This window comes from Coptis chinensis, chromosome 6, assembly GCF_015680905.1.
Source record: "Coptis chinensis isolate HL-2020 chromosome 6, ASM1568090v1, whole genome shotgun sequence".
In the NCBI taxonomy this organism is placed as follows: domain Eukaryota; kingdom Viridiplantae; phylum Streptophyta; class Magnoliopsida; order Ranunculales; family Ranunculaceae; genus Coptis; species Coptis chinensis.
This window is the reverse complement of record NC_141461.1, coordinates 83,689,317-83,761,405: the sequence shown is the minus strand read 5'-3', so window position 1 is coordinate 83,761,405 and position 72,089 is coordinate 83,689,317. Positions and strand designations below refer to the sequence as shown.

Sequence of the window (72,089 nt, the reverse complement as noted above, 5' to 3'; positions counted from 1 at the left end):
ATTGTAGACATCCATTATATGCTGACTTAACAAAAAAACACTCCAAATTGGTCCACTTCCATTCCAGTTTATCACTATCAGTTGTGTGAAACAACAGAATGGAAGCAATTTTATTAACAAAATCAGCCGGCCAAAATTGACAAAGCAACTCCAGATTCCATGTGTTGTTAGATTGGTTTATAAAATCAACAACTAACTCCAAATCACATGTCTGTGGTTTTAAAGGCATCGACATACATTCATTGTCATTTGAGATCCAAGCATCCTCCCATGCATTAATAGATGAACCAATTGCAATGTTCCAAATACCACTAGCTCTAATAACCTTTCGCATCGCACAAAGTTGCTTCCACATGATGGAATCATTACTTCGAATTTTTGCATTTAGAAAGCTTGTTGAATGGAAGTACTTGCCCTTCATCTGTATCGCCCACATGGAAATTTGTTGCAACAAATCCCAACCTCTTTTTGCAAACAGAGCATAATTTTGAAGCTGTAGGTCTTTGATACCAAGTCCTCCATTACCCTTGGTAGTACATGCTAGCCTCCAAGAAAAATAATGCATCTTGCGTTCAGATGGAGAGTGCCCCCAGAGAAAAGATCTTCTTATCACATCCATAGTATCAATTATCTTTGCTAGTATCAATGTGCAAGACATAGTGTGAGTCGGTATTGAAGATAAAACTGAATTGACCAAGGTCAGACGACCCGCTTTTGAAAGAATCTTCAACTTCTAACCAGCAAGTTTATTATGGAATCGCTGAAGTAATGGAGAAAATTTATGGATGCGGCCTCTGCCAGTAAGATTTGGTATTCCCAAATAGGTCGGAATACAGCTGGTGGATGGCATTCTGAAGGATTTGCGGAGAAAATAAACAAGTCTCCTATGGAGTTTTGGATGATGAAGAATCTGAGACTTGTCTTTGTTAATTGTTTGGCCAGATACTCTGCAAGATTCTGTCAACAAGTTGTTCAAGTGATATTGCTCCGGCAGACCACATTTCCCGAACACAAAGAGATCATCGGCATACATAAGGTGGGAAACAGCAGCACAACGTCTTGCAAGCCAGCAACCATGAATTAAACCTTGCCTTTGCAACTTCAGAAAATTTAATGACAAAATCTCCATGCATAGAATGAAGAGATATGGAGATAAGGGGTCTCCTTGTCTAAGACCTCTTGTTGGTTTGAAGAAACCATGAGCAGCTCCATTTAAAAGAATAGAGTACGAGACTTTCTCCACACAAAACATAATGCGGTTAATCCAGTCAATAGGAAATCCAAATTTGGTAAGTACAACTTTAAGAAAGGACCATTCAAGTTTATCAAAAACTTTTTACATGTCAATCTTTAAGGCAAAGAACTTGGATTTCCTATTTCCATGACCCCTAATTTTATGATAAAACTCATTTGCTAGAAGAGCATTGTCATGGATACTTCTCTGTGGAAGAAAAGCGGTTTGGAAAGGGCTGATTATTTTCCTCAGAATAGGTCATAACCTATTTACAATAATTTTTTAGATTAATTTGTACACAACATTAGTTAAGCTGATGGGGCGATAATGTTCAGGGGATGTGGGATGTGAAATTTTTTGGATTAATGCAATGAAAGAATGGTTTAGCTTGAGTGAAAAGGATCCTTAGGTAAAAAAATTTGTTTACCGCAGCACAAACCTGTTGTCCAACAAGGTGCCAAAAGTGATGAAAAAAAATTGCTTGGAAACTATCAGGCCCTGGAGCTTTGAAAGGGTGCATTTGTTTTAAAGTGAACAAGATCTCCTTATTATCAATCGGCTTTGCGAGACAATGAAGATCATCAGTGGACAAAGCTGGTGTCTTGACATTTAGAATCTCATAATTAAAAGAAGGTGCAAAAGTAGTCATTAAATCTGCAAAGAATTCCGTCAATCTATCTCCAATCTACTACCCTTCTGTGGTATAGCACCTATAGGGTCGCTAATCCGGTGAATGAAAGATTTTTGTCGTCGACATTTCAGCAAAGCATGAAAATACTTGGTGTTCAGGTCACCGAACTTATACCAATCTGAGCAAGAGGTCTTGTACCTATGCAACATTACTGGCCTATAAAGGACTATGACAAATACAGATCTATCAAGTTTGTTGTGGAGTAGGGTAATTCGCACACAAAAGATGTATCATTTCTCTCACACACAAATGTGCACTCATTTAGTCATTTTTCTCCAATTTAATATTAACAACATCAATCCTAATTTTTATGCATGTATTCTATCAGGCGAAAGAAATAGGAAAAGCAGCAACAAACTTCATGTACGAAGATTTGGCCATGGATTATGTGTATGACTATGTTGTACCTCACTTACTTCCCCACTCTTTTCTCTCTATTTTCTCTAGGTATAGCCCTATCATGATTATGAAACCCCCCCCCCCTATTGGGGAATAACGATTCCAATCGATCCCCACTATACAGATAACTTGTAATATGAACACACTACTACTTCAGACAAATTCTAAATTTCCACTACAACCAACCTAGCATGCTCAACTCTCTAAACAACTATCACAAACTAATAATAATGCAAAGAAAATATAAAGCATACCACAACACAAAAGATATAACGTGGTTCGGCCAATGATGCCTACTTCCACAAGAGCTAATCATTTTTATAAGTGTGGAAAGGAAGATTACAATCACTCCTCTCAAGTCTTTCCACCATACTAGATCACTTCTCTCTCCTTACAAGCTCTCAAAATTGGGTTTCTATTTAAGACTTAGGTTTTCCAAAAACCTTGTTTTGTTTTATAGTAAAAACAAATTTCGCGATTACTATAGCAAAATAGAAACTGACCAGTTTAGACATGAGCGCGGGCGAGCTCTCGACAATGCCAATTCGAGCGCGTGTGCGCACCCTTTTATTTCCACAGCTTCAAAAGTCCAATAACATTGTTTCGCTAGAGGCTAAAAAAAAACTATCTTCTTTTTCACGGCAAGGGCGCTGGCGCGCCTTGTTCACAACCAATCTGAGTGCGCGTGCTCAGACCTCTTCACATAAATAGTACTACTTTCTCTCCTCTTCCTCATTCTCATGTAAGGGATAACTCTAACAATCGACCCCTCCTGAACAGTGAGGAGGGCTACCTCCATGCAATTTCCAAATCAATAGGAGGAGTGTGCTACCATTCTGGCGGTAGCACAATAAACATCAAATTTACCTTTCGGTAAGACTTTGGTCATCATATCCGACCCGTTCTTGTCATAATGGATCTTCTCAATGCACAAATGCTTGTCTTCGAGAACTTCTCTAATCCAATGATAACGCACATGTATGTGCTTGTATCTAGAATGAAAACTCGGGTTCTTGCTCAAATGGATGGCGCTCTGACTGTCACATTGAATTACAAAATGTTTCTGCTTTAGCCCTAGTTCATCGAAGAACCTCTTCATTCATAGCATCTCTTTGCAACACTCAGTGGATGCAATATACTCGGCTTCTATAGTAGATAGGGCAACACATTTTGCAATTTAGATTGCCAAGAAACTGCTCCCCTGCAAAAGTAAACAGATAACTGGAGGTAGACTTCATCGAGTCAACATCACCTGCTATGTCTACATCAGTGTAGCCTTCAAGTAAGGGCTTACTTCCACCAAAACATAAACACACTTTGGAAGTGCCCTTGAGATATCTCAATATCCACTTAACACCTTCCCAATGCTCTTTACCCAGATTTGACAGAAATCGGTTTACAACACCAACGAAAAAAGCAATATCCGGTCTTGTACATACCATTACATACATCAAGCTGCCCACTACAGATGCATAAGGAATCTTTTCCATCTGACTCTGCTCATGCTCACCCTTAGGGCACATCTCTTTGGTCATGCAAAACTCGCCACCATGTGGATAACTGACTGGCTTCGCTTGATCCATGTTGAATCTCTTCAACACCTTCTCAATGTAGCTTTCTTGAGAAAGCCACAACTTCCCACTCTTTCTGTCATAAGTGATCCGTATCCCAGGTATATGATTTGCTTGACCCAAATCCTTCATCACAAAGGACTTACTCAAGTCTTTCTTAAGCTTGGATATCTTGTTGATGTTAGGGCCAACTATCAACATATTATCTACATACAACAAGAGCACTATGAAATCCCCATCTGGAAATTTCTGACCAAACACACAATGATCGGAAGCAGACTTCTTGTATCTTTGCTTCACCATAAAGGAATCAAACTTTATGTATCACTATCTCGGTGCCTGCTTTAACCCATACAAACTCTTTATCAGCTTGCATACTAGGTGCTCCTTGCCTTTGACCTCAAACCCCTCTGGCTAGTCCATGTAGACATCTTCTTTAAGGTATCTATGAAGAAAAGTTGTCTTGACATCTAGCTGCTCAACCTCTAGGTTCATACTTATGGTCAGACCTAATACCACCCTGATAGAAGTCATCTTAAATATAGGAGAGAAAATTTCATCAAAGTCAATACCTTTCCTTTGACCAAATCCCTTTACAACAAGGCGAGCTTTGTACCTTGGGTGTGGATTATTTTTCTCATGATTGACTTTGTAGATCCACTTATTATGGAGAACTTTTCTTCCTTTCAGTTTCTCAACTAACTCATAAGTGTGATTCTTATGCAAAGAATCTATCTCATCATACATGGCTTTTAACCACTGCTCTTTGTCTGTACCTTCAAGAGCCTCTTGATAGTACATAGGTTCTCCACCATCAGATAGTAAAACATACTTATGTGGTGGATACCTGGTTAAAGCTTGTCTCTCTCTGTCGGACCTCCTTGCCCCATTTTCTTGTGCCTCAAGAGGATGTACTTCTGCTTGCTCAGGTGGTGGTTCATGCACTTCATCTGTATCTTTTATATCAATAGGTTCTATCCCATCATGAGCAATATGATCATCATCATGAGTTTCAAACCCATGGTTCTCTGCATTCTTAATGCCTTCTACATGTTCCACAGTAGGAACTTCTGGTTCTGAATGCACAAGATCATTAGTGAAAGCTTCTAGCTTCTCACCATCATCAAAGTCTGTTATGGTTTGGTCTTCCAAGAACACAATATCTCGACTTTGGATTACCTTCTTGTTAATTTGATCATAAAGTTTGTAGCCAAACTTCTCATCCCCATAACCCAAAAAAATACACTACTTGGTTTTGTCATCAAGCTTGGATCTCTCATCCTTGGGAACATAAATAAATGACATGCACCCAAATACCCATAAGTATCCATAATCAATATCTCTGCCTGGTCATACTCTCTCTGGATAATCACTATTCAGAGGCTTCGAAGGAGATAGGATGATCACATGTATGGATGTGCGCATTGCTTCTACCCAGTAACTTCTTGGTAACTTAGAGTGAGACAGCATGCATCTCATCCTCTCTACAATGGTATGATTCATCCTTTAGGCTATACCATTGTGTTGCAGAGTCTTGGGAACGGTCTGCTCATGACGAATCCCATGACTCTTGCAATACTCTTCAAATGGCCCAATGTACTCACCCCATTATCTGAGTGAATACACTTCAAAGGCTTCCCTGTCTCTCTTTCCACCATATTATGAAAAATCTTAAACATGCCAAGTACTTCATCCTTGGTCTTCAAATTATATGCCCATATCTTTCTTAACGCATCATCAATGAAAGTCAAGAAGTACAAAGCTCCCCTATAAGACTTTACTTTCATAGGACCACATAAATGTGTGTGCACTAGCTCAAAGACATTGTCCTTTCTATGAGATGGGAATCTTTAGAAAGACACCCTATGTTACTTTCCTACCAAACAGTGAGTACATCTATTTAAATGCGTACCTTTTATGTTTGGCAAGGTCTTTTGCGTGGCAAGAACTTCCACGCCTTTTTCTTCTATATGGCATAGTCTTTTATGCCATAACTCAAAGAAAACTTCTTCTTTTGCCGCATTTACTTCTGTTTTACACAAACTAACCTGTATCTTGTAAAAAGAGCAAGTTTTCTTCCCTTTGGCTGCTACCATAGAACCTCTGCTCAGTTTCCATATCCCGTTACCAAACGAGTTTAGAAAGCCATCATCATCTAACTTTCTAACGAAAATTAGGCTTAGCCGAATGTCAAGGACATGTCTTACATCCTTGAGTGTTAATGTGTAGCCTACATTGTATTCTACATGAACATCCCTAATGCCTACAATCTTCGAGACTTCATTGTTGCCTGACCATCTTGACCTCACTAAAATCACCTGATTTGTAGGTAGTGAAGAAACAATTCTGGGGTGTGACGTGGTAGGAAGCACCTGTATCTACCACCCACTCTGTACCCTGGCATGAAGTGCTCAAGCATAATTCGTCACCATCTAACACAATTCCTACTTCACCATGTGGAGTGATATTTGTGGTGTCTCTAATGGTAGTGCTTTCTTTTAACTCTAACATGTCTTCATGTACGGCACTAGTCTTCTCATCCTTCGTCAATTCTATGCATTCATACTTGAAGTGGCCATGGATACCGCAATGATAGAATGACAAGTCTTTCTTAGGAGGTATGCTCGCGCTCCTAGATTTTCTTTTGTCTTTACCTCTAGAATGAGATGGTTTTCTGCTTTTGCCTCTCCCTTGCTTTTCTGTAACAAAGATCCCTAAGTGACAAGAGCTATTCTGTGCGTTCTTTCTTGTCTTCTAGTAGAGGTTTTCTAAAGTCTTCCACAGGCTGAAAGCTATGGCCTTTTGGGATACAATGCGGATTACATTGTTGTCAATCCATTGTCTAATGCACCCAATCGCTTTTTCATCAAGCATCTTCTACTTAGTCGCGGCAATTGTGTCTGGTTTTACTCCTCCATTTTCAATGGGTTATGCCAGGTCCTTGCAATAGAGCAAGTCTTCTATCCTGGCTTTCCACAAGTTGTAGTTACCTCTATTCAGACTAGTCATTCGAGTGTTCATAGAATGGTCCATCTCTACAAGCTATTTTAACTCAAACCGTCTCTCAGGAATTTTGTCAAACACCTTTCGGGTAAGGTTTGGATAACAACCTAGGTTAATCTAATCTGGCTTCGATACCACTTGTTGGGGAATAACAATTCCAATCGATCCCCACTACACAGATAACTTGTAATATGAACACACTACTACTCCAAACAAATTCTAAATTTCCACTACAACCAACCTAGAATGCCCAACTCTATAAACAACTATCACAAACAAATAATAATGCAAAGAAAATATAAATCATACCACAACACAAAAGATGTAACGTGATTTGGCTAATGATGCCTACTTCCACAAGAGCTAATCCTTTTTATAAGTGTGAGAAGAAAAATTACAATCACTTATCTCAACTCTCTCCACCTTACTAGATCACTCCTCTCTGCTTACAAGCTTTTCTCTTTGCAAGGGTTCTCTCTTAATTTTGATAGCTCTCAAAATTGGGTTTCTATTCAAGACTTAGGTTTTCCAAAAACCTTGTTTTGTTTTTATAGTAAAAACAAATTTCGCGGTTACTGTAGCAAAATAGAAACTGACCAGTTTAGGCATGAGCACGGGCGTGCTCTCGACAAGGCCAATTCGAGCTCGCATGCGCCCTCTTATTTCCACAGCTTCAAAAGCCCAGTAACATTGTTTCATGAGAGGCTGAAAAAAAATTATCTTCTTTTTCACGGCAAGGGCGTGGGCGCGCCTTGGTCACGACCAATCTGAGCGCGTGTGCTCAGACCTCTTCACATAAACAATACTATTTTCTCTCCTCTTCCTCATTCTCATGTGAAGGATAACTCTAACACCCCCCCCCCCCTTCTCTCTCCTTCTCTTTCCTCTTTATACCACATTCACCTTCCATCCCAATCATACACCTATCCTTCCATCTCTCGATCTTCTTTCCCCCACGTGTAGGGTTTTTGTGCCGTACCTATGAGTCCGCAGTCCGATCCTGTACAACGCACCTCTGCAGCGTACGTTACTTTGGGTTCATCCAACCCCTGATCTCCCATACTCTGGATCCTACCACAACAGATGCCCCCTCTCGATTCCACGATCATGGTTACGATCGGGTGGTCGAGAGTCCCGACTTTGACTCTTTCTTTAGGCCGTGGCATATCCCTTCGCCTGTACTACTTGCCTCACATATTCGACACGTGCATGAGGTCAACGTCTTTTCTTTTTTTGTGCATCCATGTGTCGCCTTTTTGTAGGTTCCATTTAGTGCCCCCTTGATTTCAGCACCTATTAATTACTATTTTACCCACCCCCCCCCCCTTATAAAATCTCGCTCATTCTTCCTCCCCTTTCATTTAGTCCCTCGCTCTTCCTCTCACATTTCTTCTTCCTCTTCCCTCACACTCTTGCCTTCCTCACTCTAATTGGTGATGTTGTTGCTCCTTGTTGCTCTTCCCACCACAAGCGTTCCTATAACGCCCGTATTTAAAATACGTATTTATTTATTTATTTATTAATTTATTTATTTATTTATTTAATATCGGCTGGATTGGATTTGGGATATGTGGGCCTGGTTTCTGGGGCCGAGTCTGTGTTGGGCTTAGGTTTCAAACCCAAGTATATAATCAAATTGTTCTAGAGAATAGGGTTTTTTAGAGAATAAAAAAATAATAAAAATGGAGGCAGAGCTAGAAACTCGGTTACTAGAGAGTTGGAGCGCAACGATTCGGACTATGATGCGAGCTAGCTTGGTATTGGTTCTCGCGTAGTTTTCTTTTATATTTCTTTTTCGCGATCCAGGTGAGTAGTTATATTTTTACTCTATTTCACAAAAAGCTTTCTTGACAGTTCTCATTTCGGTTTCGTATTTCGTTATTTTTTTCGCGATCCGGTGGAATTATTGAATTTGGTTAGATGTTAGTATAGTTACATTTACGTAATTAATTGAAACGTTGGTTTTGAATATCTTTGGGCTTTCGGAACAGTCGTTAATGGCGTATGAGCTCGAAATCGTTTTTATTTTTGTTGATTGTTTTGATGTTGGTTGTTGAGGTTTGGGTGGGGTGGGGTGTTGTTGGGAGTTGTTGAAGGGGTTAATGGGTCTTGGTGGAGGATTGGAACAGGCGTTCTTGGAGGGCGAGGTATCGATCGGTTTGATGAAGGAGTGTTAGAGTTATGAATCGAGTTTTTGGTGTTAACCTAAAATTTGTGTAGGGGTTTTGTTTTGGGGTATTTTTCGGTTGGGTTTGGAGTGGTGGCTGCAGAGGAGGCGGTGGTGGCGAAATTGGAGCTCTTTGGCTGAGTGGTGAGAGGGGAAATCGGGTGTTGTTGGTATTGGAAGGTTGGGTTTGTCTTGGGGTTCAAAACCAAACTATTTTCCATTAGTTTTGGTGGTGGTGTGGCTTGGCGAGAGGCTGGTGGTGGTGGAGGGGTCTTTGTGAGGAAAAAGGATGAGGAAGACAACCTGTTCCTCATAATTGGGCTTGGGCCGTAACTTAGGTTGTTTCTTTGGGCTGGCTATTTTGGTTTTGTTTTGGGCCGGTTTAAATTAAGTTGGTTGGGCCAAAAACTAACTAGATTTCTTGGGCCAGTTTCATTAATGTGTTGGGCCAGTTTTGATTAAGTGTTGGGCCATTTTCAGTTTAGTCTTTGGGCCCAAGATTAGTTTAGTTTGTTATGGGCCAGTTTCATTTTAGTGGTTTGTGGGCCGAACCAATTAAGGTTTTGGGCCAGTTTAAGTTTCATTTTCTGTTAGCTTGGATCGAACCCAATTAGCTTTCTTTGGACCGGTTTTTCTGTTTTTGTTTTGGGCTTGGTCCAAATGTTTTAAAGTGGGTCAGGTTAATTCACTAGGCCAGTGTAGACTTTTGGGGCCGGGTTCTAAGGTTTGGGTTTGGCCAGTTGGGTCCGAACCATTACCTTAGTCATGAGCCCATTAGCCATGTACATTGACCTTAGCCATGAACCATGGCTATGACCTTTGACCATTGACTGTGGAATGTTGACTTTTTCCAGTTTTTCACATATTTAAGAATATGGACAAATGTTGTAATAAAATATTATCGGAAATGGTATAATTTTGTTTGTCTTTATCTAATTAAGATTTGACGTGCGTAGTGTGCAAAACCTATAATATATTGGCACGTAACAAGCGGGGAATTTTTATATGACTTAGATTTATATGTTTTTATGAGTATTAAATTATATATGGACTTAGATTCATGGACTTTGACTGTGGACTGTTGACTGTTTAATTGTGTTATGTTTTTATATATTAAATTGTATGGACAAATCAAATGCTAAAATGCTGTGGAAGCTTGTATAAATTTGGTTGTCATTATCTAATTAAGATTTGACGTTGATATTGTGACATTATATAATATTTTGGGATATATATATATTAAAGGCAATAGTTTTGGATAAATAAATGTATAGACACTCCATTATTTTATCTGTGAGATGCTAGTAGAGTATTTGTGGATATTTCCCACGGGATTGTGGCGTAGTGCAATAATATATTGGCATGTGAAAGAATGAAAATGGTTATGAGATATATTGAGATATTTCTAAATATTGTGGTTTAGTGCAATAAGGTATTTGACCTGCACGTGATATAGTGGAATTATTATGAGTCATAAATATTTGACATTTGAATAAATTACGTAACGAAAATCCTAGAACCTAGCTACCACAACTCATGTGATTTGCTATGTGTGGGCGTGTGCAATTTGATTGGCCCTTCTGGCGTTTCAGTGACTCTGAATGGCCTTCGGGCGTAAGTAATGTGATTGGCCCTTCTGGCATTTCAATAAACCTGAATGGCCCTTCTGGCATAGCTGAATAGTGGCTTGATTATTCCGTCCGCAAAATAGAACGAGACGCGCGATATTTTATGCCGAATAGTGGCAGTACTTACATAATGGCTTTCGTGTGAGGGTTACCTGGTGTGCGGCATCCCGCTCAGGGTAGTTACGCACGGAGTGGTTCATTATATAAGGGGAGGCATGTGGATGTACATGTTCGGCGTTGGGAAGCGATTGTGGTAGCCAAAGAAATTAGGTAAGACATAGATATGACGTGATTTTAGGGACACGCAAAGAAAGCCTGAAATAATCTAATTATGGTATTATGTTGGTTAATGAGGTATCTTTAGATAGATGTTTGTATATGGTTTTGCAGAAGGGTGGGTTAAACTATTACTTGGGCAGAGACGACCCACTCTGTTATTGAGCATGAAATGCGGTACGGATATAATATGCTTGGTTGGTTATTTGTTTAGTTAGAACCTAAGGCGCCTAGTGGAGGAACTACATGCCTTATTTATTATGCGTATAGTTTGTTGTGGGGTTAGTGGGAAGTTAAGGCGCCTCAGTCGAGGAACTACCTGCCTAGATTATTGTACTTAAGGATGTGGTATTAGTCGTTGAAAGTTAAGGCGCCTCGGTGGAGGAACTAACTGCCTTATGGATTGTGTATATATTTGTATAAGAATATATTGTATTTTAGAGCTACTCACACCAGCATTTTTATAATACTGACCCGATTTGCATGTTTGCTTATCGGGTGTGTTCATTAAATGAACATAGTTGATAAATATTGACAGGTTTAGTGTTGAAGAAGGTTGGTTGCTGCTTGTGGTTGCGTTAGCATCGCATTTCAAGATAGGCTTTGTTTTCCTTTGAGGTGATATAGATTTTCAGTTGAGGCAAGGTTTTTTCCATTTTCATTTGTAAATTTTTGTAATAAAGAGGACTTTTGTTTAAGTTAAAAATTTTATTAGTTTTTAATTATCCGCATATTTAAACTGTTTATGGATTTTTGGAAGTGGAGAGTGCGTCACACCTCGAAGATCGAAGAGTCGGGAACAAATATTGTTTTTCCGAATTCTATCGAAATTTGGGGTGTGACAGTTTGGTATCAGAGCATTTGGTTAGCTTAGACTTAGGTGAGTCTATGTAATTCTCGGATCGTGGTTTATGGGTAGTGTTTAAGAAGTTTTATTTTCAAAACTATTTCCGCTAGTTGTTTTCTTTTTACAAAGAAAATAAAAGAGATATAGTAATAAAGAGAGTCAATATTTTTCTTGATTTGGTTGTACGTGTAATGTGTATATTTATATTAGTTAGTCTGGTGGAGTGCATATGAAATGCTTTTATTTTTTTCTTATCATATGAGGAGTTGCTATATGTGTAATATGTTAATTAGTAACGGATTTGATCAAAATGATGTGTACTGTTATAATGTTGTTTTATTATTGGTGTTCATTTTCACATGGAGTATGGATTAAGTACGACCACATGTCTGTGAACTTTGTATTTGAGTGTTATGTTATTATTTAAGAAACAATGAGATATTTTGATCTATATTGAATGAGTTGTATTATCTGATGACTTTATGACGTACTAAGTAAGGAACTAATTGCCTCTATGTTGGAGGAACTATCTCGCCTTACTCGTACACTTTAATGGATGAATATTATTTTGAAGTATAAGAGATTAATTTGTTAGATGTGATTAATTATAAATAGAAAAAATAATAATAATAATAAAATATACGTGTATTTCTTTTTGAGATGTGTATACTTGCGTATACACGGGTATTCTTTTTGAGATGTGTATACTTGCGTATATACGTTTTTATATTATTGTATATAGAGGAACTATTACCGTGCGTATGTGATGGTTAATATTGTTTTACCAAGAAAACATGCATGTGTAGGTTGTTTTCTTAAGGTCACGTTATTAATGATTAATTAAAATAATGGTGATAATTGTTATTTTTTTTAAAAACTATATGAGAATTTATGTAGAGGATGTTTTAATATAATGTGGATCTTATTTCAACAACAAATGGATTTTTTTATTTTGTCTTATAAGTGTGCTTCGTGCCGATAAATTATGATAGGATTGATTAATATTGTTAAATTAGTTTCACATTGATTTTTGCATATTCGAGTATTCTTAAATATATACCTTAATTTATGGTTCATGAATATTCCCGTGAGAATATAACTTGTTATGGGTGATATATTAGAAGTGAGTTTGTATTATCTTAAAAAATTTTAAAATTTATATGATACCGTAGCAAGTCTTATGTTAATTGTCATTGTATATGGAGATTAATTTTTGAATCTTTTCACCGTTTAAAATAATTAGTAATACTAATAATAGCAATGAGCGTCGAGTATTTATTCTTAATTGTTTTGTTTCAGTCTATATGATTTTGATAGATGAATATGAAAAATTATTTTTGGATCGTGTTATATTTGATCCAGTTGCAAGCATGAATTAGGATTCAAGGGTTGTTTTAAATTTTAATTTTTCTGATAGCATTACTAAAGTAAATATAAAGTTTTATTGTAGTATCAATGACATGAGTGATTTTTATTTTAAGTGTATCAGGACACTAATTTTCTTTTATGCATGATAATGAAAGACTCCATAATGTTTTATGCAGGGATGAACTTACCCTATATTATTGATTAGTTACGTAGAATATTATTTTTCGTAGAAACTGCTACGTGTCAAGAAATTGCATGCTAATGAGAAATGATATATTTATCTTGCGTTTAAGTGACAGTAATAATTCGTTTTAATATAGACAGTTAAACTGTAATAGGTTTTGTAATGGCATAAGGACATATATTATGGAATTATTTAAAATGATTAATATCAATGTTATCTTGTTTAAGTTTAATCTCGGTACCTTCGTGTGTAGGTTCTAAGTTAATAACCAACATTATTTGTTCATATAGCTTTACTTCCGAATCTCGGGACGAGATTCTTTTGAGATGTGTATAGTTGTAACGCCCATATTTAAAATACGTATTTATTTATTTATTTATTTATTTATTTAATATCGGCTGGATTGGATTTGGGATATATGGGCCTGGTTTCTGGGCCCGAGTCTGTGTTGGGCTTGGGTTTCAAACCCAAGTATATAATCACATTGTTCTAGAGAATAGGGTTTTTTAGAGAATAAAAAAATAATAAAAATGAAGGCAGAGCTAGAAACTCGGTTGCTAGATAGTTGGAGCACAACGATTCGGACTATGATGCGAGCTAGCTTGGTATTGGTTCTCGCGTAGTTTTCTTTTATATTTCTTTTTTGCGATCCAGGTGAGTAGTTATATTTTTACTCTATTTCACAAAAAGCTTTACTGATAGTTCTAAATTTCGGTTTACGTATTTCGTTATTTTTTAAAGATCCGGTGGAATTATTGAATTTGGTTAGATGTTAGTATAGTTACATTTACGTAATTAATTGAAACGTTGGTTTTGAATATCTTTGGAGCTTTCGAACAGTCGTTAATGGTATGGCGAAAGCTCGAAATCGTTTTTTTATTTTTGTTGATTGTTTTGATGTTGGTTGTTGAGGTTTTGTGTGGGGTGTTGTTGGGAGTTGTTGAAGGGGGTTAATGGGTGCGGGTGGAGGATTGGAACAGCGCTTGGAGGGCGAGGTATCGATCAGTTTGATGAAGGAGTGTTAGAGTTATGAATCGAAGTTTTTGGTGTTAACCTAAAATTTTGTAGGGGTTTTGTTTTAGGGTATTTTCGGTTGGGTTTGGAGTGGTGGGTTGCAGAGGAGGGTGGTGGCCAAAATTGGAGCTTTGCTGGAGCTGGTGAGAGGGGAAATCGGGTGTTGTTGGTATTGGAAGGTTAGGTTTGTCTTGGGGTTCAAAACCAAACTATTTTCCATTAGTTTGGAGGGTTTGGTGGTGGTGGTGGTAAAAGTCGGGTGGTGGTGGAGGGTCTTTGTGAGGGAAGAAGGATGAGGAAGGCGACACTGTTCCTCATAATTGGGCTTAAAGGGCTGTAACTTAGGTTGTTTCTTTGGGCCGGCTATTTTGGTTTTGTTTTGGGCCGGTTTAGATTAAGTTGGTTGGGCCAAAAACTAACTAGATTTCTTGGGCCAGTTTCATTAGTGTGTTGGGCCAGTTTTGATTAAGTGTTGGGACATTTTCAGTTTAGTCTTTGGGCCCAAGATTAGTTTAGTTTGTTATGGGCCAGTTTCAATTTAGTGGTTTGTGGGCCGAACCAATTAAGGTTTTGGGCCAGTTTAAGTTTCATTTTCTGTTAGCTTGGATCGAACCCAATTAGCTTTCTTTGGACCGGTTTTTCTGTTTTTGTTTTGGGCTTGGTCCATATGTTTTAAAGTGGGTCAGGTTGATTCACTAGGCCAGTGTAGACTTTTGGGGCCGGGTTCTAAGGTTTGGGTTTGGCTAGTTGGGTCCGAACCATTACCTTAGTCATGAGCCCATTAGCCATGTACATTGACCTTAGCCATGAACCATGGCTATGACCTTTGACCATTGACTGTGGAATGTTGACTTTTTCCAGTTTTTCACATATTTAAGAATATGGACAAATGTTGTAATAAAATATTATCGGAAATGGTATAATTTTGTTTGTCTTTATCTAATTAAGATTTGACGTGCGTAGTGTGCAAAACCTATAATATATTGGCACGTAACAAGCGGGAATTTTTATAGGACTTAGATATATATGTTTTTATGAGTATTAAATTATATACGGACTTAGATTCATGGACTTTGATTGTGGACTGTTGACTGTTTAATTGTGTTATGTTTTTATATATTAAATTGTATGGACAAATCAAATGCTAAAATGTTGTGGAAGCTTGTATAAATTTGGTTGTCATTATCTAATTAAGATTTGACGTTGATATTGTGACATTATATAATATGTTGGGATATATATATTAAATGCAATAGTTTTGGAGAAATAAATGTATAGACACTCCATTATTTTATCTGTGAGATGCTAGTAGAGTATTTGTGGATATTTCCCACGGGATTGTGGCGTAGTGCAATAATATATTGGCACGTGAAAGAATGAAAATGGTTATGAGATATATTGAGATATTTCTAAATACTGTGGTTTAGTGCAATAAGGTATTTGATCTGCACGTGATATAGTGGAATTATTATGAGTCATAAATGTATGACATTTGAATAAATTACGTAATGAAAATCCTAGAACCTAGCTACCACAACTCATGTGATTTGCCCTGTGTGGGCGTGTGCAATTTGATTGGCCCTTCTAGCGTTTCAGTGAATCTGAATGGCCTTCGGGCGTAAGTAATGTGATTGGCCCTTCTGGCATTTCAGTAAACCTGAATGGCCCTTCTGGCGTAGCCGAATAGTGGCTTGATTATTCCGTTCGCAAAATAGAACGAAACGCGCGATATTTTATGCCGAATAGTGGCAGTACTTACATAATGGCTTTCGTGTGAGGGTTACGGTGTGCGGCGACATCCCATTTCGAGGTAGTTACATACGAGTGGTTCATTATGTAAGGGGAGGCATGTGAATGTACATGTTCGGCGTTGGGAAGCGATTGTGGTAGCCAAGGAAACTAGGTAAGACATAGATACGACGTGATTTTAGGGACACGCAAAGAAAGCCTGAAATATTCTAATTATGGTAATATGTTGGTTAATGAGGTATCTTTAGATAGATGTTTGTATATGGTTTTGCAGAAGGGTGGGTCAAACTATTACTTGGGCAGAGACGACCCACTCTGTTATTGAGCATGAAATGCGGTACGGATATAATATGCTTGGTTGGTTACTTGTTTAGTTAGAACCTAAGGCGCCTCGTGGAGGAACTACATGCCTTATTTATTATGCGTATAGTTTGTTGTGGGGTTAGTGGGAAGTTAAGGCGCCTCAGTGGAGGAACTACCTGCCTAGATTATTGTACTTAAGGATGTGGTATTAGGTGTTGAAAGTTAAGGCGCCTCGGTGGAGGAACTAACTGCCTTATGGATTGTGTATATATTTGTATAAGAATATGTTGTATTTTAGAGCTACTCACACCAGCATTTTTATAATACTGACCCGATTTGCATGTTTGCTTATCGGGTGTGTTCATTAAATGAACTTAGTTGATAAGTATTGACAGGTTTAGTATTGAAGAAGGTTGGCTGCTGCTTGTGGTTGCGTTAGCATCGCATTCCAAGATAGGCTTTGTTTTCCTTTGAAGTGATATAGATTTTCAGTTGAGGCAAGGTTATTTGCATTTTCATTTGTAAATTTTTGTAATAAAGAGGACTTTTGTTTAAGTTAAAAATTTTATTGGTTTTTAATTATCCACATATTTAAACTGTTTATGGGTTTTTGGAAGTGGAGAGTGCGTCACACATCAAAGATCGAAAAGTCGGGAACAAATATTGTTTTTCTGAATTCTGTCGAAATTTGGGGTGTGACAGTTCTGGTGCCTGAGATCCAGACGGGTTTTTTACTCTTTCAGGTTTGTCCTTTTCTCTCTCTTTCTCTTTCTTGCACTGTCTTTAAACTGTTTCTTCTTGTATCAACCATTTTCAAACTATGTGCTCTCTTCTTATGCCACCCGTTCTGATGTCGAACTCCCATTCCGGTGACTCTTCCTCTTTCCCTTCTAATACAGTGGTATCTCCTCCCCCCATTGATCCACCCGATGCCCCCTCCACCTCAGGGCAACAATTTGCTCTTCAGCCGCCACCGCCTCAAAGTCGTAGATCTATTTTGGAGGAAATCAAGGTCGCCTACAGCATCCCCGCTGACGTCATTCCAGAACACGTTCTTGACCTAACTTACTTCCCTCACTTAGTCCCCTACCGACCGGGGTGTCTGGTGGCCACAGTGGGACAAATCATCGCTGGACTGCTTCCCATTGTCTCTTCTGGATGTCGAGGTATGCAACCACTTTAACATCCCTCCTTGCCTAGGCATTGGCAACTTTTGGAGAGTCATGTATGCCGCGAACCATTACAATAAGTCTGGTGTACCCAAAATATCATGCAACGATATAATTATTCACTATTACATAAAGAAAAGCACCAAAGATGTCAGTGTGGGTACAATCCGACAAAGCCAATCCAAGAAAGACAACCCGACAAAGCCTATCGTCCGTAGACCTATCCCCCATCTCCCCAGCTGCTCCCACCGCTCTGCCTTCTTACAAATCATTCTCTACCTGGGAAGACCAATATCTATCCCCTCACTCCCCATCCACAAACTCTTCCCACACTGATATAGACATTTCCAAGAGGAAGATGTTCGACAGTGACTCCGATGATGAGGATGTGATAGAGGTCCCCTCCACCACCCAAATTGCCCCTCCTCTCGAGCCTCTACACAAATGGCTGCGAACCTTAGTGCCTGAGGACCAAGCTCCCACGGCTGTCGTTGCTGCGACCATCCACCCTGTGCTTAATCCCCGCCAAGCCCATCATCTTGGCAAGGAACTGGTGACTGTACATGATAAGGGGTCCGCAGACACTCCTAACTTCTTATGCCCTACCTTCAACGTTCGCAGTCACACCGTCAATATTTGTGACTCAGCTTTGGAGAACCCTACCGTGGCCTCTGCTTTGTTCTATGGCTCCCATCTCCCAAAGGATCTTGCTTACGCGGAAGGGGGGTGGTCCTTTGAACAACATCGAACCTCTTTCTATACCAACTGGGAGAAGGTAATTCCACCCTTCACTTGTATACTTACTTTCCCTTATTTCCCTTCTTCTCACTCCTCCCTTCATTCTCAGGTAAGCCTGGACATTTCTTACATGATCCGCGACCTGTTCGGGGCAAAATCCAAGGTGGAATCATTGGAGAAGGAGGTTGCCAAGCTTGAAAGGCTGAGAGACAATTGCACTCGCCTCCAGCGAGAACTGGAGGCTACAGAATTGGACAAACTCAAGGCGCTGGATGAGCTCAAGGTTGTTGAGGCTGCGCACTAACAATATATAGACGAAGTAAATGAGCGCTTGAGCAATCAACGTGAAGTACTCCTCCAATAGCATAGCGAAGCCGCGGCCATCCTTTCTCAGCAACATCAGGATAGCATCACGGAACGCATCAAACAACACCAAGATGATATGGACAAACTTTAGGAGCGCTTCAAGATCTTGGCAGACAAAAGGGTGGCCAAGAAAGTGAAGGAAGAGTATGCCCACCTTACTCAAGAGGGACTCTTACTTCTAGAGAAGCCTGCCCCCTGTGGATGAGTCTGTGGTTGCTCTGATTCCCCCGGCTCCTATATCCGATAGTGTCGCTCTTGTTTCTGATGATTCTACTGCTCTAATCATCGTGGCCATTGAAGCCGCGGCAGATGTCGTCATTAAGGAGGCCGCAAATGAAGTGATTAACGAAAATGCCTAATGTTTGCATTTTGTATAGCTCTGTTTTGTTCTTATGATGTTTTTGTATGCTACTTTGTATCTTGTTACTCTATGTTTAAAATGTGTCAAGTATTTGACCCTTTAACCACTTATTCACATTTCCGCTCTGATTACCTCTTGGATGGGAATTAAATTTATTTGAGTAACTTCGCATGTATTGTTTGCTCTTTTAGCAAGGATTGTTGTATTGCCTTTACTTGCATAGGCCTTTGTTGCCCGCTATTTTTGCATTAATAACTTAGATATATCTTTGGATAGTTGAATTCATGTGGACCCTGATTCATTCCCCCGTCTCTTTCTCATTATCCCCGTATGGACTAGTTCTGTCCGTTAGCTCCGGGGACACCCCACATGTCCCCCTTTTTAAGGGCAGCTCAATTTGCCCTCAAATTCAATTCGGAACTCTGCTCTGTGAAGGAGGCAACTCATCTTGCCCCAGTTCGATTCGGACCTCATGTCCGCGAAGGGGGCAACTCACCTTGCCCCCAGTTCGATTTGGACCTCATGTTCATAAAGGAGGCAACTCATCTTGCTCCAGTTCGATTTGGACCTCGCGTTCGTGAAGGGCTCATCCCCAATGTCTTGATTCGGTTGTTAAGCCTTTCATTGTTAGCAGTCTCACTCTCTCAAAAGTGTCATTGTATTATATATTTACAAACAGTTCAAGTCTCTTGCATTAGACCCGCATTATATTCAAGTGTAAAATTTCTTCAACATTCTTACATTCCACAACCTCTCTATTAATTTCCCTCCCACTGTTTGTAGCTTGTAGGTGCTGGCCCCTCTAGTAACCACAACAGTGTAGGGCCCCTCCCAATTTGGACCCAACTTTCTTTCATTCTCCCTCTTGGTGCTGGGAGTCACTCTGTGGAGCACGGAATCCACCGAAATCGTCGCGGTTTCACTCTTTTGTTATACTGCCTTTGCAAGAGTCTGTGATACTCCTTTAACCTGATGCGTGCGCAGTACCTTCTCTCCCCTGCCAAATTCAAATCTTTTGACAGTATCTCCCAGTTCAAACCTTCCTCAACAGCCTTTGTCCGGGTTGTGGATGCCACCATCTCCGACGGAATCACTGCCTCAATGTCATAAGCTACTGAGAAAGGAGTCTCTCTGGTGGTTGTCTGCAACGTGGTTCGGTAAGCCTAGAGGACGTGATTCAACTCGTCAGCCCATGCCCCTTTCTTATCTTCCAGCTTCCTCTTGAGGTTGTTCATTATGGTTTTATTGGAAGATTCTACTTGTCCGTTGCCCTTTGGATTGTATGGGGCAGAGAATCCCTATTTCACATTGTATGCTTGCAAGAAATCTTTAACCTTGGACCCTGTAAACTATGTCCAACTGTCTGCTATAATCGAATGTGGTAGCCTGAATCTACATATGATATTTTCCCACAAGAATTTAATCACCTACTCCTCCTTTATCTACTGTAATGGCACGGCCTCTATCTACTTAGTGAAGTAATTGCTAGTTGCTAACATGAATCTCCTCTTACTACTGGCCATGGGCAGCAGCCCTACCATATCCATGGCCCACATGGCAAACGGCCAAGGACTAGACACATTATGCAGCGGCTCAGCGGTTGTAAATATCAATTGAGAGAACCTCTGACATTTCCCACATTTCTTAGCAAAGTCCACCGCATCTTTTTTCATATGGGGCTAAAAGTACCCCTGAGTTAACAGCCGGTGTGTTGTGGTTCTTCCCACAGAATAGCTCCCACAATCTCCCCATGCAGTTCTGCCAGTACCTCTAGTGCCAACCTCGGCCTGAGATATTTCAGCAACAGCCCATCGAAATTCTATTCTAGCCTGGGAATTAGTTACCTCTAGTGTATCTTTGGGAAGTCTATTCTAGCCTTCTCCTCTCTTTCTTATTAGTCACCTCTTTCCTAGACAAAAAGTGCTTGATAGGGTCCATCCACCCCCCTTCCTCTTCCGTGGTCTGAAACACCTCTTCCGGCTCCTCTGTACTCGGTTTTTCCAACCTCCCTACTTTGATTGTTCTTTCTTCGAATCTAGGTATTGTCGCGGCTACATAGGCCAAGGCGTCTGTATGTCGGTTCTCACCGCGACCAAAGTGTACGAACTTGATCTTTGTAAACTTCGCGGCCCTTCTGTGTAAAACCTCCAAATATTTTGCCATTCACGGACAGCGAGCGGAAAAACCGCCGTTTGTTTGACATACCAGTAAGTTCGAATCTGAGTATACCATTAGCTCATTCACCCCTAAATCCTCAGCCATTCTCAAACCCCTATCACAGCCTTATATTCTTATTCATTATTAGATGTCACAAATCCCAGATTCATAGTTTGTTTTATTATGTTGTTATCAGGTGTAACCAATACGACACCAATTCCGCTACAGGCATCTGTCATTGATCCATCCACGAACACTCTCCATTGGTTCCTCTTATCCCACGGGTCTATTGCTAGAAGGTCCTGCTCCAAATCACGTTCGGGTTTCATGACCATCTCCTCCCCCCAAGTGGGGTCCTCTGTCGGGAATTCTACCAAAAACTCCGCCACTGCCTGTGCCTTTTCCGCTATCCTGATCTGATATTGGATTTCATACGAGCTTAGCATCACTGCCCATTTCAGCATTATTCTAGAATTCTCGACCTTCAGCGCTTGTTTGAGAGGCAGGTTCGTCACCACCACCACTGAATGTGCTTCGAAGTATGGTTTCAACTTTAAGGATGAGAATATTATTGCCAAAGCGTACTTCTCAACTCTACTATACCGGGTCTCTACATCCAACAAGGTTTTGCTCTGGAAATACACTGGCTTTTCCATCTTATCAACAACTCAGACAAGGACTGAGCTAACAGCGTACTCCGTAACCCCCAAATACAGATACAATTTCTCCCCCTGTTCCGGTCGTGACAACAAAGGAGCCTTGCCCAAGTAACTCTTCAGTTCCTGAAATGCATTCTCACATTTCGACGTGCATACAAAATCTGGGGTACTTCTTAGTAATCGATACAGCAGTCTACACTTGTCGGATGACTTCGAAATGAATCTATTTAATGTCGCGACCCTTCCCGCTAATCGTTGTACTTCCTTAACGTTATGAGGAAAAGGCATTTCCACCAAGGATCTTATTTGTTAGGGGTTAGCCTCTATTCCCCGATAAGTAACATTGTACCTTAGAAACTTTCCTGTGGTCACTCCAAACGTGCACTTCTCTGGATTGAGCTTCAAATTATGTGCCCACAGTATGCTAAATATCTCCCTTAGGCCCTCTAAGTGCTCTTCCTCTGACATGCTTTTTTCCACCATGTCATCTATGTATATTTCAATTCCCTTTCAAATCTTGCTCTCGAGCATTTTTTCTCCTAACCGCTGGAAGGTGGCCCCGGCATTCTTCAACCCAAACAGCATCCTGGTATAACAATATGTACCGCTTTCCACCACGAAGGATGTCTTTTCCTGATCTGGTCCGTACATTACGACCTGATTGTATCCCATAGATACATCCATGAATGAAAATATTTTGAATCCCACCGTTCTATCCACTAACTCATCCACTCACGGCATAAGGTAACTGTCTTTAAGACACTCTAAGTTGACGTCTGTAAAGTTGAAGCACATACAGACCTTGCCATTTTTCTTCGGTACCACGACGATGTTAGACAGCCAGTCTGTGAACTCCACCTCTCTTATTATTCCCGCCCCTTTTAACCTTGCTACCTCCTCCCGAATCTCCTCAGCATACTTCGGCCTCACACTCCTCATCTTTTGTCTCACAGGTGCTTGGATCTAACCCTGTGATATCCTCTATTACCCACGCAAAAACACCCTTATTCTTTGAAAAGCACTGTACCAGCTTACTCTTCCACTCATCTAGCAAATTGGACCCTACTTAAGTAAATTTCTCTTCCTCTCCCATCCCCAAATTTACTATTTCGATCTCATCGAGGGTCTTCAGACCCATTGACAACTCTACCTCCTCTTCCACGGTGGCACACAGTAATTGTTATGCCTACCTCTTCTTGGGGTTAGATGACTCCCCTTCTGTTCTGCAAACCATACCCTTCACCATACCCTGATGACTATTCTTAGCTGTCACTTGATCACCACGGACTTCATACATCCTTGTTGTGGTGGGGAATCGAATTACCTGATAGTATGTTGACATTACTGCCTTCATCTCGTGGATCTAACGCCTCCCCAGAATTGCATTGTATTGAGAGTTGGAATCCACCACCATAAATCGGATGAACACTATCACCGGCCCCGTCATCACGGGTAGCAAGAGTTCTCACATAGGCTCCGTTATGCTTCCATTGAATCCATACAAGTTGGTCCACTGAGACCTAAGTTGCCTTGGACCAATCCTCATTTTGTCTAAGGCCCCTCTGAACAATAAGTCCACTGCACTACCGCAATCAATTAATACCCTCTTTGTCACACCCCGAATTTTGACAAAATTCGGAAAAACATTATTTGTTCCCGACTCTTCGATCTCCGAGGTGTGACGCACTCTCCACTTCCCAAAAACCCATAAACAGTTTAAATATGCGGATAATTAAAAACCAATAAAAATTTTAACTTAAACAAAAGTCATCTTCATTACAAAAATTTACAAATGAAAATGCAAATAACCTTGCCTCAACTGAAAATCTATATCACCTCAAAGGAAAACAAAGCCTATCTTGAAATGCGATGCTAACGCAAACCACAAGCAAAGCAGCCAACCTTCTTCAACATTAAACTGTCAATACTTATCAACTATGTTCATTTAATGAACACACAGATAAAGCAAACATGCAAATCGGTCAAGATTATAAAAATCTTTGGTGTGAGTAGCTCTAAAATACAATATATACTTATACAAAAATATACACAATCCATAAGGCAGTTAGTTCCTCCACCGAGGCGCCTTAACTTTCAACGACTAATACAACATCCTTAAGTACAATAATTAAGGCAGCTAGTTCCTCCACTGAGGCGCCTTAACTTCCCACTAACCACACAACAAACCATACACATAATAAAAAGGCATTTAGTTCCTCCACGAGGCGCCTTAGGTTCTAACTAAACTATAACCAGCCAAGCATATACAATCATCTATCTAAAGATATATCATTAACCAACATATTACCATAATTATATTAATTAAGGCTTTCTTTGTGTGTCCCTAAAATTCACGTCGTATCTATGTCTTACCTAGTTTCCCTGGCTACCACAATCGCTTCCCAACGCCGAACATGTACATCCACATGCCTCCCCTTACATAATGAACCACTCGTATGTAACTACCCCGGCGGGGATGCGCACACTAGGTAACCCTCACACGGAAGCCATTATGTAAGTACTGCCACTATTCGGCATAAAATATCGCGCGTCTCGTTCTATTATTGCGAACGGAATAATCAAGCCACTATTCGGCTACGATTGCCCAACACATGGGTCAATCAACATCTCATATATATACACCCTACACAAGGGCCAATCATATCACATACGCCCACACAGGGCAAATCACATAAGTTGTGGTAGTTAGGTTCTAGGATTTTCGTTACGTAATTTATTCAAATGTCATACATTTATGACTCATAATAATACCACTATATCACGTGCAGGTCAAATACCTTATTGCACTAAGCCACAATATTCTGAAATATCTCAAATATATCTCATAACCACTTTCATTCTTTCACGTGCCAATATATTATTGCACTACGCCACCATCCCTTGGGAAATAACCACAAATACTCTACTAGCATCTCACAGATAAAATAATGGAGTGTCTATACATTTATTTCTCCAAAACTATTGCATTTAATATATATATACCAACATATGATATAATGTCACAATATCAACGTCAAATCTTAATTAGATAATGACCACCAAATTTATACAAGCTTCCATAGCATTTTAGCATTTGATTTGTCCATACAATTTACAACATAAAATGCAGCACAATTAAACAGTTCACAGTCCACAATCAAAGCCCAATATATATATATGCTTTACACACTACTCACGTCAAATCTTAATTAGATAATGACAAACAACGTTATATAATGTTCGACAATATTTTATTATTACAATAGTCCATAAAATCAAATATGTGAAAAACTGGAAAAAGTCAACATTCCACAGTCAAAGGTCAAAGTCAATGGTCAACGGTCAAAGTCAAAGTCAACATGTCATGGTCAAAGTCAAACTGTCATTTTCATGTTCAACAGGTTCAGATCATAGCCATGGTTCGTGGCTAAGGTCAATGGTGCATGGCTCAAGGGCTCATGACTAAGGAAATGGTTCGGACCCCACTAGCCAAGCCCAAACCTTAGAACCCGAAAGTCTAAATGTTGAAAGACCCATTTAGATATATTTTAAGTTATATGACCAGCCTAAAAACCAAAATTAGAAACTGGCTCAAAACACCAATGGGTTCGGCCCGGAGAATTTAACTGAAATCGGCCCAACACTTAAACTAAAACTGGTCCACAACTTAAACTAAACTGGTCCGAAACAAAGGATTAATCCCGCCCAATAACTAACTAGTGTTTAGGCCCAAAAACTTAAACTGAACTGGCCCACAACTGAATCTAAACCGGCCCAAAGGAAACTAATTAAACTGGTCCAAAACACAAATAGGTTCGGCCCAACGAATTGAACTGAAACCAACCCAATCAAAACAAAATAGAATCGGGCCCAACAACAAATGAAACTGGCCCATAGACTAAGCCAAATTGGTCTGGCCCAAACAAAACAAGATAGGGCCCAAGAACTGAAACCGACCCAGGCCCAAGCCCAAACCGATCAACAGTTCTTCTTCTCCACCAATTCTCTCCTCCACCAGCCACCAAATCCGGCCACCACAACCTCACCTCCTCCTCACATCGGTTTGACTTCCCCTCCTAAACCAACCAACTTTAACAAAGGTAACAACCTCAAATGCTTAAATCTAAACTTCACCAAAACTAGATCTGGAAGAAATTTCGGCCTCCATTAATGGCTTCTCCAAGCTTCCCACCGCCCTCACTCGACAGCCCCACACACACAACCAATAACTACCCTTAATCCAACCACAACCAAAATAGTTCAAACAACTACAATAGGATTTCGTTCATGGCTGGGCGATTCTCTGGCCGCCATTAACGCACCTTCAGAGCTTGAACAGCTCCTCCACAACCGATTCTACACCCACATCATTCCCATATACCCCGACAGTTCGACCACCCATCTCTAAACTCCCGACAATCAACCAAAACAAAACAACAAAAATACAAAAACGAATAATGGGGTTTCATACGCGCCATCATTGACTGTCGAAGCTCCCAAACAAATTCAAATTATAACCGACTTTACTAATACAAAAACAGAACAAAACATGGACGAGGAAGAGCAGGAAAATCACCGGAATCATTGTACTCTCACAAAACTGTTATACTCCCGTAAAACTGTTATCCCAGTATAAATTGTATATGCGATACGCGAGAAAAAAAAAAAAAAAAGATAAAACTAAAATACTCACAATAACAGTTTATATGGACAGTAATTTCGTAAATTCTAAACAGACGAAAAATCATAGTTCTAGTGGTGGTGAGAGTGAACTTTACTCAGCTGTATTAAAATCCGACGAATCCCTCGTCGTCCAAACCGTCGCACTCCCACGCTCTAACAAACAAGCCACCTCCATTTTTATCATTTTTTATTCTCTAAAAACCCTATTCTCTAGAACAATGTGATTATATACTTGGGTTTGAAACCCAAGCCCAACACAGACTCAGGCCCAGAAATCAGGCCCACGTATCCCAAATCCAATCCAGCCGATTTTTAAATAATAATTAAATTAATAAATTAATAAATAAAATACGTATTTTAAATACAGGTGTTACACTCTTGACCATGTAATTGCCCATCACCATAGTAATGACCAACGCGTCTTCATGGGGGGAATCAACAGCTTTGAGATTCGCACTTGTGAATACAATCCGATCCCCTCCCTCCGCCGACCATGACTTGGGTCACGGCACTCCCATCACTTCATTGATCTGCTGAATACTCGTGGTTCTCCTTATCTTCTCTCTATGTGTGTTATGACTCGCAATCTCTCCACTGAAAATCACATTAATGGTTCTCAGTATCTTACCCTAATCTGGTACCTACTCCTTATTCGGGGCACCCGCTACAAACTCTCTCATCATTCCCTTCTCTACCAATCTCTGAATCAACCATTTCAACGCATAACATTCATTAGTTTTGTGGTTTTATACCTGGTGATATGCACAATATGGCTTGCTCGGCATCTCCATCGGTGTGCTTCGCAGTCCTTCATATCCCTGAAGATTTTTTATCAACGACAATATCTCACTCAGTGGCATATTCAGTGGTGTCTGTTATGGTTCGCAGTATGGCTTCCTCTCCCTATTCTCCCTCCGAACTCCCTCCCTACTTCTTTCTGACCGCGATATGTATCCGCGATATCCACCATTTCCTCTATCTGGCATCTCTATTTTCCGGTGCTCCCTGCCCTTTTCTAAAGATAATACTACCTTCTCTGACCTTCTAGAATCCTTCTACATTGTGTCCTCATACATTATGTATTTCTCCACCCGTGGATATAACTCATACAGGGTTGCAATCTCATTCTTAGACACTGACTGATGTACTCCCGTTCCTAGTTGCAGACCTCTTTCGAATGATATTACCGCAATCCTTTCGTCCATGTTCTCTACCTTCAATATCTCAGCTTTGAATAGGCACAGATAATCCTTTACCAATTCTGCGGATCTTTGCCTAACGTTGAACAAAGCCGCGATATCCACCACCCGCCTTTTCTAATGTATGAAATGGTCTATGAACGCCTGCTCCAAATCCTGAAAACTATTTATGCTCCTCGATGGTAGTCGATAGTACCAGTCCAACCCCCCCCCCCCCCCTTTAAGGCTAGCTGAGAACATCATGCACCGCAACCCATCATACCGAGCTTCTTACCAGAGAGGCATCTATTATCGAAAATGGTGAATGTGATCCGCAGAGTCTCCTCTGCCGCCATACCTTTCTAACCGGGGCTGATTGAAACGTTTCGGCACCTCCGAAACCCATATAGTATCTGCCAACGAGTTGCAGTTCAGACCAGCCACCACCTAGCTAGCCGCTCCCACTTGAACTTTCGCCTATTGAAGGGTCGCCTCACGGTCATTGTTTATCATCTCCTGAGCTTGCTCCATCGTCAGGCCGGTCACTGGGTTCTCAACAAGATCTGGACCCGCTTCTTCATCATCAAACTCATCCTCACTTGCTTCCTATCTCGCTTCCTCCTCCGCCATTTCTCTTTCTCTTCTGAGTGCGTAATTCTCCTCTCTCAATCTCACGATCTCTTCTTGCATGAGTCGTGTCTCTTCTGATGCTGAACCCACGGCTGTCTCCACTACTCGATCTCCCCCTTCATCGCTTACTACGTCCACCTCAAGCTCCTGCACTACCACCTTTCTCGGTCTGCCTACCCCTCTCTTCACTATTGTTGCCATCTTTACGTTGCTTTAGACGGTGCCAAATGTTGTACCTCACTTACTTCTCAACTCTTTTCTCTCTCTTTTCTCTAGGTATAGCCCTCTCTTGATTCCCCCCTTTCTCTCTCCTTCTCTATCCTCTTTATACCACACTCCCCTTCCATCCCAGTCATACACCTGTCCCTCCATCTCTCTGTCTTCTTTCCCCCACGTGTAGGGTTCCTGTGCCATACATATGAGTCCGCGGTCCTATCATGTACAACGCACCTCCGCAGCATACATTACTTCGGGTTTATCCCACCCCTGATCTCCAATACTCCGGATCCTACCACCACAGCATACATTACTTCGGGTTTATCCCACCCCTAGTTCTTTAGCATTCAAAGTTTTCTATATATTATCAGTCTTAGCCAAAGTTAATGAGAGTAATGGTGTGTAATTATACTACGATGTGAATTCAAATAACAAGATGCGCTAATTCAAACTACGAAATTTCTAAATTGACTATATGATCAGGAATTAGGGGGGATTGATTCCACCTTAACTCAACTTAATCAACTAACAAAGATTCGTCGTGATCTAAATTTCAATGCTTTCGCATATCAAAATGGTATTTCTAATCCCTAATTATACATGGTAATCTCTACCAATTAATAACTAGCATGTGAAGCAACCAAATCCATTCTCATGGTGAACTAATTACTTTCTAAAATTGAATAGATTATCACGACGATTTCTAAATTAACAAAGATCAAGCTTCATCAAGGCTTCTTCAACCACCTTTAATGGAGGTTTAGCCTAGAATCATTATGTTATCATTTCCCAATGAAATTAAGCAAGACATTAATAAAAGATTGTAAATTTACATATTTCAATTCAAATGGAAATCTAATTATGCAAGAATCGATTGAAACTAACAATGATAATAATTAAATTTAGGAATCGAAACTACAATGATTAATGAAATGAAACTATATTATCAATAGCTAAATTACTTTATTAATCTAATGAATAAATAACAATTGATTCAAAATACTAAATTAAATCAAGGTATGAAACTAATTATTTTATTACTCTAACAAGGAATAACAATGATTCAATAACCTAGATTAAAACAAGGTATGAAAACTAATTAATGGAAATCAAAACTCAAAACTAGATCTAGAATCCTATCTCTAATGGCTACTTGCTACCTAACCTAATTCCTCTTAAGAGCTAAGTCTTGTGTGTGGAAATATAGGAGACCAGATCCAGATTTTCGTGCATGGGCTGAGGAGCCATGTTTTGAGCCGAAAAATCGAGCCCAAAGCCCAATTTCTTCAGTCCACAATGCCCTTTTCAACTGGCTTTGACTTCAACAGATATTTTGTCCACTTCTGCTCCTCTGATTGGGTCAAGGTTTGGACCATTGGAAAGCTCTTTCTAAGCCGGTCATTTTAACATATGATAGGCCTAATTCCGAGGCCTGAGTCCAAAGATACGGTCTTCAGAAGTTCTACTGACTTTTGTGTGTTGTTTCTGCCCGCGTTGACTTTGACTTTTCAGCTTTTGACCGGGCTTTACAAAGGATTTTTCTCCTTGAATCTTGGCCTTTAATCATAGAACTTCTTAGCAACCAACCCTTTCTCTTTTATCTCGCCAAAGTGGCACATTTCTGCACATAATTGACTTTAATGCCTGAAATACATAAAAGCACGTAATCAGCATTAACTCTTATTTATTACTCGCATAATTGGTCTAAAAGTATTATTATTAAGGGGTTAAAACTACAGTTTTGGACTCTTATCAAGACCATGGCTTGTACTACGGATGGATTAGTTAGGAAGGTCATGGAGGATACTATAGTGAGAATTCCTGGTGATGCAATGCCATGCAATTTGCCATCTCCTATGAATCCCCTCACTCAGCAAACTATAGATAAGAGGAAGGAAGAATCTATAGAGCAAGTAGAATTGTGGGAGAAGAAATATTGGGACGATCTAACAAAGTAGCACTACATGCCCTCTTTAATTTGTATTGGAGCATAAAATTATTCTCAACTTCTTTGATATTGTTTCCTTTCTTGTAATAAACATATTAATATTGCCATATTGTAATCCACAATGAGAATTTATATATGTGGCCTATGTCTCTTGATTTAGACATGCATTTTATTGTAATTCAATTTGATATTAGAGCTACGACTCTTTACTACCATCGCCCCGTCACTGCAACTATCAATCACAGCACCACGTGTTAACCATCGTATTAGGGGGGAACACGTGTGCGACAGGGATCTACTTAGGTTGAAGTGGGCTTCCGATTTGGATGAATTAACTTTAGAAATAAATAAAAAATAGCTGCCCAATAAGTATACTGAATTAAAGATCAATTCGCTTACCGAAAAAAAAAAAAAATAAATAAATAAATAAATAAATAAATAAATAAATAAATAAATAAAGTCCCATTAAATTTTTTTAATACAACTCAATTTGGGCTTCAGACCTGAACACATCAGTTTTATACTTGCCTGGTTAATAACAGACGTTAGGAGGTCTCTTGGAATAAGAGGCCCAAAATTACAAATGGTTATCATGTCACACTTTTTTTTTTTTCAGTTTCAAGGCTCTCTCCTAAAATTCCCCAATTTTTCTCCCAATTTCACCCACCCACCCTCTCTCTCCCACCACCACCACTACCTAGCTTTTTTATTTTTTTTTTTTTTTTCGTGCACTACCATCATTATATCCTTATTCTTTCATTTTTCAACACCATCATCATTATCGTCTTTTTTTTTGTCTACACCGCATAACGGTTTTCTAGTATACCAAATCTACCAATAGTGATGAACTGATGATATATGTACAGTGAGGATTAATTAATTGTGTCGACATAACGTACAAAGACTCCTAAGCCAGTTAAAACTGACTCTCTCTTTCTCTCTCTCACTGCCGAAGTACTTGACACCAACTCTAGCTCTTTTACAAGACCTATATAAACTTTCCTTTTAAAATTAATTAACACCTACAATTTGCCATAGTTATCTTTATTCTCTATTGAAACAGGAAAAAAAAAATCATAAATGATGGCGTTCTTTCCATCATTTACTCCCATCTCTTTCTTTCTGTATTTCATTTATTTCCTCTCCTTCGAGCTTACTTGGTTTGACTACAAGAAACTTTACCATAAAAGGAATTAGCAAAAAGATCTGGATGTCAAACAATCAATTCCTTGAACCTTGTATCACGGTATGAGACAGTACAGTTCTTTGAAAGAAAGAAAGAGGTTCGAAATTTCAAATACAATGTATGTGAGAGTATAGACATTTAAATCAAAATGTATTTGTAGCAATTGATTACAATTATAATTTGACCATAAGCTAATTGCTTTCCTTCACCTTTAATTTCAACAATTATATTGAGTTAGCAGACCAATACCGCGCGCTTATTAACAGTTATACTGACTATTTTGCACATAACATACACATGAGGTTTTACTAAAATTTGTTTCCACACATGGTTTTCTGCAACATCTACATCATGGTTTTTCTGTACTCTAATGGCGGCTTAGCATTATGGCTCTGTTATTTAAGTTATTAACAGGTTTACTATTTGACAACATGCCTATAAAACTGTAATTTTTCTATTATTTGAAATCCTATTTGTTTGTGAGGGCTTCATTTCATTATTATTTACTCAAGTACAACTTTTATGTATAATAACTTTTTCATCTTACTTTCTTATGTTGTTGTTGTTGTTGTTGTTCCATACTTTCTTTCTACTTTCCAGAAATACTTTTGTTATTTTATCGGTCTAAAAGACTAAAATGAATTGAAGGTGGAAGTTTTGATTGGTACGACCCTCATAGTTTTAAAATAGTGATAATATGCACGTTGTGTTCTTTTTTTTGAGTTCACCTACCCCGAGGATATTCTCATAGGGACGAGATCCGAGACTGTTGGATGTGTGATCCAACGGTCCAAAAATAAAAAACAAACTCATATTCTCTCTCTTTCTTTTTGTTTTTGATTTTCAGACCGTTGGATCACACATCCAACAGTCTCGGAACCCTCAGATATTCTCGTGGTAACCCAAGCCTTTTTTTCATGTATGCCGCTTAATTAGATTGTTTCACTATTTTATGAACCCAAAAACACAGAAAGAGGGCCTCTTCTCAAACTAGTAACATTTCTTTTCTATTTCATGATAAATTCATGTGATGGGGTATTAAACTATTTTAATTTTTAAGTACATACCCCTTTTTAATGGGGATCAAGGTAAAGTCAGAAATTTGTCTTTTTTTCTTTTACAATCATTGGACAATTTCAAACAAGAACGGTCATTTTTCAATCTCAGTTACAAGATGACATCATGCCTACCTGGTGGCAATCCCATTCTAGATTAGAAGGCTAGCTTATATATTGCAATGCATGAGTCAAATCATTGCTTTTATATTCGTTATTTATATTTGTTGTAATTATGTTCTTTTTAACGATCATGTTAGACATTTATAACTTATCATTTGTTGTGTGTATCGTTTTGCTATAATATAGAGGAGGCAGAAAACAAATTTCTCTCGGACATATCATCAAACATTTTTCTACCTAAGGCATCTTCGAGTACATGTCTATAACAGAATTTGCAACAAACACATTTTCTTGATTCCCAAGTTTCAAAATCAACAAGTGAACTACCTACCCATTTTTTCCACAACAATCAACAATCAATATGCCAATGGAAGTGTGAGTTTACTGAGAGAGAAAAGGGCCGAAAGGCTGTCAAGTGGAAAAGGCAGGAAAGGGGGGAATATAAATTTGTTCGTTTTGTAGCATTTTGGCATGTATGTATATACTATGAAGTAATAAAATGTTTCATCTACTAAATGCTTGATTGCACATAGCCACTTAACCATATTATACAGCGAGAAATTCAATTGCATAGAGGAACATGGGTATGACTTATGAGACCGTTGGACAACTAGAGGAAGATTTCATGATTTTATTATAATGTCTATGCATGTTTAATTATTTCATTCATTTACTATTAATGTATTATATATTATGCCAAGTTAAGTGCAACTTTTTAAAAATATATATATAGGTAGTACTTTCAAAAGCATGTATGGACTAGAGAACTTGTCAATGGTTTTGTTGGGCATATTTCTATAAGCATTTAGACTTTTGTGGCATCGGTCCATTTAACTACTGGTATATAACTGCAGGGAGTGAGCAGAGAGTAAGAGAGGAAGAAGAAGAGATATTTGAGGATAGAAAGTTAGAAACCGACCAAACAACATGTTAGACCAAGGCCCAAAATATTGATATCGATGAATATATCGGTGTACCCAAAAACTGATATATATTGGATATATCGGATATATCCATTTTTGGTAACCAGTCCAAACTATTTAAAATATCAGAAATATCGGATATATCGAAAATATATTGGAAATATAATATCGGAAATATCGGAAATATATTGGAAATATCGGATTTATATTTTAAAATAGTCAAAAAGTCAACCGATATATATCGATTATATCGGAAATATCGATTATATCGGCGATATAAAGTTTCATATCGGAAATTTCAATATATATCGGAAAAAAAATATTCTATATTCGATGAATATATATCGGAAATATCGATATCGATGTACTAAAATACCAATATATATCGACAATATATCGGATATATCCGCCATATTTTGATCCATGTGTTATACCACATAACCCCAAGGCCCAGAACGTTGGCTTTGCTCTCTCGATAAATAATTAGGATTACAACAAAGTTGCATTACTAACTGTCGTCAGACTTGTCAGGTTGACACGCGCACATTGCAAGTTCTTGTTTGTTAAATCAGAGTTTTAACTTCGAGAATGAATCAGAATCTTAGAAGCTGTAGTTTTTTTTGTTCCCAAAAAATTCATGGATGCAATATCGGATTGCAATAATTGCACAACAATAGTTTATAGAATGTGGGAAGTCGTGGGCGCGTTTTACACTAAATTTGTTTTCAAGTTTGGTCAACTTGTTCTTCTTTTTTTCTCTATATGCTTGGTTGCAAATAGCCATTTAACCATATTATACATCCAGATATTCAGTTGCATAAAGGAACATGGGTATTGGTATGACACTATTGGACAACTGGAGGAAGAATTTAGTGTTTTTTCATCTTCAGGAGAGTCACATGTTGACGAAAACACCAAAAAAATACCAAATCGGTCAAAATTTAGTTCCAGTTTTGGTGCTGTATCAAATATCTCATGCAGGTTTTTCCAAAACCGCGCAGTTTTGCTAACATTGTATGGGCTTGGGCTTCTAAGTGGGTTTATATGCTCAAAACCGCGCGAGAGATTGGGAAATAAAAAATTAAAAAAAATTAAAAAAAAATTAAAAAAAAAAAAATTAATGTGCGACACATCGCACGATTTCTGGAAAACCGCGTGAATTTGGGCTTTTAAGATGGGCTTCAGTGGTGCGGTTTTAAGAAAGTCATGTGGACTATAAGGCGCGGTTTATCCAAAACCGCATAATTTGATGTCGAAAATTTAATGTTTCTCTTAAAGTTGGTTGGTGTTTTTTTGGTTTGGTTCAAAAATTTGGTGTTTTCTTGGTTTCTCTTCTAAAGATGCTCTTACTATTAATATATTATATATTATGGCAAGTTAAGTACAACTTTTCATAAAAAAATATATATGTAGTAATTTCAATTGCTGGGCATATTTATATAAGCATTTAGACTTTTATGGCATCGATCCATCTAACTACTAGGGAGTGAGAGCCCCCCTCCCCAGGTCCAGATTTAGTAGAGAGAGAATGCAAAGGTGTGCGAATGGATCAGGTATACAGGCATTTTTCAGAAACAATATGTCCGCCTTTAAAAAAAGTTTGTGCAGCAACTGGAATAACGAAGACTACGTCAGCTCTCTTTCTCTTCATTTGTTCTCTCTTTGTTTTTACCTTGGTTTATTCCGAACACATCAACTTTGTAAGTCTTCTTTCACTACTTTCTAACTTCTAAACATAATCTTAGTGAAACTTTTTGTATTTTACTCATGGTTGATTGGTTGTCACAGTTCATCATGGTCATGAACTACAATATTGCGCAGACTTCTAAACGCAATTGCCAAAACTTCAACTAATATATGTGCAGGTCCAACTAACTATATGGGCATATGGCCTACTACCTACGTAATATTTGGTGAAAAATGAATGTAGCATTTAGTTTTAGTGAATTTGTTTGGACATTCTCAAACTCATAGTTCGAAGTATCACAGTTACATCCCCGCATATTGTTTTACGAGCATTCTTCCTCAAAATGCAAATGAAGAAAATGTTAAAAAAGTAGGTATGTAATTAAAAGTTCAAAGTGTAGTGAATATAGAAAACTTAAATTTGCACAAATCTATTAAGAAATGAATGAGTAATTTGTCTCTCAAGTTATCCCACTTGAGATGAAATGGTTGCGAAGTGAGTGTGAAAAACACTTAGTCCCACATAGGAAGAACACCAAAGAGTTGTTGAGTTTATAAGGCCTAATTGTGACAACTTGGGTTGGGCCCCAAGGGGTACGTACCACTAATTTGACATGGAAACAGAATGCGAAACATACGCGCGACTCTGGGCATGGACATGGCTAGGTGGGGTGATATTCTTTTTTGACAACCAAAACATTGCATTATGCCAAAAATATGAGACCTTTTGAAAGATACAACGGTTCGAAACGTTACATTGTGCCGAAAAGATGCGTCCTTTCAAAAAGTGTGATTGTTCGAAAAGTCATTGTGTTGTTTCGAAAAGGCACCACTTTCCTATAAATATCAGACGTTTTTGCATGACGAGATATCCCTTTCAACCTCTCTTCTCCCTCTGTTCTTAGTCAAAATACAATGTTGAGTTCCCTTTCAACCTCTCTTCTCCCTCTCTGTTCTTAGTCAAAATACAATGTTGAGTTCGTTGATTCTGTGGAATTAAAATGTTGTTTTCCATAAAAGGAAAAATCCGTTCTATCTTGAGAGACAGTTTCCCATCGAAAAGATGAGTCTTTTTGAAAAGTGTGATTGTTCGAACAATCATTGTGTTGTTTCGAAAAGACACCACTTTTCTATAAATATCGGACGTTTTTGCATGAAGAAATATCCCTTTCAACCTCTCTTCTCTTCTCTGTTCTTAGTCAAAACACAATGTTGAGTTCACTGATTCTGTGGAATTGAAATGTTGTTTTCCATAGAAGGGAAAATCCGTTCTATCTTGGAAGACAGTTTCCCATCGAACCTTGAAGCACTGTGAGGGGAAAAATTTGTATTAAAGACATAATGAATCTTCACTAGGCTCGGATTGAAATTTCCATACTTGGTACATTTGAGAGAAATGTTTGTACTATTATTAGTAATTGGTAAAAAGTGGGTATATTTGAGTTGTGGTTCCTAATAGAAAATGTCAATATGAGTTAGGTTGCCAAAAAAATTCGTAAACAAGGCCCAACACCAATGACACCTATTTAGATAGTTAAACACTTAAACTGAAAAGTTTAGACGCGTAACAGAGAATCAGAGATGACATGCATAGTCCATCTGCTATATATAAACAACGTAGTGTGTATGTAGTGTCTGTGTGTACTAGCCTACTAGTTCAGCAATTTTCCTTTCCTAAACTTATTCTGGTGTTATGTTCATGAGTTCGTAGATTGCCTCTTTTTTTTGTCCCTATTCATTCTGGTTTCATGTTGAGTTATTTGCTTCTTTTATTTTTCTAAATTCATTATGGTCATACATTTCCCATTGATGCAGTCAAAAGAAGTCCGTGAATCATCAGCAGAATCTATCCTTGCGGCCAAAGAATGCCATAAACCTCACCTAAAGAAAACCAGAATCCACTATTCTCTCAATTGTGCAACAACAAATCAAACACAAGCATGTCCCGAAAACTTGGCACTTGTAGACCAAGAACCACAATCCCCGTCACTAATGTGTCCTGATTACTTCCATTGGATGCATGAGGATTTACGGCCATGGAAAGAAACGGGTATCACAATGGAAATGGTAGAAAGTGCAAGAAAAACAGCTAATTTCAGATTAGTAATTTTAAATGGAAAAGCTTTTGTGGAAATATATAGCAAAGCGTTCCAAACAAGAGATGTGTTCACCCTATGGGGCATATTACAACTACTTAAGTTATACCCAAAAAAATTACCTGATTTAGATTTAATGTTTGATTGTGATGACACTCCAATTATCATTAAAGATTCTTACACAAGACCCAATGCCACAGTTCCGCCGCCTTTGTTTCGTTATTGCGGAGATGATGCAACTTTGGACATTGTGTTTCCTGATTGGTCATTCTGGGGTTGGTAAGGCTTCTGCAAATTCTCTTTTTCTTTTCACCCTACACACCCTGCAGTGTTACAATTCATGATACATTTTATTCTTTTGCAAATTTTCTTTACTATTCTCCAAAAGAAAAAAGTATGTATTAAGAAAATTAAATACTACTATATATATATACTATATAGAAACTCCTACAAATCCTGGAAGAAGGAATTTCTTGTTCAATTTTTTTTTTCCAAATGCATTGTTCTGACTGAAAAAAACTTGCATACATTTACCAGGCCTGAAGTTAATATAAAGCCCTGGGATTTCTTGTTGGAGGAACTCAAAGAAGGGAATGACAAGGTTAAGTGGACAGAACGGGAACCATTCGCTTACTGGAAAGGAAACCCTGGAGTTGCCAAGACAAGGCAGGACCTCCTCAAATGTAACGCCACGGACAAAGTGGACTGGAATGCACGTCTCTATGCTCAGGTAAGAAATAAATAACCACTCGAAGTTACGCACTCATTGTTGTGAAGTGCATTGTTGCATATGGAAAAACTATAACAAAAATCAGTCGCTGCTGTAATTAAATATATATGCGATCAGATATTAATCTTAACGATAGAAAATTTTAATATGAAGATAGTGGAATGATAGAAAATGCTCTTCTTACAGTCTTACGATGTCACAGTAGCTTAAATACACAAGTTAACCCAGAGATTTGCAGGATTGGGGTGCTGAAATTAAAAAAGGTTTCAAGCAATCCAACATAGCAGACCAATGCATCCACAGGTAAGTATACAGTGTAAGCGTTTACTTGTGTCGAGCCTCAGCGAAATATTCTCTCACTGAAATTCCAAGGTTTTGGACTTTTTTTCCTTCAAAATTTTATACAGATATAAGATCTACATAGAAGGACGGGGCTGGTCTGTTAGTGAGAAATATATACTGACATGTGATTCTGTCACTCTGATTGTAAAACCCCGGTACTATGATCATTTCGCAAGAGGTCTTGTACCTATTCAACATTACTGGCCTATAAAGGACTATGACAAATGCAGATCTATCAAGTTTGCTGTGGAGTGGGGTAATTCGCACACAAAAGAGGTATCATTTCTCTCGCACACAAATGTGCACTCATTTAGTCATTTTTCTCCAATTTAATATTAACAACGTCAGTCCTAATTTTTATGCATGTATTCTATCAGGCCAAAGAAATAGGAAAAGCAGCAACAAACTTCATGTACGAAGATTTGGCCATGGATTATGTGTATGACTACATGTTTCATCTATTAAACGAATATGCCAAGCTCTTAAAATACAAACCTACTAAACCTATAAAAGCGATAGAGTTCTGTTCTGAGACGATGGCTTGTACTGCGGATGGATTAGTTAGGAAGTTCATGGAGGATACTATGGTGAGAACTCCTAGTGATGCAATGCCATGCAATTTGCCATCTCCTATGGATCCCCTCACTCGGCTAACTATAGATAAGAGGAAGGAAGAATCTGTAAAGCAAGTAGAATTGTGGGAGAAGAAATATTGGGACGATCTAACAAAGTAGCTCTGGAGGCCCTCTTTAATTTGTATTGGAGATTAAAATTCTTCTCAACTTCTTTGATATTGTTTCCTTTCTTGTAATAAACATATTCATATTGCCATATTGTAATCCACAATGAGAGCAATTCAATTTGATATTGGAGCTACGACTCTTCACTACCATCACCCCGTCACCGCAACTATCAATCACAGCACCACGTACTAACCATCGCGTTAGCGGGAACACGTGTGCGACAGTGATCTTCTTAGGTTGAAGTTGGCTTCCGGCTTGGATTAATTAACTTTAGAAATAAAAAAAAAAATTAGCGGCCCAATAATAAGTATACTGAATTAAAGATCTATTAAAGTGACTAGTTAATGGGCACCTGCGTTGCACGTGTTGTTATGAAGATAGTAAAATTTTAATCTGGGAAGAAGGATGGCAGCACAACAATGGTTCTAGTGGGACAAAATACGATAATAGATCCTCGAACATTAAAATCATAAATATATAATAGCATTTGATGGTTCAATACTTCAGTTAAACGAAGATTTTGTATGTATGGTCAATATGATATTATGATCCCATAGAAAATCCGAATAATCTAATTAATCTTGGCTGCAATAAAATTGTGTTCCAAAATCATTCAAACAAATTTCTTCTAAAATAATTCCTGGTTTAAAAATTGAAGGTTAAATTATTTGATGTTGTTATCAAGTTATACAATTATACAAACAAATTAATATAAATCCGTCAGAGAAATTCGGGAATAACAATTGGAATTTGTAATAGTAAATATTATGCAGACTCTTGTTAAATTTCTAAGAAGAATATATAGGAAAAACAAATATAAAATGATGTTCGTTGGTATTGACATGCGTGAGGCAGTTGTTGTTGGAGTCATCAAGAGTGTGAATCCTAATGGAGGCAAGTTCACCAATTATGTTGCCAAGAAAAACTGCACCTGTGGGAGTTTGCTGGGAGGCCGAGGGTCAAAGTGATCTATTAGGTCCCTATTCATTGTCCAACAGACATGCTATCTTTAAGTCCCTCTATTTTGTGTACGTCTAGTTGCAAGAACCAAACTCCTAGGAACACCGAAACAACTGTACACATAAAAAAGCTGACAAACTTGAATAAATAAATTCATCATCTAAGTGTAGCAACAAAAACAGTTTCTACACGTAAAGTAGATTCCTACAAGTACTGTAACTCGTGTAATTATGATCTTAAATGTTTGGGACCAGCACTTACATAATTGTACTGTCATGGTGATTTGCATTGTAGAAGTGAATTCTTCAATTCATAGAGTGATCCACGCGACTCAGAGAAGAATTGACAGTACAATTATGACAGTACAATTATGTAAGATTCCATGAGAATTGAGAAGAAGTGAAGAACCATGCACGCACATTTATCTTTATCACCCCTTCATCCAAATTTGTTAAAAAGATTGTTTTTCTTCTTAAGGTCAATGAATGCAATTACTTATATCTTAAGCCGGCCTCTTGTTTATTTATTTTTTTTCCTGTTTCAACTTGTGAAAAGGTAGTGACTGTGACTCACTCAGGTGAGGAACATGGTTCTTTTAATGTGTCAATACTGTATTATGATTCTTTGGAGTGTAGATACTATCTTCAATGGATTATGGATGTCAGAACTTGGAGTTCTATTCCTCCAGCAAAAATTTACGTTGCATGGGCTTGAAAACTAAGTTTCTAATTAGATGGCTTCAGGAAAAAAAAACGAAAAACAAAATAAAAAATAAAAGAAAGAATTGAAATAATGTGTTTAATTCCAATTTGAAAGGTAAGAGGCAAACTGCTCATGGAAATTTAGGTGCCATTAGGTACGGTTGATGTTCTGATTCTTAGGTGCGAACAGTGGCTTACGAGAAAATGGGGCATGGGTTGCGGTTGGAGCATGCATACATATCGATAATTGTGGGGTGACCTACCTATATCACACATCATGAGATGGTGTATGATAAAATTTAAAGTGCACTCTTTGTGGCATGCACGCAGTCAACTTAATCTTGGGCTGCTTCTCAAGTGAGTGCATATTTAGATGCTAATGAAAGTACAACCATAGAGACTAGTAATGCTACAACATTTTTCAAATGCTTATTTGCTACTTTAATTCTTTCTCTTTCTATTTTGTTGATGAAGGTGATGGTTTAGCTATATGATTAATGTGATATGATGAATGTAGTTGTAAACAATGAAAAATAAATAGCAAATGCTAAGGTGCAAACCTGCAAAAGCTTCCATGCATTACTCAATATAAGCTCCCTGCCACCAGATTCTGCCAAAACATAGCCAATAGGACCAATACTTATCTACATTTATTTTCTCTATACATTTTGCTCGGGTGGCAAGGTGCCCAATAGTAAAAATGAAGAGCAAGCCAAGAATTTCTCAGCGTTTTTTACGATCTTTCCTTTGATAGACTGTTGTCATTTCTTTCTTAGCATCAAACTTACATACCCCCATTCTAACTACACAATATTGAAACCATGCAAATGTGTTTAGGATGATTCTACGGTGCAAAAAACTCTAGCCTTTTGTAACACATGTACAGACTTCTACGGAAGCCAATTCAGCCGCATCCCATTTGTTGTTTGTAGGTTACAGGTGTTGCATTTTGATGCGGAGTATTGGTAAGTTTGAAAAATGAAAATAACAAAGCATTAAATGCAAAATATATAAACAAAATAGATAGAACAAAGCATTCAATACACTGTAGTGATTAAACATTTTGAACCCATAACTATCCTCAACACTGGTGAATCATAAAACTCCCACAAAAAATATCTATGGATTTCTATGACCCATTCCTTTACAGGGAAAAAAATCATTTTAAAACTCCATACAGATTATGAGGGTGCAGTGTGAACTTCTCCAGCCAAAAAATTCTCAATGAAAAATATGTGGCATTTTGAACGAAAAGAAACTTAATTATGAACAAAAAGAAAAGAATAGATATGAGTTAAATGTCAAAACTCCGCCATATTGCACCATTGTAAAAGTTCAAAGTTTTAGCCATCTGATAACAATGACAGACAATCATGGAAATATAAAACCTTGACACTTAGTCGTCTTATTTAAAAAATGACCAGCATCTTATTTTCCCAAGTAGATCAAGAATAAAAGATAATTAGTTGAGATTTTATGGAAAGTAAAACCTAAAAAATAGAGAAAAATCACATTATATGGGAAGCTATAGAGAAATTGTACTGCGAAGAAAGAGGGGGAAAATAAATTACGAGACAAACATATATAATTGGAAAAGTCGAAACGGTGAACTCTTTCGCATGGTAATAAATTAGAAATGACATTTCATTCTTTTTTTTTCTTTGAAGTCTCAAATTAGAACGAAAAAATAACGGAAAAATCAATTAAAAAGCAAAAAGAAAAAAATAATAATTAGAAGAAGAAGACAACGACAACAATCCTTAATAAAACAATTCGTGACTCTTCACAAAACAACCAATCTGATAGATTCTATAAATATTCTGAAACTAAAAATAAAAATAAAAAGTAAGTAAATAAATAACACGAACCCCATTTATGAAAAAACAATTAGAAAAAAAGAAAACTTGGATTATATGAACTAATGAGAATATTCGTAAATGAAATGAAGACCCGAGTATGTTTAGAATGGTAAATATGCGTGTACGCTGCCTTTAAGAAAACAATGTCTTACTGGATGATTATAAAACACTAATAGAAATCAAATATACATGAAATTAGGAAGACTATGATTACAGAAAAATTTAATCATATCTTCATGGAAAAGCAATGTGTTGAAAGCGGCATAGCTAGCACATCATGTACCTTCCTTCAAAATGAATACACGTAAGTAAAAAGACACATGGTAGTTCAATCAGCGACTACATAAATTGACTACGAATACCTTGAGTGGTTGGTACATACTGCTCTTCTTGTTTGATACATGGAAGTGATTAAACCTAGTAAAATGTAGATAAAAGATGCATCACTTTTATTAGTTCTCAATTCACAAAAGTAAAATATATCCAGATGAAGAAATAAAATAAATGTAAACTTTCTATCAATGATTTGGTCTAGCATGATATAGGATTGAGTAGGCAATGTTGCATGTGGTTTATTCAAATAAGTTTGATCACAATAGTGGCAGTAAAAAAAAACGAATAGATATTGAGTTTTCCCACATAATAGAAAAATAGAGGAGAAAACATACCAAAGTGAGTAAAACTGTGTTTCGTGATATAATACACCGATCAATTAGAGATTGTGCATCTACAAATCAATAAATAAAATATTGTAGCAAAGCGGCGCTAAATTTTTTGCATTTGAAAATTCAGTTTTGCAATCCAAATAAATTAAGAAATTGAATTGGGTTCAGGTTTGCCTGAAATTAACTATGAAAGGAAAAGAAGAATTAAGAGGGGAAAAAACAAACAATCAGAAAAATACATACTAACCTTTTAACTTATTGGTAAATTTGATACTGAGATGGTGCAAGTTCAATGATCGTAGAATGGAAAGAGATACTGAGATGTCTGAAAGAGACGAATAGATGTCGGAGAAATAGGGCGAAACGCTGCGGTCTATTTGGTGGTTAGTTTTTACAGGTATATCTTAAGTATTGATTTTAAAGTTAATTTGGGTATTGGTCAGGAACGAAGAAGATGAGCGGTTTTCTTTGTTTTTAATTGTGAATCTGCAAAACGATGTCTTGTTTTCTGTTTTCTGAAGACGTTGAGTTTTATAGTCTTGGGAATGTTTTAAATTACCAATTTATCCTTCAAACATGTAGAAAATTTAATGGGTGAAACTTTTAGGTACCCTTTTGAACCAAAAGATTGGGTTAAAACCGAAAATACGGGACTAATAAACTGCGGCAAGTTTTCCCATTCTATATAAGATAAAGTAGTGATAAAGTCCCATTAAAAAGTTTAAATACAACTCAATCAATAGTTGGGCTTCAAACCTGCACACATCAGTTTTATACTTGCCTGGTTGACCGACGTTAGGAAGTCTCTTGGAATAAAAGGCCCAAAATTGCAAATGGTTATCATGTCACACTTTTCTTTTTCACATATTTTCAAGGCTCTCTCCTAAAATTCTCCAATTTTTCTCTCAATTTCACCCACCCACCCTCTCTCTCCCACCTCCCACCACTACCTAGCTTTTTCATCTTTTTTTTTCTTGGACTACCATCATTATATTCTTCTTCTTTCTTTTTTCAACACCATCATCATTATCGTCTTCTTTTGGTCTAGACCGCATAATGGTTTTCTAGTATACCAAATCTACCAATAGTGATGAACTGATGATATATGTATAGTGAGGATTGTGTCGACATAACGTACAAAGACTCCTGTTTGGGTAATGATTCACCTAAACACACTAATGAAGTTGTAAGGGGTATTGATTGTGGTAGAGGAGAGACTGAACTAGGTGGTTGCCTACGTATCCAGAGTGTTTTCCAGAATCAAGTCTCCATGTGTGTCGCTCTTTGCTTCAAAGGAATGAGGTATTTATAGGATAATAATGAGAGAGATCATTTCCTTAATTGCTAGAAAATCTTATGTAATTATGTAAAGTTTTAATATGGAAACATATCTTGACAAATATGTTTTCTAAATCTGAACTTGTCATATATAGCTTATGGTGCCATAATTTTGGGCAGGGCAGGTGCGCCATAAATTTGGGCAGGGCAGGCATGCCATAAATTTGGGTAGGGCAGGCACACCATAATTTTGGGCAGCGCATGCCTGCCATAATTATGGGCGGCGCTGGCCTGCCATAATTTTGGGCATCATACCTAGTAGTGAGTGGCGCTATAGTGATACTTGAGAAATTACATTTGTAGAGGTACGAATATAGTGGTACATACATCACCCCTTCTTTGCTGTATGGAATTTATTCCTTGCGGCAAAGAATAAAAAATTGTTACATATATAAATAGGAGGTCAAGCCATGAAATTAAATGAAGGAAAATTTATGGCAGACACATAAATTTCGTTTTAAGGTAATGAAAAACACCATTATTTTGTATATTTGTATGCGTAGAGTAAGGTGTCATAGACGCAAACTCCTCAACTTTTGATGTGTGGAGTATGGTGTCGCAAACGCATACTCCACGTCTTTTGATGCGTGAAGAAAGGTGTTGCAAACGTAAACCCCATGGCTTTTGATGCGTGGAGTAAGGTACACAAACACAATCTCCACGACTTTTGATGCGTGGAGTAAGGTGTTGCATACGCAAACTCCACGACTTTTGATGTGTGGAGTAAGGTGTCATAAACACAATCTCTACGACTTTTGATGCGTAGAGTAAGGTTTTGCAAACGCAAACTCCACGACTTTTGATGCGTGAAGTAAGGTGTTACAAACACAAACTCCATGAATTTTGATGCGTGGAGTAAGGTGTTGCAAACGCATACTCCACGTCTTTTGATGCGTGGAGTAAGGTGTTGCAAACGCAAACTCCACGATTTTTGATGCATAGAGTAAGGTGTCGCAAACGCAAACTCTATGATTTTGGATGCGTGGAGTATGGTGTTGCAAACAGCAAACTCCACGACTTTTGACATAGGTTAAAAGACTTAATTAGCTCGATCGTCGATGGATGTTATTTACAAATACGCCAATTAAGTGGTCGCCCCCGATTCTTAGTTACTGCATACAAATATTGTTGAAGCTTGAAACTTATGATAAATTTGTTCTCTTGACTTTCCGTCATTTGCCTTCAAGAACAGATCACATGTAACATGGCTGTCAAGGAAGAATTTTTTAGGTTTCTGATTCGCCAAATGAGAACCGTCTTGGAACATCTTCATTTATAGTTTTTTCCTTCAATCAAGTGTGTGCTGCATTGTTATTGGTTGTAGCTCCTTTGCATTTTGTTTTTTGTTTGTCGTTTGGTTCAGGTAATACCTATGGTATGAAAATGCTCAACAGTAAATGAAGAAACTTTTGGGCGTTAAGCGTGTTGCAGTCGCCCCCAATTATTGGCAATTCACTAGAGAAACAACCCTATTTTACGATAGTTGGATAGGTGCTCTAGCTATTCAATGTCGATAAGTGTTCGCCCCCAGTTTTAAGTTGTGTATAAAATATTGGTGAAACTTGAGCTTTGTTGTAATATCGACTTTTCCATATTTCTTCAATTTTCTTCAAAGACAATTTCTTGACCGTGTCTTTATTTTGCTGGTCAGTGTAGGCAAACTAGGATTCTCTACTATTTTACGCCAGATTATACAACTTCTTGACGTCAATTTTTTGCGGTCACCCCCAGTTCTGCATTATGTATCATCAAAGAAAATCGCCCAACGACATCTTCGTTTAATGCAAGATTCTTCCATTGAGTTTTAGCCACATCCACAATGTTCATTTTTTTCTTGATAATGTCTTTGATTGTTGTATTGTGAATGCTGCTTTTGCGGCATCTTGATTTTCAACTTGAGAAGTAATTTCGCTATGCTACATCTTACGGTGTGGTCGCCCCCACTTGTTGCTTACTTCTAGATTTCGCTGGTTCCTTAGACTGCGAGACATATGTCATTAATACGGGCTAAGTTGTCAAATTGGGGAGTAGTTTCTTCTGTGTGGCCGCATTCTAGGCTGATCTTTGTTAAACCTTCTGTATCGGTTTGTTGCATTCAAACCATGTCTTAGGTCGTGTTGCAATTCGTGCCTGAGATCATGACCTTGTGTTGCATTCCACCAGTTTCAGTTTCAAATATGAAAAGAGGACATGTTATTGTGTTGCAAATTCCTGAATCATACTACCCAAAAATTGATATTGCTAGAAATCTTTCGAGAGGATAAATAGTAAGTATCAAATAGAAGTTAACTCGGCAGTTAGACGTCAGCTAAGATACATGCTTGAAAAGTTCTATGAAAATGCACCTAATCCAGATTCCTGGACCATAGAATCTATATAGCAATAATATACAGTAAAGACATGCACCTAATCCAGATTCTAGGACCATAGAATCTATATAGCATTAGTATACAGTAAAGACATCACACATCTCATCTCAAACAATATAAGCACACATCTCATCTCAGACAATATAGGCAACTTACTTCAAGTGTCCAATTCCTTGAAAAAAAAAGATCATGACATTCGAGTTACCATTTGTCTTGTCAGATTGTCCAAGCGTCCTTATAAAGAAATTAGGCCATACTTATATGTACGTGACTTTGAGACCCAAACCAGCTAAAACTTAATATGGCCTATAAATCCATTTATAAAAAATAGCTTAGCACCTGTCACATGATTCTAAGATGAAAAAAAAAAACAAATTTGACTTGTTTTAAAGAGGACCTAACGGCTTCAACTTCTCTAGCAGCCTGCGAAATATTCTTAATGGAAAACAACTTAATAAACACTAAAAATCTCGCATTCTGTTCTAAATAAAGCTTCTAGCGGTCAAAACCACCAACATCCTTTCAGTGTCGAGCAAAAATAGAACTGACTCCTCTATGGTAAAGAAAGAAACTAAAAAACTGTATAATAAGTTCTTACATGTGTAAGAACTCGAGGAAAAACATGTAAATTCTATTAAAAAATAGCTTCTGGCGATTAATTGAAAAAGTACCTGATATGACGTATTCTGCTAGAAGATCACATGATAGTTTAAGACTTTTAGATATATCTAAAATTAACAAAGCAGATTTTCATAAATTCACACTACAACAGAAAAGACATTTAAAATCACTTTATAAGTGATGTCAAAAATATACGACGTCACTTTTGCAAGTGATGTAACTGGTGGCGACGTGAAAAGTCAAGGTTTTCCACATCACTTTTTAAACGATGTCCACAAGTGATGTTACTTCACATCACTTTTTAATTGATGTCCACAAGTGATGTTATAACTTTGCATCACTTTTTAATCGATGTCCACAAGTGATGTTATAACGTTGCATCACTTTTTAATCGATGTCCACAAGTGATCTTATAACGTTTAACATCACTTTTTAAGTGAAATCAATAAGGCCAATTAGCATCACTTAAGAAGTGACGTTTCATTCAAATTCCAAATTACTTGTAAAGTGATGTGAAATAACTCTATAAATCACTTTAAAAGTGATGTCCCATTTATCAAAATAATAAAAAAAATAATAAAAAAAAATAAAATTGCCAATATCATCCCAATATAATACCATTTTCCTGGTCATTTATCATCAAATAAAGATGAAATGTATTTTAAAATCACATTCATCACACAAATATCATCTCCAATTACAAATATTACACTATATACAAAAAATTGTAACGAGCCAACATATACCAACAAAATCTAATCTGCAGTACCGAAATGAGTCAAAGAGAACCACAATCACCCAACCAAGAACCTATCACAACCTGGCTTGATGCAATCAATTTAATCCAAGAACCTATCACAGCCTAACAAATCACTCTGTTTTCTTTTTTCTGCAGTATGAACATTGTACTAGAAAATCAATGCAGACTTGTACTCATGCAAGAATAGTTTGACAATGTCTGGATCTTCAGCCAGGGTTCCAACCGGTGCGCACAGGGATAAACTGATAAACATAATTACAGACACATTTTCAATCGGACCACACTTAATCATATACAGTAGCTCTAGAAGTACATTACAACTATTAGTTTGCAAGATTTATTGTTTTGTATTACCTCAAAGAGTAACTTAAAAAGATTGCAATGTGATACCTGCATATCCCTTATGGGCACACTCGGACCATGTATAGATCCTTTGGTTGAGTTTCTTTTTCCCCGCAGAAAATGAGTAATTCTCACTCGGTATGGTGCCCCAAAAAATTTCCTTAACATAAATTTCTTTTCACAAAAAAAAATATACAAGTACAAAATGGAACCATTCTACCTCGAAATCGGGGAAGACTGTTTCCCGCCCTTCCCAACATCAGAGAGATACATGAGTACTATTGCAACCCGGTGGCCACCAAGTTTTTGATTCTTTTTGTCATGGAAATAGTCATAATGTGGTTCATACTTTTGACCATTTTCATAGTGCAGAATCTGCATGGCCTCTCCGTTTTCTGATTACAAGTCAAATAATATTAAAAGTGATAATATATTAACAAATTAACAAATAACCATTTAAGATGCTTGATGTTTCATATTCACCGTGAGGAAGGAAAGTCCAAGCAGCTATCCTCGCCTCAATAGTTTCCACAACTTCATCCTTCAAAGCCAGAAAGAAAATGTATAAACTCTCCAGTTATACAAGTTGAACAAAACAAGCTTAAATCACTGTTTGAACAAACAATCAACTTTGGTACAAGTAAGTTGAACAAAACAAGCTTAAATCACTGTTTGAACAAACAATCAACTTTGGTACAAGTAATTGGGGGAATTATAACTCTAATTCACTTTTACCAAGCAGATAAACGAACAATGTGGTGTAAAACTAAGGTAAACAACAAAATGATAACCTTCACAATAGGCGTGCCCGCTTGAGAGTACCTATAATTTATGATTACATTACAAAACCAAAAGCACCAACAATAATGTTAACAAGTAGAGACTGAACATAACAAGAAGGGGCGTGGACATACCATAATAAGAAATTCTGGAAGTTCGCATCATTTGGATCCTGCATGGAAGTAAAAAAATCTTCACAAGTAGCAGCCTGTCCATCATGCCTCTTAAAGTAGAGATCCATTCCCTGGAACACATGCTCAGCAGCGCCCACATGCTCAGCAGCACCCACCTGTTCAGCAGCAGCAGCCTTATCGCTCACTGCCCTTTTGTGCGCCACTGAAGAACCAAGTGCAGCAGCCCCCTCTGTAGATTTTACTGCTGAGATCTCGCTGTCGCACCCTATGAAAAAGATCTTGCAGTCGCACCCACTGAGGCTGGGGCATGATTCTCTGCTGGGCGATACACAACTGCCTTACCAGAAAGAACCGCTTGGGATTTATGAACAGCAGCACCCTCTACGCCCTTATGCTTAGCATCTCCCACACGGGCAGCAGCCCCCTCCTGATCAGCGGCAAAGAACTCATGAGCAGTAGCCTCATGTTCCGCCAAGATATGCAGCTCCCACCTGTTCATCAGCTACATGTTGTTCGGCCTCATGCTCAGCCACTAGTTCATCCTTACGATCAGCCACTAGTTCATCCTCACGAACAGCAGCAGCAGCCACTAGTGCATCCTCACGGTCCGCCTCATGCTCATGATCAGCAGCAGCAGCCACTAGTTCATCCTCACGATCAACAGCCTCATGATAAGCAACCTCAAAAATCAAAATATCACTTTGAGTCCAAAAATGGGAAAGGGTCCAAAAATCAAAAATCACTTTGAGTTGCTAACAAACATTTAACTTGGATATAAATCAAATATTATTTCGTACAATTCAGTGATCCCTCTATTTTTTTTCTAACGATCGGGACATAGTGCTAAAAGATGTAATAGTATGAAAAAGTTTCAATTCTACTCTATTCTGTACTTGCAAAGTTTCTGCACTCAATCTAGATAAATATGATGTCCAAAACATTTTTAAGGAAAGCGAACATTGGTATACCAGATATCCACGGAATGCAGTCTGAATCTTGATTGCTGCCACTTCCTCTGGTGATATTCCCGGATACAGGGGCACAGTCGCCAGACGAACAACCTCAGCAGCGTCCTGAGCAGCAGCAATGGCAGCCTCGGCGGCTGCAGCAGTGGTGGTAAAGTGCTACCGAATGAGCATGCTTACTTTGTTCATTCTCTGCTTCAACCAGTTTTAATTCCTCGGGCTGTGGAGGAGGAGGAACCTCAGTTACAGCTCTAAAAACTGAAGAAGAGGACGGATCCTCACGTTTCTTGTTTCTGAACCCCCATTTCTTTTTAGACTTGCTAGTTTCCTGATCACAAAAAGAAAAAACTTCAATAACAAGTCTCATTTGGTACATAATTCCTGTGTTTACAGAACCCATACACATCTGCGATCTATTTATCAACATATAATTGGTGCGGAAACACATTTAGATGTGATGGAAAGTCTAGTGTGACATAGAGTGGTCTTTCTATAGAATTAGATTCACCACCACTCCCCTAATTTATTAACTTGCAACACCAATATCTAATAGTATATGATTCTAATTTTCATTAAACAAGCATCAACACTGAAAACAAGAATTCATAACAATTACATCACAAATCTTAATTGATAAAGGACTATCAGCGATGCGACAACAATTCATATCTTTGGGTGAATGAGACAGCACCAGATGTCTACATTTCTCTGGGTTATTACGATTCAAATAGTTTACGACTTTACGCTGGATTTATTTTTACTATTTTGATACATCATTCTATGAACAAGATGGTCTTGTGTAAATGATATTGATTGTTAAATTAATTTTCTTCAAGTACTAACAATTTACTTACTTCTGTGACGACCCTGCGCTAAAATAATGCCATTTTTCGAAGGGTCTTGAAGCTTCCTATTATTTCAGACAGTCTAACAACAAAACTATCTGGAGGGGCACCACCAATTTCTCTTGGAAGAGATGTCATCACTGAACCAGAAACATTCTTCCTTCTGGGAAAAGGTCCCTCTGCGAATATCTTGCAGATATTACAATGAAAGTGAAAGATCACTAAGGGATTATGCAGATACTAGATTAGAAAATCAATAGAGGGAAACTGAGGGAGTTGTACAAAGTCATTAAGTATATCTTTACCATGATCAAATAAAGACTGGTTTAACAGCAGGAGCTCGTCATCATCACGAAAGTCAGATGTTGACTTATCCTCCTTCTCACGAAGCACTAGAGATTTCATTGCGGAAAAACTTAACCCTGCCCTTTCTCTGACAGGTGAAGAATTTCTAGATGATGCTAGGAGATCTTTCATTGAATTAGACTTCTTTGCAGATCTATCAAACAAACAGAAACGAAAAAAATGAAACTATTAACTTACAGAATCAACAGATCTCAGAGACACCCTCTTTTCTTTTCTTGATAGAGATCAGTACCCAGGCAGCATAGTATACTTTACACCAGAACATACAATAAGACACAATACAAAATCTAATTTTACATATATGCCGGTCTCCTATATGTAATTTTCCAGCATTCAACCGTGGAAACCAAAATCAAAGTAAACAGATCGAGAGTGACCTTACCTGGTTCATCAGCGATGTCACACCGCACTAACGCAAAAGAGAAAATTGGATAAGATGACAAGAGGAACCCAAAATGTTTTCAGAAGTTGGAGGCTGGATTGAAATAGAAGACAGATGAAGAAGATAACCAGTTTTCTCGGTTTGTTTTTGGTTGGACTATTTTTGGTGTAAGAAAAGAGTCCAAAGGCTAGTCTTGCAAACCAAGCGCACGCTGTTTCATTTCTATTTAACATTTTAACCTTAACCTAATTTTTTCCACCGTGTTTTTCTAACTAATTAACTTAACTAGTATACTGCTAAGCAGTGGGGGTGAGCGGAGTGGGAGAGGAAGATGGAGGAGTGGAGATGGAGAAGGAGAGGGAGAGAAAAAGGGAGAGTGAGAGAGACAAAAAGAGAAAAAACAGAAAGAATAGATGAGGGACTTGATTGTAAACCAACCAAGTTGGTTTTGTGCATATAACCCCTTTCCTCCCAAAATGTTCGCTCCGCTCACGGATTAAAATGAGCTATATTAAAAATAACACTTCTGAAAGTCACATTATAAGTGATTTCGAAAACTTGGCAAAGTCACTTTTAAAGTGATGTTGAATACATAGATATTACATCACTTTATAAGTGATATTGACAACACCTTTAAAGTGATGTTGAATACATAGATATTACATCACTTTATAAGTGACCTGATGATGAGTGACATAAAAAAGTGTTACTACATCACTATCACGACATCACTTATTAAAATGATGTTGTATAACTCTACTATATCAGCTTTTGAAATAAGTGATGTTAAAAAAAAATTATGATAATTATTACATCACATGCTGAGAAAAGTGATGTCATAGCTTTCATATGACATCACTTCACTGAAAGTGATGTAAAATTAGTGATGTCATATGTCATATTTGTTGTAGTGTCACCCATTTCAGATTGTATAAGCCATAATGACAAACCTAACATTACAACAAGAAACTTGATATGAACAAAAAGTGTGGTTTTAGAACAGATCACCTCTTTAGGAAACTGAGGAAAAATATGTTGAAAACCATGCCCGAAATATAATCCATACATAAGGATTAAAATAATATGCACATCAGAAGCCTGTCAACATAACTTGCATTCAAGTAAACATATAAGTGTGATTTGAACTATATTAATATAACATAATAGAGTAAGGCGACAACAAAGATATAAGTCACAATGATTTAGACTAAGGCAACAAACAAAGAATGAAAGTAAGCTTTTGGATATGTAACTACAGAAAGACAAACCTCACATAACAAATTGCTTTTTCAATCAAACAAAACTCACATCTTGCGATCAACATGCAATTTAAGCTGCAAAGTTTGAAATTAAAATTTGATAAAGCAATAAGGAATAAGGTTACCCAAACTGTTACCTTCAAATTTCTCTTTATAAGTTGCTCTCAGCTGCATAAAGAAAATTTAGTCTACAAACATAGTTCCATATCAGAAGCTTGATAGCCTGCGATCACCATCCACTTTAGTGTAGATTACTTCAACCTAATGGTTTGCTTCCATTTGGAGATAACTGATTCTGCCAACAAATCCCAAATCAGAACCTACAATATCTTGGTGAAGTATTTCTTGTTTGTCCCGTTTCCTGGTGTCTAAGCTAAGTTTGCCTTCATTAGGACTTAATTCTGTTGTTTCGCACATTGTAGACCATGGGGTTTTGATGAGTTATCAACTCATGCTATTATTTGGGTTTCCCAGGGTCATTCTCGATCTTAGAAAAGTTATATATGTCATTATTTGGTTTCATAACTATCTGTCTTGTTGTTACTGTCTGTAATAATTTCACTTTCTCCTTTAATCAACAATTCTTTCCTATGATTGGCTTATTTGTTAGGTGGAAGGTTTCTACTATTCTCCCCGTGGTCTAATGACATTTCCATTCCTATTGTTACTAATGGGCCATCAAGACTGTAAAAATCTACCAATGATTGCAAATATATCAATTTTTTGGCTATGATTTTCTTGTTGCTAATTATACCCGGAAGGTTTCTACCCCGGTCTCGGTGTCTTATAATGTTTTTTCTATTCCTAAACATTTCAATCAATCAACTGTTTCGAAAGCAACTCCATTGTATTAGTTTAAACCACAGTATACTCATATACCATTAACACTCGTTACAATAGGTCACTTGCCAAACAAACAGCAAAATCCCACTGAGGGTTTACAACTCCACACATATTGCATAACAATTAGGGTATCTGGATAGGCTAACAATTAGGAAATGTAATTGATAAAAATAATTAGTCGTTCATAAGTCATAACTATAGTAGAATTATTGGAATGGGAAAACACATACAGTGGAGAACGAGGAAGAATGATACCTAGTTAAGGTAGAATTATTGGAATGGGAAAACACATAAAGTGGAGAACAAAGAAGAATGATACCTAGTTAAGATTTTGTGGAGCTCACTTGATCTCAAAGAACCCAAAAAAAAAAAGAATGGGGATTCCATTACTTCAGTGATGTTTTTCTTCAATTGAGTTGTTCACCCACAAAACTTCAGTGAAATAAACTGAAAGCTGAGAGAGAGAGAGACTGCAACGTGGAACAGAGAGAATTTTTAATGCCTTACTTAATCATGGCTTTAATGGGGAGAACTTAGAGCACCCGAAGGGTTTTTGTGACTATAGAGAACAAAGGGTTTTTCGTTTGTTTCCACAATTAATTAAGACTCTAATTAATTCCTAATCTCACTCAGCGCATTATGACCATCGATTTATACCACCTAAAATCGAATCCTAGCCGCAAGTCAGAAACTGAGCTGTTTTGTTAAGTTGATATTCGTTGTACTTATGTTCTTTTTAACAGTCATGTTAGAACTTGATAACTTATTATTTGTTGTGTGTATCTTTTTGCTATAATGTAGAGGAGGCATAAAACAAATTCCTCTTGGACATCTCATCAAACGTTTTTCTACCTGAGGCATATTCGAGTACATGTCTATAACATAATTTGGAACAAACACATTTTCTTGATGCCCAAGTTTCAAAATCAACAAGTGAACTACCTACCCATTTTTTCCACAACAATCAATACTCCAATCGAAATGTGAGTTTACTGAGAGAGAAAAGGGCCGAAAGGCTGTCGAGTGGAAAAGGCAGGAAAGGGGAGAATAGAAATTTGTTCATTTTGCAGCATTTTGGCATGTATAAAATGTATTAATCTACTAAATGCTTGATTGCACATAGCCACTTAATCATATTATACAGCGAGATATTCAGTTGCATAGAGGAACATGGGTATGACTTATGAGACTGTGGGACAACTAGAGGAAGATTTCATGGTCTTATTATAATGTCTATGTTTATTATTTAATTCATTAACTAATAATGTATTATATATTATGGCAAGTTAAGTGTAGCTTTTCAAGAAAATATATATAGGTAGTACTTTCAAAAGCATGTATGGACTACAGAACTTGTCAATGGTTTTGTTGGGCATATTTCTATAAGCATTTAGACTTTTGTGGCATCGGTCCATCTAACTACTAGTATAACTGCTAGGGAGTGAGTGAGAGTGAGTGAGAGAGGAAGAGGGAGAGGTATTTGCAAATAGAAACCAACAAACTAACATTTTGGGACACATACTACCAAGGCCCAGAACGTTCACTTTGCTCACTGGATAAATAATCAGGATTACAACAAATGTTGCATTACTAATTGTCGTCATCTGAGACTTTTCGTTTTGACACATTGCAAGTTTTTGTTGGTTAAATCTGAGTTTTAACTTCCAGAATGAATCAGAATCTTGGAAGTAGTAGTTTTTTTGTTTCCAAAAAGTTCATATATGGAAGCATTATCATATCGGATCGCAATAAGTGCACAACAATAGTTTATAGAATGTGGGAAGTTGTGGACGCATTTTACAATAAATTTGTTTCCAAGTTTGGTCAACTTCTTATTCTTCTTTTTTTTCCCTGTAGAAGTTACCAATATATTGATGTATCAAAGAAACAACTGACCTTGCCTCTTTTTGTGTATGTAGATGGTGTATGGTCGTTGAACAAAACAGAAGTATATCGAAACCTAATTATCCCTCAATAAGTAAAGGATGAGTAGGATATCGTTCTACTTTTAAGTGTATGTTATGTGAAGGACAGGACTGGAAAAGGGTTTAAAGGATTAAAAACTATGACTGTAGAGATTTTAGATTCTAATGCTAAACTAAACTAAATTAACTAAACTATTGAGAATTTATAAAAGAGGGAATTCAAGAGATTAGAATCCACCAATACTTTTAATCTATGACCTTCTGTTTCATGGTTGTTCTTACAATTAGGCAATCAAGCGAGTGCCGATGCCCTCTTGGACGAAACATCGTTAACAATTAACTCTACTTAAAGTTGTTTCTATGTTTATGCTATTAATATCTTCTTTCCTTTTATGTAAGCTCGGGCAGCCATTCAATGTATTACCAAGAGCAACATCAAGGAGTACTTTCTAATAGGGCGGCCATTCAATGAATCACCACTTAAGGCAAACACAAAGAATGCTTCCTCTAGGCAACCACTCCCTGAGCTACCCCTTCTAAGGAAACACAAAGAATACTTCCCTAACTCTAAAGAACTATACTACTAGAAAAAAGTAAAAAATACTAGCATGATATTATTATTACAAAACATAAACCCTATTCTATACTTCCATCCCCTGGTGTGGGCAATGGAACTAATAACTAAAAACATAAAGAACTAACCTGATTGAAGAACACCATGAACCAGAAGAATCATTAAATCTTAAGCACTGGCTTCATCTCCTCCCTTGAAGGAGAAGATTAGTCTTCCATAAAGAAGGAAGAACACGAAGAACGAGAAGAAGAAGAGTCGAAGAACATAAGACTATAAAGACTAATTCATTTAGACTCAGCTAGTTAAAACTGATCTTTTATTATTAATCTCTCTCTGCCTCAAGTTCTGGAGACAATAGTATAAGTGAATTGGCAAATTACATGAGGCACTTAGGTCCTCTATTTATAGAGGTTACAATGAGCTCTAGAAGCATTCCAAACCGTCATTTGTTTCCTAATACAAATAGACTTTTTTCAGAGTCCAACTTCGTCTCCAAAACTGAGAAGAAATTAGCTACAGTGTCGATCCATACATCTGGACGCACTATTCATGCGTCTCAGACGCGATCAATGGGTCTGGACGCTCGATCCATGCGTCCCAGACGCGTAAGCCTATTTTGTCTCTTCTGCTCTATCCTTCTATCCTCTTTTGCGGGCTTTGGTCCAAGCAACGAATCCTTTGACCTTGGGCTTCCAAATAGGCTTTAAAATAGGTCCAAGTCGCATCTTTAATAGCTCCAATTCCTTGGCCTTCTCCATGATTGTCTACGGGCTTCCCATGTGATCCTTAATGCTCCGAATTGCTCTGTTTTACCTTTTTTTCTCTAATATTCTACAAAACTCTCTCTTTCACCTGTAGAATTGTAAAACATAACTTACAAACACTATTAGTCCACTAAGATGGCTAAACAAGAGGCATAATCGAGGCTTAAATAGCATTTTTTGAGCACTTATCAACAACCATACAAAATGGGGGAAGAGAAAAAAGAAAAAATGGTGATGGAGACAAGACTACCTCGCACGCCCCTATGGGAGGTGCACTGGACTATGCACCTCTAAATCTAAGTAGACTCTATGGGGGTCTTCCACTTTATATAGAAGTGGAGGCCTACCAACAAAGAATTGACTAAATCCATGAACTTGAGCAGCACCATGTTTGGCCATCATGTCTGTAGCGAAGTTCACCTCCTCCCATGTTGATGAAATCACTACATAGTACATGGTTAAGGTGACTCACAACTTGTGTCCATCTTCTCTTCAAGATCTAGGGAATGTCTATATATGTTACCAAAGGTCTGCACCGCTACGGTTGAAACAGCCTAGATCCAAATTTTGAGTTATCCTTGTTCAATAACCTTCTCAACACCAAGTACAATAGCCCAACATTCAGCTAGGTAGCTATTTGTATTTGGTAGTCTACTACTTAATACACCCAAAACTTGTCCAAAGTTGTTTTTTAACACAACCCCTGTGCCAGTGGGACCTGGGTTCGTGAGAGTGGCTCCATCAGAGTTCATCTTAACAAAATTATGTATTGGTAGCACCCATTTACACGGGTTAATAATTGGTGCTCTAGGTAAAATGCCCTCCACTGCAAAAATGTTAAGAGTATATGGGTCCTTATTATGTTTAGTTTCTCCTTTAGAAAGTGCACCGACAATCTTGATCCAGCTCTTAATATTCCAATTTCTAGAAAGTGCATAGGCGGGACACACTAATTTCTAGAGTGCCAATTTCTAGGCGTGTCCCGCCTATTTCTCTCTCGAGCCTCCTCTCATATTAATAGAATTGACCCTTCAGATAAGTCTGAGCTTATAGAGAAATTGGCAATTTAACATGGTATTAGTGCGTCAGGTTCAAATCAAAGTTTAGTGGTATGCTAGGAGAGGAATCTTTCAAAATCAATATCTAAAATAAAAAATCAACAAAATCAAAATAAAAAACAATTCTTTTCAATTTTTAGTAATTAATTCAATTCAAGTTTCAATCTTTCTCTGGATGGATTTATTGTTCACCGGCACTGTTCATCGTTCCTATTCACCGACACTGTTCACAGGTATTGTTCATCATTCCTGTTCACGTTACTGTTTATCGTTACTATTCACCGATACTATTCACAGGTAGTTCATCGTCATTTTCAAGTATTCAAAGTTCCACAATCTCTCGTCATATTATTCTCTATAGTTCGAAGTAAGTATTCAAGGTTCCGCAATCTCTCTGTCTCATTATTCTCCATGTTCGAAGTTAACATTCAAAGTCCGCAATCTCTCTATCTCCGTAATTTCTCTGTTTCGAAGTCAGTATATAGGGCGCACACACCCTCTAGAGTGCCTTCATCAAGGCGTGCACGCGCTCATATCTATATCTCTATATCTTGTAATCGATGTCATTATTCTCCATACGCGCGCCCGCGCCAGCGCCCACTTTCCACAATCTCAAAGCATGCCCGTGCCCACTTTCCACTATCTCAGAGCACGCCTGCGCCCTGACCTCCAGTAACCTATGTTTGCATTTTCTTCAGTTCAAAGTATTTGTTATATGTTTCAAGTTGTTTGCTTTTAGTATTATAGGGGCACACGTCCTCTATCTCGCGAGGAATTATTCTTTCTATCTTCCTCTGTTCATCGTACTGTTCACTAGTACTATTCATCCGCAATCTCTCTGTCTCATTATTCTCCATGTTCGAAGTCAACATTCAAAGTCCGCAATCTCTCTGTCTCCGTAATTTCTCTATTTCGAAGTCAGTATATAGGGCGCACACACCCTCTAGAGTGCCTTCATCAAGGCGTGCACGCGCTCATATCTATATCTCTATATCTCATAATCGATGTCATTATTCTCCATACGCGCGCCCGCGCCCGCGCCCACTTTCCACAATCTCAGAGCATGCCCGTGCCCACTTTCCACTATCTCAGAGCATGCCCGCGCCCTGACCTCCAGTAACCTATGTTTGCATTTTCTTCAGTTCAAAGTATTTGTTATATGTTTCAAGTTGTTTGCTTTTAGTATTATAGGGGCACACGTCCTCTATCTCGCGAGGAATTATTCTTTCTATCTTCCTCTGTTCATCGTACTGTTCACTAGTACTATTCGTCACACTGTTCATAGCAGTTTCTCCTCGTCTCAACTAATATGATTTGGTAGAATTCTTGATTATTGGTTGATAAGTTCTTTCAGGGTTTGACTCCCTTTCATGTCATGGTTCTAAGTTCTATGGTATTTCTCCGGCTTTCTGTTTTCGCTTTCTTATTGAGGAGCTTTTCATATGTTGATGTCGTTGATGGTTTAGCTTTTCAGGTTTTGATTCCTTTTATGCCACAGTGGTGTCAGGTACTCAGTATTAATCTCTCAGGTCACAGTCATATCATCACTGCACTATTCAGATTCATCTCTCAGGTTGCAGTCATCTCACAGGTGTTCTATTTTCAGTTTGTGTCTGTGGTACAACTTCAGTATTCAGGTTAGGCCATTGTCTATACCGACAGTTTCACTTTCCGGAACGTCTCGTCTCAATAATTGTTTGAGTTCTTCAACTAAAGGCAGTTCTATGCGAAAGGGGGAGTTGTATTCTCATCTTTTCTTTCTGCCATTCAAGCTATAATTTGCAAGTTTGCGGTATTACAGCTTGAGGGGGAGTATTAGAATATGTCAGTATTAGAATATGTCCTATATGTAAAGTCTCACTTTTCTATAAGTGTGGACATCCATATCTAGTAGTTTCTATTCTCATATTTTAGGTTAGTATAAATATTTAACTCTGGGTAGAGAACAAACTCTGAATCACTCTAACCCTAATCAATCTCTCTCCCTCTTAATCAATCAATCTCTATTTTTCTCCATTGTTCTTCTTTTTGGTTTCTCTCAATATATCAATGTCACAACTCTCCTAGCATCACTACTAATATAGAATTTAACATGGTATCAGAGCTTAGGTTTATAAGAGGTCTCGGGTTCAAGTCTTACTAGGTGAAAGTTGCACAAAAAATAAAAAATGTGCTCACCTGTGTTTCTTTCCAGCGTATCTCGCTGAGGAGGAGTGTTGAGATTATTCCACCCCAATTTCTAGGTGTGTCCCGCCTATTTCTCTCCCGAGCCTCCTCTTATATTAATATAATTGACCCTTCACATAAGTTCGAGCTTATGGAGAAATTGGCAATTTAACACACCATTACAAAAAGTTAGTGAAGCAACCAGAAGAACGAAGAATAAGACAGCTCTGTTTCTCTTCATTTGTTCTCTCTTTGTTAGTGCCTTGGCTTATTCCTACTACATCAACTTTGTAAGTGCTATTTCTTTGAATTCTTTCATTACTTTTTAACTGTAAGTACCCTCCATTCTACATTCATATTACTACAGCACACATGTCCACACACCAGGTCTTACTTCACCAACTCGTACCAACCCATCAAGACGTAACAATGACCCAGACTCAGGTCGTCCCAAATATCAGATACAACTATATATGGAAGCAAATGATCTACCGCGATCTTGAAGCTCAGTTAACACACTAATCAAGGAGACATTTACTTTGTAACATCAGGAGTAATGGCGAATCATCAAGATAGTACAAAATATGGATCTACACTTGACAACAGCCTGGAGCAAATAAGGAAGGTTAGCTCAAACATCTATAAGTAGAGACAAATGAACTTCGTAAGGCTTGATTGAAGTTTACCCAAGGAACTTGATACGTAGGCAACTCTTGTCCCAAGAAAGAGTGCAGCCATTCCCTACAAACCACAACATCAGGTCGTAGACCCAAAATATAACACCTCTACATTGGCGCCGTCTGCCAGTTCATTTTCTTGAGAAAACACCCAAACTATTTTCTCAAGCCCACGAAGCTGGTTAGAAAACCACCATGGACGCACAAATTCAAGCTCTAGTAGATCAAGTCAAGTTCCTCCACGAGTCATTCACCACGCTCCAACAAGAGAACCAAGCTATGCGCGAGCAAACCACCTCTAACACCAACAACGTGGCTCCATATGCAATTGAGAACAACACAGTCACAACCCTCACCACAACCACCAATCAACGACTAGAAGACTTCGCCCAGAGATTGGAGAAGTCAAGCAAAAAGGCAAGCGCAGCCCATATCGTACAAAAGATGCTATAGTTGTACAAGGCATCACTATTCACCACCGAAGTCAGGGACAAGCAGCCTCCCATAGATTTTATCCAACCAAAGTTCCCGTTATACGACGGTAGCTCATGTCCAAGCTAGCACATAGCTCGCTTCAGCCAGATCTTTACGCTTTACAACGCTCCAGACTATGACTACCTACAGTACAAACTCTTTCCAGCCAGCTTGAAGGACGGAGCATTAGACTGGTTCTACACACACACTCCTTATTCAATCAACAACTTCGACAAGCTGGCCGAGACGATCGCAGCAGAGTTCGTCCACAACAAGAAGAAACAAGTCGACCTAGGCTCGTTATTCCAGCTGAAGCAAGCACATGGCGAGACTATCCACACTTTCCTAGGACGTTTCAAGAAGGAACTCCTATCAATGGAGCAAGGCCTCAAGGACAGCTTTGCAACTTCTATATTCACTAACGCTCTCCTAGATGACTCCGATCTAGCAGGGTCTCTCATGCGCAACAAACCAGAATGCCTAGACGACTTGTACCACAGAGTCGACAAGTACATGAAGTACGAAGAGTGGATGGCCCAACGCAAAGGTAAAGAAGTCCTCGTAATTAGTGACAAAAAGGGACCCAATTCAAATAAAGTAACTAATACTCAGGCAACAACAAGGGCACCACCTCCCACAAGCCATCATATACCAAAAGAGAATTCTCTAACTTCTCCAGGACACCAAGCCATATCCTGAAGAAGATATATACAACACCTTACTTTAAACCAAACATCAACAAGGTGATTGCAATATCAGGACGTCCATAGTCCATACTGCCACTTCCACAAGCTCCACCACCATGACACCGAAGAATTTTGGAGCCTCAAGCACTACCTCTAAGACTTAGTCGAAGAGGGAAAGCTGAAAAAGTTCCTGCCAGAAAGCGACCTCAGGCATATGTTGAATGCCAACCGCAACAGAAGTAGGAGACGGAGCCATGAACGACCTGCTCGCAGAAGGAGCAGAAGCAGAATAACGCGATGATCTAAATCTCCAGGTCGGTTGAGGCACAACAGGAGACAGCACTCCTCTGATTACGACAAGGAAAAGGTAATTCACATGATTGCAAACACCTCCGATAACAAAACCTCAGGTCGTGAAAAGCGCAGGCGTGTAGGAGCACTGCAAGAAATCTACCACCTCTCCCACAAAGCTAAAGTGATCACTCCTACCAGCTCTCAATCTACGACCTCCATATCATTTACTGAAGAAGATCTCGACAAGGTGTGCCTACCCCACAATGATGCCCTGGTAGTGCAAGTTAAGATCAACAGGTGGATAATCAAAAGAGTTCTAATCGATCTAGGCAGCTCCTATGACATCCTCTTCTACCAAACAAACAAGGATATACACCTACCAGACTAGGTGATGATAGATTCAAATGCACCACTCTACAGGTTCAATGGAGACCGCACAGATGCCATTAGAGACGTCATCCTACTAGTCTCCATTGGAGAAAAAGAGGACATGGTCAAGACCTCAACACGCTTTAGTGTGATTGATGTCAAGTCATCCTACACTGCCATCTTAGGATGCAGGTAGATTCACAAGATCCAAGCAGTTCCATCAACCTTACACAAGGTCATGCGGTTCCCCGGACCCCGAGACATCATGGAGCTCAGAAGCAACTAACTAGAAGCTCACCAATGCAGTCAAGTCAGCGCAACAACCACAAACAAAACTTAGGTCATCCAAACAAAAGAAATCCCAAAGCCACAAGATCCTCAAGCTTCTAGCCTTCCAGCATCAGCAACAGACAAGCTCAAGGAAAAATAAGCACAAATCAAACCTGGAGAAAAAGTCAATTTGGGCACAAATGATGACCCAAAATTTGTTTATGTAGGGGCTGATTTAGACCCCAAGCTTAAGGAGCAACTTGTCAAATTTATATCTCTCAATAAAGATGTTTTTGCTTAGTCGTATATCGATATGCAAGGAATCGACCCTCAGGTCACTCGCCGCAAATTAAATATAGATCCAATTGTAAAGCCTAATAAACAATGACCTAGGAAACTAACACTCAAATTTCAAAAAGCCATCAATGAAGAGATAGAAAAGCTCAAAAATGTTGGATTCATCAGAGAAATCTAGTACTCGACCTGGTTAGCTAAGATTGTAGCCGTTCCTAAGAAAAATGGCCAGGTACGACTCTGCATAGACTTCACCAACGTCAACAAGTATTGCCCAAAGGACAGCTTTCCCCTACCAAGGATTGACATACTAGTAGATCAAACTTGCGGACATGAGCTTCTATCATTTAAGGACGCATATAGTGGGTACAATCAGATACCATTTGCATAGGAAGACAAGGAGAAGACGTCCTTCATAACTGAACAAGGAACATTATGCAACAACGTCCTACCATTCGGATAGAAGAACACCGGTGCGACCTACCAAAAACTTGTCACGAAGATGTTCAAAGACTTGTGATAAATGGTAATTTCCAATTTTATTTACTTAAGTCCAAAGTCCACAGTCTGAAGTCTGCAGTCTGCAGTCCGCAGTCCAAAGTCTGTTAGTCGTCCGTTTAATCAAGTTACCTTACTCATGTGGGTTTATAGGATAGGTCGAGTAAGGGATCGTCCATACCTTAGGGCTTGTCAATGTTTACAACTGGATTTACAACTTTTAGTGAGTAGGATTTAGGTTATTTAGTTGGTTTAAGTAAATTAACGGTAATACGAGTAACATAAAATAATAGAGATTGATTTCTACGTAAATAAATAGGGATAGAGAAATGAGGAAAGGGTTAACCGTACTCATACAAGAATCTATTTCAACAGTTATAATACCACATCACTACAGCTCTAATCCGTCTCGAGTTCATAGACAAACCCAAGACGGTGTTGAGTATCGATCCCTAGTGGGATGCACGCATCTCTGAGCTCATCTTACTAGTATAATAAGTTGAACTAATATTCCATCTATAGAATATAATTTCAGCTTCTAGTTCGATTCTACATCAACTGGACAAATCAAAGAGCTATCTGACACCAAAGAGTCATGCGCGAGACATTTTGGGTCTCTTGCGAGACTGTTCTGGAGCATCACCACTCCAAACTTAGACAGTCTCAATCATTTTGGGACCGGATGTATAATCTACACCTAATTCCTAAGTAGTGATTATGGAATATTAATGCGTCAATCCGGATCCTCATACGAGCATCATTAACCCTTCTCTTGAGGGGGAGGGGGGGGGGGGGTTAGCTCATGGTCATTGGATGATTAATTGAACTTGTTGTATAAAATAAATAAGTAAATGCATAACAGGAATTAAACTTGAAAAGAAATAACTTTTATTAAGTAAAAGGACTTACAGTACTGAAGCTTGGGAAACTATTGGAAGGAGAAATAACGGAATGAAACTAAATGCCAGAATATGAAAGCTACAGAGTATAGTCTAAACTAAAAACTAAAACTTCCAAAAATTAACAAAGGTAAGGTCCCGCTCTTGTTTATATAGCCTGGTCTCCTCTTGTGAAACCCTTCCCCATTAATTGTTTTGTTCCTATTCAAATTGATACCTCCAAAACATTGAAATACAACGTTTTGTCTTGATATGTTTTAATTTGGTTTTTGACTTTTTGTCCCATAATAAACCAAACTTGATGTTTTGTTGTTTTCTTCAAATCAACTCAAACATTGAATTGATCTGTCCCTTTCTTCTTGCAAGTGGCACACAATTGTGACCATCACTTGCCACCTACCTATGCTGACTCGTTATGCCTTTTGGGCCCGCAGAGTGGGTCCACGTGGTGTGTCCAGTAGCAACGCTGATTTTGGCATTTTTACAACTTTCTGTCTTTGCGTAGAGTTCGTCACCCTGGTTGCTCTGGCAGTTCACTAACCGAAGTCGACGTCCAGGTTTGAAAGATGTGAGCTTCGGAAGTTTGCTACTTCTTTACATGCGGACCCATTCTGCACTGGTTTTGTCCCTTTGGAATTTTCAGCTCTAGTCAGGCTTTGTTAGGCTTCACTGGAGCTGAGTGGGAAGACTTCAAGTATTCCAGTATTCCCGTACTTTGATGCATGTTTTATCATCATATTCACGTTAACTGTGAAAACCTAGAAAAGTACGAAAAAATAATTATTTCATGATTGTTAAACACATAATTAACCAAAACGATATGTCTCTACGGGGTTTAATATTATAGTTTTGGGTGCTTATCACACCACCCCCAAACAGCACTTTGTTTGTCCTCAAGTAAAGAAGAGACATTAAAATGATAAGTGGCCAAAAAATTTATTGTCCTAAGCTAAGTCTCATTTCGCAGAGTGCGGTTGCATTGACCTTATACAACAAGGCCTTGAACCACTAGGAATTCCCTAGTGGACGAGTTATAGCCTCGTGAGAGTTTTCCAGAGAAGATACTCACAAACTTTATTTATACTACAATTACTCAGTAACGAAGGCTTGTTCCCTTAATTAATCTCAGATATCTATACATCTCACTAGCGGGGGAAACAAGGATTCATTCTTTCGAAATTCAAGTTAATATATATGCAATAATCAAAACATCTACATATGGGCATGCATGTAGTGATCTTTACAATGAAATGTACGAGCAGGGCCGTTTCTGGATCCTTTGGATAGCGTCCTTAAGTAGGTTCTCACAGGTATGTGTCAAAACATAATTTCTCTCTCATTTTTCCACTCAAGTTTTGCTAACTCCAGTGTGTAGTGGGCACACGTTTCTTCACATACTCAATGACAGTCAGAAGAGCCGAGGTCGAGAATTCACATCTACTACTTATTATCACACCACCCTACTCCTAATTGAGCTAGAGGTCTTTATTAGGTGTTATGGGGCTTAGGTGGTAGTGTAGAAGAAAATGGAATGGAAAATTCAAAAATGATAAGTATGAGAGAACAAGGTCTTTGAGATATTTATACTAGAGAAATCCTTATTTTCTTTCCTGCTTCTAATATGAGTTTCCATACTTGGCTTTTGTAAGCTTTTGTATTCCCTTTTGATTTGATTTTGGGGGAAATTTTAACCTTGATTTTTCTTTTGAATTTCTTTTTTTTTTGGACACATATTTCTATTTTTCTTTTTCTTTTCTTCTGAACCAGATAACTGATTTTGATTTGTGACAAGTTTTTCTCTTCATTTTTCTGCACTTCATCCTATTTCTCATACTCATCATCTAGGTGGGCTTATTTATTTGTGGTTAATAGATGGGTAATGAATTTTTGGTGAAATAGAAAGGGTTAATGAAAGGTTCAGTGGGGCGACTAGCGGACAAATTGTTTTTAACAAGTGTGAATTTTTGGCTATATCGATCCAAAGAAGGCCTAAATTCTCCCCTAGAATTCGGGTAGTGATCAAGTAAGTAGACGTGTGAACTTCTCTATTCGGAAAAACTACTCCTCTGAGTCATTACTCACATATCACACATTTTGAGGCTATTTTAGTTAGATTCTCATAGGATATGAAAATTAAGTTGTCTAACCGTGGGTCCCAGAAACTTACTGCTATGTATATTTAATGATAGTCAATGTATGAATATTCATAAAAAGATGTAAAAACTATTGCATATATATGTATTAACTTAAGTTTCTAAGAACAAGTCCTAATTCTAATGCTAGGGTGAGATTTCTAAATATTTTTCATCATAGAAAAGGAACCGAGACTTTGTCACTAAATACACTTATTTAGATATAAAATAAAACTATATATAACTATGAATGCTTAATTTTTGCGAAAGGTTCTCACCACCCCCAAACAGTCAGACACTGTGTCCTCAAAGTGTCAAGAGGAAGAAAGAATATACCTGAGAGGCTTTGAGCAAAAATATAGCTGACATCGTCCACAGAAAATTATGGTAACACAATATATATTATACAACACAAAAGTAAAAGCACACTGTTAGGTTATTTATTTATCACATCAAAACATAAAACAAATATGTACATCAACTCACATTGCCCAATTATGAATTGGGGGTAGGTCCATCCTCACTTCATCTTTATAGAAATGTCATTCCTTTGCGTCACGCCAATCTATCATAGTCTTCTAGACTTCACTCCACTTCCTCTTTCTAGAAGTGTCCAAATGAGCTATCATGTTTTCGTCATTAGGGAAACAACGAACTTTCTTTAGATACCTTGAAGTGCGCCGCCATACCCGAAATCGCAAAGGACGTATTATCTTGTTCGTCAGACACATAGAATCTACCTTTACCCAGTTATAAAAAGTGGCCGCAAACTGTGGGAAGTACATCCTTATTATCCTCCATGCTGTAACTGGCAAAGTGATATAGTGCTAAAAAAAAACGAGCCCTTTAAGGTTCTCAATTACTAGGTCTGTGATGTCAAAAGCGGTATGTTTCTGAGCCATAGCATGGAAAGTCTTACAAGCTGATTTGGAGGCAGTGGAAAAATGTCAATCCCCCATGATGTTCAGAAGGATAAACAACATGGTAGTCCCAACATTCATGGTCATACTGGCTAGTAGAATAGTGTTGTCTGGCCATCGGCCAGATTCTGCACGTTCAATGACTTGGGCGAGGCCATCGCCATAACGGGCGGCGAAATCTTCCCAAGAATAGTCATTAAAGTTGTTTTGTATGATGTATTGAATGGGAGTGTCTGGCTGAATATAAGGAAGGTCCAAAGCCATAGCAACTGCTGGCTCGTAAAAGAGGTGTCTGGTGTTACCAATATGGATTGCAAATCCGTTCAACATGAAACCATGTACAGCAGGTGGATCCTCTATATGATCATAAAAATAAGTTGCCAAACCTGGAGATGTATGATGAAGTCTCTGAAAATATGTCCATATGCAAAAGAATTAAGCAAAGCATGGAAAGATTGTTCTTGAATAATCTTTGGAGATGCCATTGTAGACGACGTGTGAAGAAAGATACCACCTGTAAACAATGATAAACCAAAAATTAGAATATGATAGAAATGACTAAGTAAGAACGAATGACATTTTTTACAATAGGAAAATTACACTATATTAAAAACTACAAAGAAAATGACAAATAACAGAAATTTGCAAAATCTAATTTGTGTCATGGGCCCAAGTAACGGCGAGGATCCTTTGGTGAGAGAAATCCATTTATAAGATTCTCGATGCAGTCAATCCGTGCAATAGCCTGTTGCAACTGGGCATTCTGTGTCTGGTAAATCTTGGCTTGGTTCTCTATTATGAGAGTGTTATTTGCCAAGAACTGGTTGTGGCTGTGCAAGAATTGTGCTTGTTCCTCGTTTTGTATTGTCCGCAGGTCGTGAAATTCAAGAAGACTAGTACTGATGATGTTCTGACGTGTGTATAATGTCATTAATCCTTAATTGGTCTAACTTAGTGGAAAAGGGAATACTGAATTTGAGAAGTGTCTAACTTTGCTATAAATAGGCACCAATCCGAAGATGCAGAAAATACGAATCGAGGTGTCACAGGGTAGTTAGACCACGTGTATCTTCTAAAACAATACGCAAAATTGGATATAGTGCGGATGGGAAGAATAGGGCATGCGACTACAAGGAGTGCTTTTTTTTTTTTTTTTTTTTTTTTTTTTTTTTAAGTAGAAGGACAAGGAAGATTTAAATATATTATCACAATAAGATGTAACAACGTACAAAGATGTGAAAACACACCATAATGACACGGAGAATAAAGTACAAACCTAAATATTAGATAGGACTATATGCCACATTAACAACATTACTATAATAAGACAAACGAGCATGAAGACTTGAGTAGCATATTCAATTTGCCGCTGCTCAAACTTTTCTAGTGCATCCATGAAGCTTGAAATTTGGTAAGAGCTAAAAAATACCATTTAGAATTAGAGAAGAAGTGTAGAGGGAAGAAGATGAAAGGAGTGAATGTGAAGGATGTGGTGAAATTTCTTTTTATAGAAAGAAAATAGAGTCGTTTTCTGACCGTTTTTTTGTGCGTTTTCATGACCGTTTTGTAAAAAGTTAGTGGGCGGTAAAATTCACCGTTAAGTGTGACGTCAAAAATATATATCTATATATTTATATATATCTATATTACTAATATTATTATATATGTTTCTACTTATATATAATATAATATTGGAGATATATAATAACTAATATAATATTTGAGAAGGCAGAAGTTTTGGAAAATGTAGCAAATAACAGACATCCTAGGCTGGAAAATTAAAATGCAAATACGTAAATAAAATATCCGACATAAATAATATACAAGACCGGGAAAATAAACTATCTACTGAAAATCCTCATGGGCTGCAGAAGAAGAACTAGGAGTCTTGCAATGGCGTGCATTACGAGCTCCCATGGAGGCTAACTATTCTTGGATATCGCCTAGGGTATCTGATATTCGCTTTTTACGACCACTTAGAGTTTAGAACTCTCTAAATTGAAGCAAAAGAAATCAAGGTTCCTTACTCACGATCTTCGTTGAGTAGAGTTAGAATAAGGATTCGAACTACCTAAAGTATAGAACAACTACAAATTGGATGTTACAATAAGGGAACTAAGGAGTAAGGGTCTATTATAAATGTTAGATTTTTATCATTCCTACTTAAACATTAAGAAAACATTAAGTTGAAAACATGCACTTGATACTAAAAATAGAAATTTGGAAGAGAAGTTGGAGAGTTAATCCTCCTCATGTGAGCTACCATTAGTGTTGATTTGAAATAGGTTTTATTCTTCCTAAACTCATAGACAAGTCCCTAACGGAAAAATATAATTGATCCCTAGCATGCATGGCTCACTTAAGAGCTTATACATGCTAGCAAGTGAAACCAAACAATGACTTATCTCTAAGCTCATTGTTTGATTTCTAACTAGACACTACACCAACTATCATTTTGGGATAGGATGTAGTGTTAGTTGTTTATCCTAAAAACCTACCAAACTCTCAACCAATGTTTTTCCCTCACATGAGTTGGATTAACTCCCCAAAAGGGAAGTTAGCTCATGATCCTTGGGACAAGGACTTATGAACTACTAAAAACTCAAAAGAGAAAGAGAGAGAGAGAGAGAGAGAGAGAGAGAATCCACAACCAAACTCACTTATATATTTCTAGAAGAACTAGAAGAACAAGTGTTCCTCCATTAAAACTATTACAAGCTTTTTGCAAATTAAAATAAAACTTACTTCTCATTTTTTCCTAAGGAACTAAAATAATGCCATGTGAGGAAAATAAGTCAAGGGAGTAAATGGAGTGTCCCCCACCTTTGTCCAATTTCTTCTCCATTTGAGAGAAATCTCATTTCCTCCCACGTGAATTATCAAACCACATTGATTCATTTTTATCTACCACATTAAAACAAAGTGACACCTTGCCTTTTTTTTTCACTATTAACACCTAATCTAATTTATTACATGCAAGGTGTCAACTTTGCACCAATAATTTGTTATCTTTGTCTTGACATGCTCCATGATTGATGACTCATCCAATCTTGTGGCCCCTCATAGTGGGTCCATGTGTAGTCCAAATGGTGATCCGGGTATTTTGGGCAGCTTTTACAACTTCCCGCTTCTCGTAGAGAGTTCATCGCCTCGATTGTCCCGAGCAGCTCTCTTGTCGATTCGAGTCCCGGGTTCGAGAGGTAGGAGCTTTGGAAGTATGATGCTTCAACGTGGATTTGAGAAAATTCATATATACCGTTCCTCGTGCTTTATTGCAGTTTAACCAATATTTCCATGTTTATCGCAGATACCCGCAAAAAAGTATGAAAACATATTTATTTCATGATTATTAAACACATAATTAACCAAATTTATATGTCTCAATGGGGTTTCATAATACACTTTTGGGTGCTTATCACACTACCCCTAAAACAAAGACTTTGCTTGTCCTCAAGCAAAGAAGAGACACTAAAATAG

At 38.0% G+C, this 72,089-nt stretch overlaps 2 protein-coding genes, 2 long non-coding RNA genes and 1 pseudogene across 5 annotated transcripts; 1 reads left to right on the top strand and 4 right to left on the bottom strand.

Moving 5' to 3' along the window:
* Positions 1-21,359: 21,359 nt before the first annotated feature.
* Positions 21,360-21,881, bottom strand: LOC147494934 (uncharacterized). The gene has a single exon (XM_086568280.1). The coding sequence runs from the start codon at positions 21,879-21,881 to the stop codon at positions 21,360-21,362; it is 522 nt and encodes a 173-aa protein (XP_086424406.1).
* Positions 21,882-35,333: 13,452 nt separating this feature from the next.
* Positions 35,334-39,676, top strand: LOC147494933 (uncharacterized). The gene is made up of 6 exons (XM_086569432.1): positions 35,334-35,526; positions 37,328-37,887; positions 38,146-38,338; positions 38,577-38,641; positions 38,746-38,956; positions 39,058-39,676. Exons 1-6 carry the CDS (start codon positions 35,371-35,373, stop codon positions 39,412-39,414), a joined length of 1,542 nt encoding a protein of 513 aa, XP_086425558.1. The 5' UTR covers positions 35,334-35,370; the 3' UTR covers positions 39,415-39,676.
* A 410-nt stretch (positions 39,677-40,086) lies between these two features.
* Positions 40,087-54,306, bottom strand: LOC147494930 (uncharacterized). The gene is made up of 4 exons (XR_015200316.1): positions 53,907-54,306; positions 43,306-43,360; positions 41,645-41,694; positions 40,087-40,496 (listed from the first exon to the last, which is right to left on the bottom strand). It is a non-coding gene; the product is annotated as an uncharacterized LOC147494930 (long non-coding RNA).
* On the bottom strand, positions 48,581-49,152 carry LOC147494932 (uncharacterized). Its single transcript, XR_015198849.1, has 2 exons — positions 49,087-49,152; positions 48,581-48,938 (listed from the first exon to the last, which is right to left on the bottom strand). It is a non-coding gene; the product is annotated as an uncharacterized LOC147494932 (long non-coding RNA).
* Positions 49,285-52,560, bottom strand: LOC147494931 (uncharacterized; annotated as a pseudogene). Its single transcript, XR_015200315.1, has 4 exons — positions 52,511-52,560; positions 52,068-52,261; positions 50,921-51,245; positions 49,285-50,632 (listed from the first exon to the last, which is right to left on the bottom strand). The product of XR_015200315.1 is annotated as an uncharacterized LOC147494931 (transcript).
* Positions 54,307-72,089: the final 17,783 nt, after the last annotated feature.

What these genes read in the sequence shown, in the direction of transcription:
- LOC147494934 (XM_086568280.1), bottom strand. Translation starts at nt 21,881, where the DNA reads ATGGAAAAGCCAGTGTATTTCCAGAGCAAAACCTTGTTGGATGTAGAG.
- LOC147494933 (XM_086569432.1), top strand. Translation starts at nt 35,371, where the DNA reads ATGGATCAGGTATACAGGCATTTTTCAGAAACAATATGTCCGCCTTTA. An exon ending in ATTCCGAACACATCAACTTT is followed by an intron (nt 35,527 to 37,327) that starts GTAAGTCTTCTT and finishes CCATTGATGCAG; the next exon opens with TCAAAAGAAGTCCGTGAATC. An exon ending in GTAATTCGCACACAAAAGAG is followed by an intron (nt 38,957 to 39,057) that starts GTATCATTTCTC and finishes GTATTCTATCAG; the next exon opens with GCCAAAGAAATAGGAAAAGC.